General features: G+C 39.3%; 1 protein-coding gene and 1 pseudogene across 1 annotated transcript; one reads left to right on the top strand and one right to left on the bottom strand.

Annotated features, from left to right (window-relative positions):
* The first annotated feature begins 2,928 nt into the window (after positions 1-2,928).
* LOC103882799 lies at positions 2,929-4,403 on the top strand (annotated as a pseudogene).
* Positions 4,404-22,641: 18,238 nt separating this feature from the next.
* Positions 22,642-70,655, bottom strand: ZNF680 (zinc finger protein 680). Its single transcript, XM_003895937.4, has 4 exons — positions 70,450-70,655; positions 49,535-49,661; positions 48,937-49,032; positions 22,642-25,272 (listed from the first exon to the last, which is right to left on the bottom strand). Exons 1-4 carry the CDS (start codon positions 70,477-70,479, stop codon positions 23,939-23,941), a joined length of 1,587 nt encoding a protein of 528 aa, XP_003895986.3. The 5' UTR covers positions 70,480-70,655; the 3' UTR covers positions 22,642-23,938.
* Positions 70,656-72,089: the final 1,434 nt, after the last annotated feature.

Below are 72,089 nucleotides of genomic sequence, written 5' to 3'. Positions count from 1 at the left end.
AAGGAAAAACTGAAAGGTAGTACTAATAAATGCAAACTACATCACCTAGAAAATGGGAATCCAGAATATCACTTTCAATATTTAAGTGTTGGAACTTTTCGTAAAAAAATAAATATGATAAAATAAACCTTTTGGTAAGTTTTGTGTAGCTTAACATCAGCATAAAATAGAAAAAAAAAATCTTAAAAATAAAAACAATAACCTACACTAAAAAACAAAACAAAACTAGCATCCAATTCATATATATTGATCTTTGTGTTGGGAGAGTCTAAAGCAGAACATTTGATGGACTTGATACAGTTATTTTTACCATATGGGCATACTGATAAAATCATCTATATTTAATTAGACTAGAACATGTTGGCTGGGCTCAGTGGCTCACACCTGTAATCCCAGCACTTTGGGAGGCCGAGGTGGGCGGATCACCTGAGGTCAGGAGTTCGAGAACAGCCTAGCTAACATGGTGAAAACCCGTCTCTACTAAAAAAAAACAAACAAACAAAAATTAGCCGGGCGTGGTGGCGCATGCCTGTAATCTCAGCTAGTCTACTCAGGAGACTGAGGCAGGAGAATCGCTGGAACCCAGGAAGCAGAGGCTGCAGTGAACCGAGATCATGCCAATGGACTCCAGCCTGGGCAACAGAGCAAGACTCTGCCTCAAAAAAAAAAAGTCTGCATCTTAAAAATACTACTTTGTACTATGAATAATAAATGTAAAGTCTATTCTCAAAAGGATCCTGATTCTCAACCCAACATATATGGCAACCCATTCCTCTGGTTCGTCCCAACTGAGGCCTCATTAAGGCTCAAATATGGAGTGAGAGAAACACAACAGAGCATGTGAAATAAGACGGATGAGGTAGAATGTTCAGCTCTGAGGCTCAGGAATTGCCTGGAGCATCCCAATATAATGATGGTCAACTGTGAAGCTTACTATGTAAAAATAAACATAAAATGAACATTGGTGAAAGTCTCTGGAATTATAAAGAGTTGTGCCAAAAGGACTGAGCCAGGATGACAGGTATTTAAGAAGTAAGGCAAATGTTTACTAGCACATAAATATTTGTTCCAAAGTTTATTACAGTAGCAATATTTTCAGTAATGTCAGCTTTCTCAAGCTAAGGATGCCATAGACAAACTAAGACAAGTGCCTAATATATTGTAGGCAATTAGTTTCTAAATTCGACAAACTTGCAATAATTTTATAAATTTCACTGAACTCTGTTTCATGTATATATCTCACTGAAAGGCACTATCTAGTAGCTGTGTCCTTCAGTTTTTTCTGGGATTTTCTGTTGCTGGATTCCAAATCAAATCAACTTTATTTGAATCCTAGTCATTTCTAAAGTTCCAGATTTAATAACAGAAAGAAAGGAGAAATTAAGTTACCCCAAACAGTCCATATTTAATGTATGTGATTCCCCAAAAGAACCAAATATTACACAAAACAACAGTGGGTTTAAAATTCAACCTAAATTCAAAGGTAGCAGTTAACACCATATGCAAAAATTAGCAAAGTCACAATGTAGAAACTCTTAGTCTGTTATTCCAGAAAAAATAATAACATTTTTATTTTGGCATTTTTTGGAAAAAATAAATACATTAACTATGACAAAATATACCCACTAAACTATAATATAGGAACTTTGAAATATAAATGATTTTGTTCTTATTTTTAAACATTTACTGTAATATTTTCAGACAAGGCTTTCAGTGAAAAATACTTATAGCTACCATGTATGAATTAAAACAGTCCTGGGGGAATAGTACTTTTTATTAATAATGAAGATTGAAGCTCTCAAGTGATACAGCAGGAGCACCGTCAACTCAGACAAACACCGCCACTTTAAGTTCTAGCTCCCTTTCTAGCCTCATGCATTTCAAAGAAATCACTTCTCTTCTAACTACAAGCAGCCAGAAAGAGCAGACGGTAAAATACAGGTAAGACAGCTCAGGGAGGGCACAGTGGCTCACGCCTGTAATCCCAACACTTTGGGAGGCCAAGGCGGGCGGATCACGAGGTCAGGAGTTCAAGACCAGCCTGGCCATCATAGCAAAACCCCATCTCTACCAAAAACACAAAAAAATTAGCTGGGTGTGGTGCACGCGCCTGCTCGGGAGGCTGAGGCAGGAGAATCGCTTGAACCCAGGAGGTGGAGGTTGCAGTGAGCGGAGACCATGCCATTGAACTCCAGCCTGGGTGACACAGCAAGACTCCCTCTCAAAGAAAACAAAAACAAAAACAGCCAGCTTGGGCACAGAGGGAGGTGGGGGGAAAGTCTCTTGAGTAACTGCCAAACTTCACCTTCATACAATGGGCCCCAGTAACACAGTGGGCCTTAATAAGCACATTCTTTCCCCTTCGGGTGCACTAAGATAGGGAAGCTAAAAGCAGACTGGGGGGATATGCCTGCAGCTGCAGAAAGATGTATGGGAACAGACACACAACTCTCCCTCCCAGATAAGCACAACAAAGAGACACAGAAGCTGTCCAAGCCTCCAATTAACTCTCCCACCCTGAATCCTTAAAAATTTTTAGTCTGTAAAAGAATGTGGCTCTGACCTAACTCAGCCAGCTGCCCCTCTAGGTTTATTCAAAATAAACCTGTCCCTGTTGACTGTCAAGCCACCCTTCGTGTTTCTCTCCTCTTTCTGTAATTCTTACGCCAAGGATGTAAAATAGTTTCCCCTGGGAACACAGCTAATGACCCAAATGAAGCTCAAATGAAGGCATTTAACATTCATAACTTATATCTTAAAAATAAAATACTCCTGAATGTAAAAAAAAAAAAAGGAAAAAAGATATAAAAACAAATGAGAGAAAAGGAAGGAAATGGATTACTCACAATATCTAAGGTATGGAATCAACCTAAGTGTCCATCAACAGGTGAATGAAAAAAGAAAATGTGGTATATTTACACAATGGAATGCTACTCAGCCCTGTGGGGGAAAAAAAAAAGGAACTCTTGTTATTTGCAACAACATTGATGAACCTGGAGAACATGATGCTAAATAAGACGACACAGAAAAAAACTTTCATAATATAATTTCTCTATAGAGTGTAAAAAGGTTTAAACTCATAGAAGCATAGAGTAGAATGATGATTGCCTGGGGCTGGGAGTGGAGGAGATGTTGGTCAGAAAAAATGGGTCTGATTTTGTGAAGAGACAAAGACTGAGCGGTTGTGGCTACATTGCCGACCTCAAGCAGCAGTCGGCTTCTCCTCGTAGAACCTGGGAGTAGGAGACTCAGAATTGAATCTCTTCTCCTTCCTTCCTCCTGTTTTTGGCTTTGTGGAAACCTTATCAAACACAATGGCCAGCAATGTTACCAACAGAACAGATCCTCGCTCCATGAACTCCCATGTGTTCATTGGAAATCTCAACACTTTTGTGGTCAAGATGTCTGATGTGGAGGCAGTCTTTTCGACGAACAGCAAAATTGTGGGTTGCTCTGTTCATAAGGGCTTTGCCTTCGTTCAATAGGTAAATGAGAGAAATGCCCCGGCTGCTATAGAAGAGAGAAGGGCATAATAATTGCTGGCCAGGTTTTACATATTAACCTGGCTGCAGAGCCAAAAGTGAACAGAGGAAAAGCAGGTGTGAAATGATCTGCAGCGAAGATGTATGGGTCAGTAACAGAACACCCTTCTCCATCGCCTCTATTCAGCTCCTTTTGACTTGGACTGTGACTTTCAGTGGGATTATTTTGAAAGGATGTACAATTACCCAGCACATTTTCCTCCTTCTCCTCCTATTGCTCAGCCTGTAGTGCCCTCGAAACATCAGCGTGTATCAGAAAACACCTCACGAAGGGGCAAAAGTGGCTTCAATTCTAAGAGTGGACAGCAGGGATCTTCCAAGTCTGGAAAGTTGTAAGGAGATGACCTTTAGGCCATTAAGAAGGAACTGACCCAGATAAAAAGTGGATTCACTCCTGGAAAACCTGGAAAAATGTAAAAGAGCAGACAAGCAGTAGAGATGAAGAATGATAAGTGAGAAGAGGAACAGAGCAGGAGCTCAGTGAAGAAAAATGAGATTAATGTGAAGTCTGAGGGGGGCGCAGATGACTCTGCTGAGGAGGGGGATCTACTGGATGATGATAATGAAGATGGGGAATGGCCAACTGGGGTTGACCAAGGATGATTAAAAAGAGGCTGAGGAAGTAGAGGATGACAGTCAGTGCCAATGGCAAAAATGACTCTTAAGCACATAGTGGGGGTTAGAAATCTTATCCCAGTATTTGTTTACCTACGTGCTTCTCTAAGATCAAATTTTTTACCAGATCTCCTCTAGTATCTTCAGCACATGCTCACTGTCCTTGTCCTTCCCATGTTAATTCATATTGCCCTGCACCTAAGTCCCATTTTCACCTCCTTTGACACTCCTAGTAGTTTTGTTAAGTCTTACCCCATAATTTTTCCTTTTTTTTTTTTTTTTTTGAGACGGAGTCTCGCTCTGTCGCCCAGGCTGGAATGCAGTGGCCGGATCTCAGCTCACTGCAAGCTCCGCCTCCAGGGTTTACGCCATTCTCCTGCCTCAGCCTCCCGAGTAGCTGGGATTACAGGTGCCCACCACCTCGCCCGGCTAGTTTTTTGTATTTTTTAGTAGAGACGGGGTTTCACCGTGTTAGCCAGGATGGTCTCAATCTGCTGACCTCGTGATCCACCCGTCTCGGCCTCCCAAAGTGCTGGGATTACAGGCTTGAGCCACCGCGCCCGGCCAATTTTTGCTTTTAATTTTGAAACCTCTTTATGACTTAACAATAAAAAGGATGTGGGTTTTGTTTTTGTTTTTGTTTTTCCCTGAGATGGAGTCTTGCTCTGTTGCCCAGGCTGGAGTGCAGTGGTACAATCTCGCCTCACTGCAACTTCTACCTCCCAGGTTAAGCAATTCTCCTGCCTCAGCCTCCGGAGTAGCTAGGATTGCAGGCACGCGTCACCACGCCTGGCTAATTTTATTTTGTAATTTTAGTAGAGACGGCGTTTCAACATGTTGGCCAGGCTGGTCTTGAACTCCTGACCTCGTGATCCACCTGCCTCAGCCTCCCAAAGCGCTTGGACTACAGGCATGAGCCACTGTGCCCGGCCGGATGCATGGTTTTTATCAACTGACTCCAAAATTATCTTGTTATGCAGAAAGTTTTTTTCATTCATACATAATTTCAGTAGTTGCTTCCCTAACTGCAAAAGCAATCTCATTTAGTTGCGTAGCTCCTAAAAGCAGCTTTGAGTTAGAAGTATGTGCGCTACACCCCCACATAAGTGTGATTTGTGGGGCAGTTCAACACAAATATAACAATGTGTTTTTGTGAATGAGTTGGCATGTTAAATGCATCCTCTAGAAAAATAGTGTTATAGTCTTAAGATTTGCTTTTTAAGGTTGATACTGTGGGTTATTTTTGTGAGTAGCCTGATGTTTGAGACCTGTTTTTCTCAAAATAAACAAGTTCTTACTAAACCAGAAATTTGGAGGAAAAAAAGCAATGTTTTCTCTACATTTCCTACCTTAACAAATAAGTTATTCTCTCAGTTTTGATTCACCAGGGGATTGAATCATATCCTGAAGAATCAAAACCGAATAATGTATCTGTTAAGGCAATGCAGGTTGTACACTAAAATTTCAGATGCTTAGAATAATATATTTTTTGCTCACATCATCATCGTCTGTGAGCCTTTTTTTTTTCTTTTGAGAAGGAGTCTCGCTTTGTTGCCCAGACTGGAGTGCAGTGGCACTAGATCTAGTTGAATCTGCTCAACCTGTTTATCAGTGTCAGGTGTCAGATTCCAGTTCACTCTCGGTGTGCCTGTATGACTATCAGTGCGCCTGTATGACTCTTCTTTCCATAGTCTTTGAATTAAATTATTACTTATTTGAATGTTATATAATACAGCTCATACATTTCAAATGAAACCACCAGGTAAAATGAGTTGTGGCTTAGTATAAAGAAGCTGTTAGCAACTCAGTATTACATATACAGACAGATGCGGCTCAACAAGAATTTAGACAAAAATAATGAACTATAATGTGTTGCCATGATTTAGTCTCTAATGAGCTTATAAATAAATCCAGACTTCAGCACATACAGTTTTGTTCAGTACCTCTAAAGGTGGTATATCAAGAATTCTTATGCTACGGAGAAAACAGATTCTGCCAATACCTGAGAAATCAACTGGAAGGTTTTTTTTTTTTTTTGAGGAGTTTCACTTGTCGCCCAGGTTGGAGTGTAATGGCACGATCTTGGCTCACTGTAACCTCTGCTTCCCGGGGTTCAAGCGATTCTCCTGCCTCAACCACCTAAGTAGCTGGGATTACAGGCGCGTGCTACCACACCCAGCTAATTTTTGTATTTTCAGTAGAGATGGGGTTTCACCATGTTGGTCAGGCTGGTCTCAAACTCCTAACCTCAGGCGATCCTCCCACCTTGCCTCACAAAGTGCTGGGATTACAGGGGTGAGCCACCACACCTGGCCATCTGTGAGTTTTTTGTCTGCTTAAGAAGCCTTAATCTTTCAAGGATTGTATCTTCTTTCATTTTCTATCTGCATCTTCCTTTTTCTTTAGCCAATGGATGAAAACAATGTGTCAGAGAAGACACATTTGCTTCTTATCCACACATCACTTCCACTCATTACTAGTCAATATGGGTAGAGCTGAGAATAGCAGTATCCTGGCAGGACAGCCACTTCCTAGCAATAAAAACACACTAAAAAAATCATAAATCTTCTTTAAAAAGCTAACATGTTTTAAACAAAATAAGTATATGCCTCAATAATAAAGTGCTTGTGGTAAAATATTACTTTTGTTGATCTCTATTGAGCTCGGGTAATATTTGACCAAAAGATAGCAAATATACAGCGGAAAAATATTACTTTAAATAAGAATGTTGTGAAGTTATTCTGTCAATACTATTATGACCTCATACTAATAGTCTCATCTATAGTTGTGCAACATCAAATGCTACTTTTTATTAAAAGTTGTATTTTATATAAGTATTTCATTTATATCACCCTCTTTCACTATTTCAATGTCTTCTTCCGTTTATATCAGTAGAAAACAGGCCAGCTGGTGTCAGGAAAGAACATGCTACTATCGCTGTTTTAACGATGACGATGAAGAGCACTTGTTTGGGTGGTATTCAAGTGCCAAACACTGTTATTTGGCTTAAAGTACTGGTTTCCTATTTTTCCCTAAATTTATTGATAATATACAATTTTTTAGCTAAGAAGATTTTATCTCATTCATATGTTTTATGGAATTTGGTTTATGTTTAACTGTTTCTGATTTATCTGGAATGTGAAAATTTTCCATGAATCCAAATTGAGTACTAAAAACAATCTTTTACTAAAAGCCTTTGAGGCAAAGATTCATACTTTTTTTGTAATATGGAAGAAATGTGTTAACCATGTATACAGTAATCACTCTGAATACAGCACTCTCAGTGCCCAGTATTCACCCTGAGTCACTCAGAAAAAATTGGTATCTCTGCAAAGACACAGAAAAAGGTGCCAAAAGGACATGCACCACATTGCACATAAATGCTTTTCACATGCACCTATTAGGGTCTTAATTTAATGGGCTGTTATTTGCATGTCCAGATGCTTCCTGAATCTAGTCATACAATTTTTTGGCAGCTAATGGCATCTTTTACCCATTAGTTTCATATAATTATTTGTCTGGCTGGAAAATAAATTTTTTGTCAGTTTACTCTAAATTGAGAGACTAGATTTGCAATCTTCAATCTTTCAGTGTTAAGGTAAATCAGAGAAGAGCTATGTGTTATGTAGCATGCATTTTTCTGCCCATCAAAATTCTTGTATTGCCTTGGAAACCCCAGGGAGCCATCTAAATTACACTCCCTTTGAATACGTTAGCCAGAATTTTAGATTTTAAAAGGTCAAGAACATAATGATGGAGTAAAGCGAAAATCATGTCTTTGCTCCGTGTTAGTAATCAGGCCATTTCAAAAAGCATAGCAATTATGCCAACCCATTGAAAAAATGTGGTTTTGATGAATTTTATTCTACTTCAAATGTTTCATCCAATTGTTACTTTTATCATGTTAAACTAAGAAAAACTATATACATAACTCCATGCATTCTAGACATAATCATATTGTGTTTAAAGTACAATATTGTATTACAGTATAGTAAAATCCTCTGTAATTAGATATCAATTATTAATAAATTTATTATGTCTTCAAGGTATTTCAATTGTACAAATAATTAGGTATGCTTTTTCATAATAAGTTCAATTCTAGGAGGGTACACACTAGTCTCCACGGTATGCTTGTAATGAGTAGTGTAAAACTGGGCTACCAGAATGGTGCAGACATGCTGATTTAATTATAGTAAGAATGAGATCCCTTGTTGGTAGACTGTTGATGTTCCAGAGGCTGATCATTCACTACGGCTTACTAAATGTCATTCCATAGTGCCAGTGAGCTCTTTCATCCAGGTTGTTTATTCCTCCAATTGATGTAATCATCTGTTGTCTTCTCTGTTTATCTTAGGTTATCTCAGATGAGAGGTGATTTTTTTTTTTTTTTTTTTTTTTTGCATAAATTAGACTCCTTTTTTTTCCCCTCTGCCATGAGATCCTCCTGTCCTCCCTACTGGAAGCACCATATGGGAGGCAGGAATGATACCAATATACAAATATATTTCCTGCTGTATGGCTACCATAAGCAGCTTACAGCATGGCCCAGCTAGAAATCACTTACTTCCAGGCCAGCTGAAGTGTTTTTCTATTATGTATCCCTTTCTCTTAAAAGCATCTCTGATTCAGTTTAGCCCAATCATGATAATCTCCCTTTTGATGGCCACAAAGGCAACACATTAGTGACCTAATTTTATGAGTAATTTCACACCACAGTGACAGTTTTACACTCAAGAGGAAAGGATTACACGGCAGGTGTGAAACAGACTGGGAATCTTGAGGATCATCTTAGAATTTTGCCCATCCACCTGAATAGACTTTTAAAGTAGTCTTTTAGTTTTTTGTTTTTTTTTTTTTGAGACAGAGTGTCGTTCTGTGGCCCAGGCTGGAGTGCAGTGGCACGGCGCGATCTCGGCTCACTGCAAGCTCCGCCTCCCGGGTTCACGCCATTCTCCTGCCTCAGCCTCCCAAGTAGCTGGGACTACAGGCGCCCACCACCACGCCTGGCTAATTTTTCGTATTTTTAGTAGAGACGGGCTTTCACCATGTTAGCCAGGATGGTTTTGATCTCCTGACCTCATGATCCACCCACCTCGGCCTCCCAAAGTGCTAGGATTACATGTGTGAGCCACCGCACCCAACCTAGTCTTTCAGTTTCTTTTGTTATCTAAGTAAACACAGATAATACCTGCAAACAATAATTAATTACTTTCCAATTTTATTCACAACAAATATTAACTAATTTTTTTCTGGCTTAAATTATTTCTTTTTAATGTACTATTTTATACATTCATGCACAGATATAACAATGAAAATGTATCCAATTATTCAATTTCTAAAAATTTTGTATTTAAAATGAGTGTTTAAAATAGTTACTTTCTGTTTGAAGTTTTTTATTGTTGTACTCAAGAGTGTTATCTCTGTAGACAAAGTTGCCTGTGGTTTAATATTGGCTCTGCTATTGTGAGCAAGTCATTTCTCTCAGTGGCTCTGTTTCTTCCTCTGGTAAAATGAGGGTAAATAATGATATCTATGTTATTAAGTTACTGTGAGAATTAAACTTATTAACACATATATAGTGTTATGGTCAGTACTCAGTAGAAATTAGCTAATTTTAATAATATATGCTGAATTACATTAATACATGCTTTAACACAGAAATATTTTTCCATAAGACATGACTTTTTCAACCAATAGACAAATATATATTTATATTAATTATTTTTAAAATGTGGTATAAACAATGAAATACTATTCAGCATTAAGAAAGGGTAAATCCCATTATTTGAAACAAGATAGATAAATTTAGAAGACACTATGATAGATGAAATAAGCCAGACACAGAAAGAGAAATACTGCATAATCTCGTTTATATGTAGAATTTAATAAAGTTTTACTCAAAAAAGTAGAAAGTGGAGTAATGGTTACCAGAGCCTGGGGGTGGTTGGAAGGAAACAGAGAGTTGTTCATCAAAGGGTACAAAGTTTCAAATAGGGTAAATAGGTTTTGAGATCTATTGCACAGGAGAGTGACTATAGTAAACAACAATATATTGTGTATTTCAAAAGAACTAGGAGTACATTTCAAATGTCTCACCACAAAGGATAGGTAAGCGAGGTGATAGATATGTTATTCAACTCAACTTAATTATTCCTTTTTTTGTTTTTTCTGAGATGGAGTTTCGCTCTTGTCACCCAGGCTGGAGTGCAATGGCACGATCTCGGCTCACCACAACCTCTGTCTCCCGGGTTCAAGTGGTTCTCCTGCCTCAGCCTCCTGAATAGCTGGGATTTACAGGCGTGAGCCATCCATATTATATGCGTATATTAAAACATCACATTGTACCCCATAAATGTATACAACTCTGATTTGCCATTTTAAAATACTATTAATACTTTTCTTAGAAAAAAGAGAAATAAACTAAGAATTTGGGCCAGAGAAAAAAGTGTTTTTTCATCTTAAAATTCCAGGATATATATATATATAATATAAATTTTATATATATATATAAAATTTCAAATGGCTTGCTCATTTAGTGATATGGGTTAGTAAACTTTTAATGTTATGAACAGTATGAACCCAACACTCAAGAATAAATTTTCTTGATTTTTAATGTCCAAAATAATAAAATACTTTAAAAGGCTATAAAGCAACTGTTTTGAGTAAAATTCTCTCTAAATGTCTAAGTAAATGATTTCCTTCACTTGTTAGAGAAACAAGTTATTTGAATATATATATACACACACACATATATACATGCACATACTTTTTTTTGAGACGGAGTCTCGCTCTGTTGCCGAGGCTGGAGTGCAGTGGTGCAATCTCAGCTCACTGCAACCTCCGCCTCCTGGGTTCAAGCATGAATATATATTTTTAAACTACATTTAAATTTACTGGAGTCCTAAAGAGCAATACTCAGTAAGAAATGTTTCCATAATATTTATATTTATGCTGTATATGAATCTGCCAAGAATAGTACTAAAAACATTTAACTACTCTTTATAGCCCCAGACTGACTGATTAGAATTAACATGGATTACAAACTACTGATGTGGCTAGCTTGTTTTCAGGCTTAATATTAACCATGATCTAACAGAATAAAAAATGAGAGCTAATAATTTCCTGTACACTCGCTACGTGACTAAAAATGAAACAGACTGGAATTACTAATCAGTCACTTACAACATAGTTTTAAACGTTTAAGAAACACGTGAAGTTTCTTTTAAACTCATTTAACAACTTATTTTTATTGATTTTTCACTTCTATTAGAAGACTAATTAAAATTTCTGTAACTACAAACCTATGAATTTTATTCATATCTAAACACAGTGGCAATCTTAAAAGATCTGTATGCTTAGACTTAAGGAAAGCCTGTTTTTTATTTACACTAAGAAGATAACTGCTTTCCAGTAAACCCAATGTGGTAATTATGACTCACAATAATAAGATCCCCATTCCCAATTAAAATAAAACAATGCCCCTTAAAAACCCTAATTAAAGTCTTGGGAATCCCATCAATAAGTAATTTTTAAAAAAACACTTTCTAATGTGCATTTTAAAAAGTTTGCAAAAAACCAAAACCAAACCTCTTAGTAACTCCAAACTGTCCTTGCTAAATCAAAAACCAAATAATGCTCCCCCACCACCGCCTTTTTTAAATAGCCTAAAAAAAGCTTTCGTAAAAACACCTACTATATCCCAACTCAATAAAAAATAGGTTTATTATTCAGGCAGTCCCTAATATTAAAAACAAAAACAAACAAAAACAAATTGCAAAAACAGTTTCCAAAAATCTAATTTTGCTCAACCTCAATTTAAAACTTTGCAGTTTGTAAACAACACTCTCCTCTGTGCCCCAACTGAGGGGGTCTTTCAAAAAGGCACTAAGGTTCTTTTTAATTTTCTAGCAGGTAAAAAATATTAAATATCCAAATCTAAAGCTCAGCTCAAACTTCAGTAAGGTACTTAAGTCTAGTCTTGTCAAAAAACACTAAAGCAGACAGGCGCGGTGGCTCATGCCTGTAAACCCAGCATTTTGGGAGGCTGAGAAGGGCGGATCACGAGGTCAGGAGTTCGAGACCAGCCTGACCAACATAGTGAAACCCTGTCTCTACTAAAAATACAAAAATTAGCCAGGCATGGTGGCAGGCGCCTGTAATCCCAGCTACTCGGGAGGCTGAGGCAGGAGAATCGCTTGACCCTGGGAGGCAGAGGTTGCAGTGAGCCAAGATCACGCCATTGCACTTCAGCCTGGGAGACAAGAGCAAGACTTGGTCTCAAAAAAAAAAAAGCACTATTAAAAATAAATATCCAAGCTATAAATATATTTTTTCAAAAAAGCACTATTAAAAATAAATATCCAAGCTATAAATATATTTTAAAAGCTTTTATGTTTTTCTCTTCATAAATCTTTTCTAAAAAAAGTTTATTAAGGGGGCCGGGCGCGGTGGCTCAAGCCTGTAATCCCAGCACTTTGGGAGGCCGAGACGGGTGGATCACGAGGTCAGGAGATCAAGACCATCCTGGCGAACACGGTGAAACCCCGTCTCTACTAAAAAAAAAAAAAAATACAAAAAAAACTAGCCGGGTGAGATGGCGGGCGCCTGTAGTCCCAGCTACTCGGGAGGCTGAGGCAGGAGAATGGCGTGAACCCGGGAGGCGGAGCTTGCAGTGAGCTGAGATCCGGCCACTGCACTCCAGCCTGGGCGGCAGAGCGAGACTCCGTCTCAAAAAAAAAAAAAGTTTATTAAGGGGCTGGGCACGGTGGCTCATGCCTGTAATCCCAGCACTTTGGGAGGCCAAGGCGGGCAGATCACAAGGTCAAGAAATCGAGATCATGCTGGCCAAGATGGTGAAACCCCGTCTCTACTAAAAAAAATACAAAAGTTAGCTGGGTGTGGTGGCGTGTGCCTGTAGTCCCAGCTACTCAGGAGGCTGAGGCAGGAAAATCATTTGAACCTGGGAGGCAGAGGTTGCAGTGAGCCGAGATTGTGCCATTGCACTCCAGCCTGGGCAACAAGAGCAAAACTCTGTCTCAAACAAACAAACAACAAAACAAGAAGTAATTTAGTTTCTTCTCGGTCAACTAAATTAATTTTCTCCACTGTGCCCTGTCATTCTTGGTCCATTCCTAAAAGGCCCTAAAGTTATCTCTGGTGGCCTAAAACTTCTTAAAAACAAGAAAAGCACAAATCTCATTTTAAAAAAATTTTTCTCATAAAATCCCTAACAACTGTATTCCTAGACCTGTAAATAAAAACTGTATTTCTAGTCTTGTCCCTAAAAGGCTTTACCCAGAGGCCAATAATCCAGTTAAAAGTTGGCAAATAAAAAATCTTATAACTACTAAATCTTTTTTTTTTTCTGTGTGGTTATACACGTGTTGTGTGTGTAATGTCTATTTTAAAAAGCTCTAATTAAAAATAAGTGCTTAAATCAATTTTTTAAAAATAAAGGCTGTGGTACCTTTCAGTTTATGTAACTTTAATCTTTAAAAAATAAAATCAGTCTCAAAAATTATTAATAAAGTGTAAATGTCTTCAAAATGTAAATAGGTAACCAAAATTATTCTGGTGAAATATTAAATTTGCTAAATGTTTTAAGGTTGTAAACTGCTCCTCTGGCCTTTAAAAACTGTTCTATTTGCCTGCTTCACAATGAGTAAGGCCAAAAAGCATATGCGCCCCTAACTATGCAAAAAAAATAGTCAAAATCTATCTGCACCTAGCACATAACTAAAACAATTTACCAGGTTTTACATTCAAGTTAAAAACTGCTGAAAGTTACCATTATAACATATAATTAAAACTACTAAAAATAAATTTACAAGGTATGCAAACACAGTAAAATGTTTTTAGTAAGATCTTTTTTAAAAGTACATTTTGCCTAAAAATAAAAAAAGTCTTAAAGCAAAAGCTTTAAATTGTAAAAAAAAAAAAAAAAAAAAGAATTGTAAAAATCTTGCAAAAAACTTCTGTATGTAAACATATCAACTAAATTCAAAAGGATATTATATAGTTTTTCAAATTAAGCATTAAAATACAAACACAAGGTTTTATTAAAGCACTAATCTATTCTTTAGCAAAATTTGTAAAGGGTTATAAAAGGTTTATAAAACTCTCACCTCATGGTCTAATTAGTTAAAATTAAAGAAAATTGTTTATAAGGTTTCATTAAAATTGGGGTTAACATTAACAGTATGCAAAAGTAAAATTTAGCTTTCTTTCTTTTCATCAAATTTTTTTTTTGTTGTTGTTAAGATACAGTCTCACTCTATCACCCAGGCTGGAGCTCAGTGGCATGATCTCAGCTCACTGTAATCTCCGCCTCCTGGGTTCAAGCTATTCTCCTGTCTCAGCCTCCTGAGTAGCTGGGACTACAGGCGCCTGCCACCACACCTAGCTAACTTTTGTATTTTTAGTAGAGATGGGATTTCACCATGTTGGCCAAGATGGTCTCGATCTCCTGACCTTGTGATACACCGTCCTAGGCCTCCCAAAGTGCTGGAATTACAGGCGTGAGCCACCACACCTGGCCAATCAAAATTTTTGTGTAATAATAAGAGCTAATAAAAAGTTTTGCTTTTTCAAATTTTAAGTCATCATTTTAGCAAAACAAATAACTTATGGTAATTTAAAATTTTATTTCAGAATATCAAGTGTTTTAAACCTCCAACATCTTCAACAAACTTCACAAAATCAAATTTCAGTTTCAAAGTTGTCTTTTCTAATGTCTAGCTCTTGAGTGCTGCAAGGGGCTCCTGGGGCATCCAAAACAGAGGTTAACAAAATTATTTAACAAGTTTGGGTATATAAAACTGTCAAATTAATATCTTCCTCAGGTCATATTTTAGTAAATATCATTAACATATGTTCCAAAACCATATAAAATGTATAAGATTCTAATGTCTAAATGTGCACCATCAATCACAATTAAGGTTATGTTATTATAAGCTACAAAAATAACCAAATTTCTTTGTCAATTGTGCTTCTAACTGTAACCACCCTAAACATTTTGTCATTTGTAAACAAATCGTTATCTTAATTTACTTCAAAAAATGGTTTATAATTAGCTGTAAAACTTTAACAAATGCTCTCCAATGCAGGTTTCTCATAACAAAACAAAAATTATAAATAGCTAAGATATTTATAAATATCACGCAAAACAAAAGTTAACAAAATAAACTAATAAAAAACAAAAGCAATGTTTTGTTTTTGTTTTTTTGAGACGGAGTCTTGCTCCGTCGCCCAGGCTGGAGTGCAGTGGCACGATCTCGGCTCACTGCAAGCTCCACCTCCCAGGTTCACGCCATTCTCCTCCCTCAGCCTCCCGAGTAGCTGGGACTACAGGCACCTGCCACCACGCCCGGCTAATTTTTTTTGTATTTTTAGTAGAGACGGGCTTTCACTGTGTTAGCTAGGATGGTCTCCATATCCTGACCTCGTGATCCACCTGCCTCAGTCTTCCAAAGTGCTGGGATTACAGGCGTGAGCCACCGCGCCCGGTCAAAGCAATGTTTTTAACTTTTTCTTAAACCGTTGCTAATCTTGGCCGGGCACAGTGGCTCACGCCAGCACTCTGGGAGGCTAAGGCAGGTGGATCCCCTGAGGTCGGGATTTCAAGACCAGCCTAACCAACATGGAGAAACCCAGTTTCTACTAAAAATACAAAATTAGCCGGTCGTGGTGGCACTTGCCTGTAATTCCAGCTACTCGGGAGGTTGAGACGGGAGAATCGCTTGAACCCAGGGGGCGGAGGAGGTTGCAGTGAGCCAAGATCGCACCATTGCGCTCCAGCCTGGGCAACAAGAGCAAAACTCCATCTCGAAAAAAAAACAACTAATCTTTATTTTGCTTTTCAAAGTAAGAATTTCTTAAAACCTTTTAACAAGCAAGGTATACTCCTGTAAATAAAATTTAAAATGCATCTGCTTCTCTCAGCTTAGTTCCTCTAAAATCTAAAAACTAAATTATTCTTGACTCACAACAACATAGTTGTTTCCATCAGCGCAACAAAAATCCATTTTCTTCTGCAACAAAACACAATAAAAAAAAAAAAACTTGCTGTTTTACCAAAGCTTTAAATAAAAGAGTGTATTTCTCTTTTAAAAAATCAAGCTTAACTTACCAATAAAATCCCCTTAAAAGAAACTGGCCACGTACCTTATCTACACAGTCTCTGTATAGGGTTCCTAAGCTGTGTTAAGTAAAAAATCCTAAAATCCCTGTGCTTCTAAAACCTTAAAACAAAATTACCCAACTCTTAAGTATTTAAGGGTACAAACCCATGGCTAAGCTTGGCTTTAAGAAATCCTATGTAAAATTTCTCATAAAACAAAGTTCCATCAAAGCCAATCAAAAAGCCTATGTAAAGGTAATTATTTTTGTTGCACTTTATGCAAATCATCCCAGTCAAATATAAAACTAAAGTCTATTTTACAAATAACTCATTCCTATTATACATTTTAACAAAAATAAAAACTAAAAAAAAGTCTTAAAACTTATAATACATCTATCATTAACTTCTAGTTGCATTAGTTATTTTTACATTTCTGCCTGTATTTGAAACTAACTATACTTAGTTTAGTTAGCCAACCAGCAATCTCTAGCTGTGGCTCAAAGAAAACAAAACAAAAAAAAACTGAATTATGTAAAAATCTAAATAAATATTCTAGTTCTAAACAATAATACTGCAAATCCTGCTAAGTAATAAAAATAAATAAGGTGCCCATAACCCAAAGGTTTCCTTTTTAAAAAAGCAAAATCAAAAAAGCTAACCAAAGCCAAACCTCATGCACCCAAATCTTAGAAAGCGTAACTATTGCCACCAATTATCGGGGTATGTCAGTAGCTTCAAAATTTTTAATCTGTCCTTACCCACCTTCTCTCATTTTAATACGTATCCTCTACTAACCCAAATTGTTTCTTTCCACCTAAAGGCTATCAAGCTCCAAACAGCAATGCAAACACACACACACACACACACACACACACACACACAAATGTGCACCTCTTCCAAAAACCCTTAAACTAGCATCCCCCCCAAAAAATCCTAGCTACTGTTCCCTTTGCCCCTTTCCAGCAAAAAGTAGCCCAAAAAAATCCAATGCCTAATCTCTGTAAAAGTAGTTAGGGTTTCCACTCCTGAGTGGGGACTCAAAGAAGTTTGCTTGCCTTAGGTATACAGCAAGAGAAAGGTCCCTGAAAAGTCCCTAGCCCATGAGTTATTGCCTCATCCCCACAAATGTAAAATGCAACCTGGAAAAAAAAATTCAAGCTGCAGGCATCAATAAAAAAACTGGCACAAAGTATTGTGCCTAAAAACATGCCCACAGCTGCACAAATAAAAAAACCTCCAGCCTATTTAAATAAAAGCTTGCACTGCCCGGCGCGGTGGCTCAAACCTGTAATCCCAGCACTTTGGGAGGCCGAGACGGGCGGATCACGAGGTCAGGAGATCGAGACCATCCTGGCTAACACAGTGAAACCCCGTCTCTACTAAAAAATACAAAAAACTAGCTGGGCGAGGTGGCGGGTGCCTGTAGTCCTAGCTACTCGGGAGGCTGAGGCAGGAGAATGGCGTAAACCCGGGAGGCGGAGCTTGCAGTGAGTCAAGATCTGGCCACTGCACTCCAGCCTCGGAGACAGAGCGAGACTCCGTCTCAAAAAAAAAAAAAAAAAAAAAAAAAGCTTGCACAAACTTATAGCTCACTCAAATAAAAAGCAAGGCCTGGTATAAAATGCCTTTATCCTTTATATAATCAGAGGGCTCCACAAAAAGTTTCTACTCTTTTTGTGGGCATAAACACAGTGGACTCCAGTGGGCACTCACCTTTATTTAAACTCTACGGCGGCTCCTATAAATCATCACTTCAGGCCGGGCGCGGTGGCTCAAGCCTGTAATCCCAGCACTTTGGGAGGCCAAGATGGGCGGATCACGAGGTCAGGAGATCGAGACCATCCTGGCTAACACGGTGAAACCCCGTCTCTACTAAGAAATACAAAAAATAGCCGGGCGAGGTGGCAGCGCCTGTAGTCCCAGCTACTCGGGAGGCTGAGGCCGGAGAATGGCGTGAACCCGGGAGGCGGAGCTTGCAGTGAGCTGAGATCCGGCCACTGCACTCCAGCCTGGGTGACAGCGCCAGACTCCATCTCAAAAAAAAAAAAAAAAAATCATCACTTCAGCCCCTAATTGGTCCCTGGCCAAAGTCCCAGGCCAAGCTTTCACTTCAGCTTCTAATAGGTCCTGGGCCAAGCTAAGCAGCATCTATATATCATCATTTCAGCTTCTAATTGGTCCTGGGCCAAGCTAAGCGGCATCTATACATCATCATTTCAGCTTCTAATTGGTCCTGGGTCAAGATCTCAGCCCAAGCTTTCTAATTAGTCCCAGGCCAAGCTAAGTCACATGTTCTCCAAAACAGCCCACAAACTAAGCACATTTCTTTTTATTCCTAGACCATAATAACCCTGAACTCCAGCCTCATAGGGGGAACCCCTATTCAGAAACCCCTCTGCTAGCAAAAAGCTTTCTTCTTTTGCTTATTAAACTTTCACTCCAACCTCACTTTTGTGTTCGTACTTTTTAATTTTCATAAAAATAAAACAAAAACCTCTAAGTGTTATCTCAAACAAAAGAAAACCTGTTAAATCTTGTTGCATTGCTAAAACTACAACAGAACTACTCTAGGAATATACCAGGAAAGGCAGGAGAATTCATAGTCCCTTTAAAGGAAGCAAATTGCTCCTGCAGGACCTGGGAGACAGCCCAAATATTCTGAGTGCCCAAACTGTAAAAGTGGAAAAAGGGGCTTTATAAGCTCCCAAATTTATAAAACAGTAACTATTAGACCTAAGAAATTAAATAGACAGAAACATAATAATCGTGGGGGACTTCAATACTCCACTGACAGTACCAGACAGGTCATCAAGAAAGAAAGTCAATAAAGAAAAAATGGATTTAAACTATACCGTGGAGGCCGGGCGCGGTGGCTCAAGCCTGTAATCCCAGCACTTTGGGAGGCCGAGACGGGCGGATCACGAGGTCAGGAGATCGAGACCATCCTGGCTAACACGGTGAAACCCCGTCTCTACTAAAAAATACAAAAAAATAGCCGGGCGAGGTGGCGGGCACCTGTAGTCCCAGCTACTCGGGAGGCTGAGGCAGGAGAATGGCGTGGACCCGGGAGGCAGAGCTTGCAGTGAGCTGAGATCCGGCCACTGCACTCCAGCCTGGGCAGCAGAGCGAGACTCTGTCTCAAAAAAATAAAATAAACTATACCGTGGAACAAAGGGGCTTAACAGCTATTTACAGAACATTCTAGCCAAAAACCACAAACTATGCATTTTATTAATCAGGACATGAAACTTTCTCCAAGACAGAACATACGATAGGCCACAAAACAAGTCTCAACACATTTAAGAAAACTGAAATGTTATCAAGTGCTTTCTAGGACCACAGTGGAATAAAATAGAAAATTAACAACAACAAAAATCTTTAAAACCAGTCAAATACATGGAAATTAAATAACCTGCTTCTTCAACAATAAAATCAAGATAAAAATATTTTTTAAATTTAATGGAATGATATGGTGACAAAATCTATCAAAACCTCTGGGATACAGCAAAGGCCATGCTAAGAGGAAAGTCCATAGCTTTAAATGTCTACATCAAAAAGTCTGAAAGAGCACAATAGACTATCTAAGGTCACCCCTCAAGGAACTAGAGAAACAAGAACAAACGAAACCCAAACCCAGCAGAAGAAAGGAAACAATCAAGATCAGAGCAGAACTAAATAAAATTAAAAAAAAAAAAAAAGATAAATGAAACATAAATCTGGTTTTTTAAAAGATAAATAAAATTGATGGACCATTAGCAAGATTAACTAAGAAAAAAAGAGAGAATATCTAAATAAGTTTAATTTGAAACAGGAATTATTACAACTGACATCACAGAAATATAAAAGATCATTCAAGGCTACCATAAACACCTTTACACACATAAACACAAAAATCTAAAGGAGATGAATTAATTCCTGCATATGTACAACCCTCCTAGCTTAAATCAGGAAAAATCAGAAACCCTGAACAGTGAGATAAAAGTCGTAATTTAAAAAATTAACAATAAGAAAAGTACAAGACCACACAGATTCACAGCAGAATTCTACACTATTCCACAAGACAGATTAAGAGGGAACCTTCCATAATTCATTGTATGAAGCCAGCATCACCCTAATACCAAAACCAGAAAAGAACACAGCCAAAAAAGAAAACTACAGACTGATATCCCTAATGAACACAGATGCTAAAATCCTTTAAAAAAATACTAGCTAACTGAATTCCAACAACATATCAAAAAGGTAATCCACTATGATCAAGTGGGTTTTGTATCAGGGATGATTTAACATACACAAGTCAAGAAACATGATACACTACAAAACAGAATTATAAACAATGATCATCTCAATAAACACAGAAAAAGCATTTGACGCAATCCAGCATTCCTTTATAATTAAAACCCTCAACAAAATCTGCATACAAAGGACATATCTCAATGTAATAAAAGCCATCTATGTCAAACACACAGCCTACATAACACTGAACAAGGAAATTTTGAAAGCACTCTCTCTGAAAACAGGAACAAGACCAGGATGTGTACTTTCATCATTTTTATTTAACACAGCACTGGAAGTCCTAGCCAGAGCAATCAAACAGGAGAAAGAAATAAAGGGCATCTAAAGAGGAATTTAAGCTGTCACTATTTGTTGATGATATGATTGTATACCTAAAGAACCATAAAGACTCCTCCAAAAATCTCCCAGAACTGACCAGCGAATTCAACAAAGTTTCTAGATACAAAATTTACGTACACAAATCAGTCACTCTGCTATATACCAGTAGTGACTGGGTTGAGAATTAAATCAAGAATGCAACTTTTTTTTACAATAGCTGGAAAAAAAATACTTAAAAATATACCTAAACAATGACATGAAAGACCTCTACAAGGAAAACCACAAAACACTGCTAAAAGAAATCACAGACAACACAAACAAATGGAAACACATCCCATACTCATGGATTTGTAGAATCACTATTGTCAAAATGACTACATTGCCAAAAGCGATCTAGAAATTCAATGTAATTCCCATCAAAATACCAACATCGTTCTTCACAGAATGAGAAAAGACAATCCTAAAGTTTACATAACTTTATACTATAAAGCCATAGTCACAAAAACAGCATGGTACTGATCTAAAAATAGGCACATAGACCAATGTAACAGAACAGAGAACCCAGAAATAAAACCAAATACTTACAGCCAACGGATTTTTGACAAAGCAAACAAAAACATAAAGTGGGGAAAGGAAACCCTATTGAACAAATAATGCAGGAATGTTTAAGCAAGCCCATATAGAATAAAACTGGAAACTCATCTCACAACTTATACAAAAATAAACTCAAGATAGATATAAGACCTAAAACAGTAAAAATTCTAGAAGATAACATTCGAAAAACTTTTCTAGACATTTGCTTGGGCAAAGACTTCATGAACAAGAACCCAAAAGCAAATGAAACAAAAACAAATATATACAGATGGGGCTTAATTAAACTAAAAAGCTTCTGCAGAGCAAAAATAATCAGCAAAGTTAACAGACAACCCACAGAGTGAGATCAAATCTTCACAATCTATACATCTGTCAAAGAACTAAGATCCAGAACCTACAAAAAACTCATACAAACCAGCAAGAAATAAAAACAATCTCATTTAAAAGTAGGCTAAAGATATGAATAGACAATTCTCAAAAGAAGATATACGAATGGCCAAGAAACATACGGAAACATGCTCAACATCTCTAATTATCAGAGTAATGCAAATTAAAACCACAATATGATACCACCTCACTCTTGCAAGAATGGCCAAAATTTAAAAATTTAAAAAATATATAAGAGGTGTTGGTGGGGATGCAGTGCAAAGGGAACAATTTTACACTTCTGGTGTGAATGTAAATTAGGACAACCACTCTGAAAAACAGTGTGGAGTTTTTTTAAAGAAGTAAAAGTTGATCTATCATTTGATCTAGTAATCCTACTACTAGGTATCTATCCAGAGGAAAAAAAGGCATTATATGAAAAAAGATACTTGCATACCTGTTTATAGTCTATGTGCCTATTTGTATACCAGCACCATGCTGTTTCGGTGACTATGGCTTTATAGTATAGTTTAAAGTCAGGTAATGTGATACCTCCAGATTTGTTCTTGTGGCTTACTCTTGCTTTTGCTATGTGGAATCTAAAAGAAAATTTTATTACTTTTGATCACATCAATTAACCTGGAGGACAGCATATTAGCTGAAATAAGCCAGGTACAGAAAGAATAATATCTCATGACCAAATAACATATTATTACTCCCTTTTACCTCCCTCGAGTAAAGTGAAAAAGGTTAAAGTTAATGGTATAATAACACTTCATTGAATGCACAATAGTCTTAACATGTTAAAGAAATGTTTAATTACAAAATTAAGCTTATACATGATCTAAAAATTTTCAAATGTACTGCATTTATAGCGTAAAAGTACAATTAGTAAAATGATTCACTAGTAATTTAATTACATTTAATTTAAAGTAAAATTAAAAATGCTTTTCTCTCACTATGATGCAAAATATTATTCTGAACACCTACCTCATGTATCACTCAACATGAAAAGTAAACTAACAAGGGCCTCTGCACTTAGATTTTCATCAGGAACCTACATTTTCATGCCCATACTCTTCCACAGAAAAAATCATAAATAATGCCCATCTAATAAAAAATAATCTCTCCTATACCTGACACAGCAACAATTTATCACATGCTTTCACATGTGAATACAACAGGAATGAAGATAAAGTAATTTGAGGGTTGAATTTCATTATTTACTTTTCAAATAAGCTATATTTTTTTCAAGAAAAAAAGTATACTTTCAATGTAATTATAACTCTCCAAAGAATCTTCTACTCCTTCTAAAGTTATTTACAAATAATCTAACAACTTATAGATTTTTTAATACTTAACACTCTGTTTTAGTGTAACGTCTAAAGTGTCAGTGCCTTAGTTATTTCTACTGTAAATTCTTTAATATTTACAGACTCAATTTTGGATTAAATATTTTTCATATTTACTGCATCTGCAAAAACACATTTCAATATAAAAACACATTTCAATATAAACTCGTGTTTTCTACTCTGTAGTTTTAAAAAAAAAATGTTTTTCCAAATTCATTACATTTGCAGGATTTTTCTCCAATATAAATTCCCTGATGTTGAACAAAGTTTGAGCAACTGCTTCCGCGTTTTTCTCTAGCACAAAATGTGTACAATAAGACTTGTAATACAAGTAAAGGTACTACAACCCTTCTACACTCCTTATATTTGTTATGTTTGTCTTCAAAATAAATATGCTTCTTCACTTTAAAGTGTTATATTTTCTGAAATTTCCTGACAGTAATTGCATTTATAATGCTTTTATTAAGTATAAACTCTCTGGTGTTAAGATGTGAAAAGATATCAATGACTTTTTCACATTCTTTATACTTGTACAATCTTTCTCAAGTAAAAATGCTTTCCTGTGCAATAAGATGTGAGTATTGGTTAAGTTTTGTCACATTCTTTAAACTTATAAAATTTTCTCCAGTATAAATTATCTTACCTACAAGCAAGTGTAACAATCATTGGAAGGCTTTGTCAAATTCTTCACATTTTAAGGATTTCTCAACAGGATGGTTTCTTTTATGTTTAGAAAGGTTTTAGGTATTGTCAAAATTATTGTCACATCTTTCAGGTTTGTAGAGTTTCTCACCAGTATGGATTTTCTTATGTCTAGTAAGGTGTGAGGACCGGTTAAAAGCTTTGCCACATTCTTCACATTTGTAGGGTTTCTCTCTAGCATGAATTCTCTTATGATTAGCAAGAGTTGCAGGCCAGTTAAAAACATTGCCACATTCATCACATTTGTAGGATTTTTCTCCAGTATGAATTACCTTATGGTTAGTAAGGGTTGAAAATAAAGTAAAGCCTTTGCCACATTCTTCACATTTGTAGGTATTCTCTCTAGTATGAATTCTCTTATGTCGAGTAAGGCTGGAGCACCCATTAAAAGCTTTGCCACATTCTTCACATTTGTAGGGTTTCTCTCCAGTATGAATTCTCATATGTTCAGTAAGGTTTGAGGACTGTATAAAAGCTTTGCCGCATTCTTCACATTTGTAGGATTTCTCTCCAGTATGAATTTTCTTATGTCTAGTAAGGTTTGCAAACTGGTTAAAAGCTTTGCCACATTCTTCACATTTGTAGGGTTTCTCTCCAGTATGAATTTTCTTATGTTTAGTAAGGTTTGAAAACTGGTTAAAATCTTTGCCACATTCTTCACATTTGAAGGGTTTCTCTCCAGTATGAATTCTCTTATGGTTAGTAAGGGTTGCAAACCAGTTAAAGGCTTTGTGACATTCATCACATTTGTAAGGTTTGTCTCCAGTATGAATTATCTTATGTTTACTAAGGATTGAGAATAAACTAAAGGCTTTGCCACATTCTTCACATTTGAAGGGTTTCTCTTCAATATGAATTTTCTTATGTTTAATAAGGGTTGAGGATTGGTTAAAGGCTTTGCCACATTCCTCACATTTGTAGGGTTTCTCTCCCATATGGATTCTCTTATGTTTAATAAGCTCTGAGAACCAGTTAAGAACTTTGCCACATTCCTCACATTTGTAGGAATTCTCCCTAGTGTGAATTCTTGTATGCTGTGTTAGGTGTGAAAGCATGCAAAATGATTTGCCACATTCTTTACATTTGAAAAACTTCTTTCCAGTATTTCTTATCTTATGACTGTTTGAAAATTTATGAAAGACTTTCACATATTTATCACACTGAAATATTTTGCACTGGGTAGTTGTCAAACATGGGTTAAGTTCATTATAACCTTCTTTGAACACCTTAGACTCATCCACACTTTTACAGCTTATTCTTAATTGTAAATTCTCATGTCCACATTTTCCGTATCCTCTCAGTATCACTTTTTGAAAAGAATCTTTTATACTGTGCTCTGGCCAAAGGTCTTCAGTGAAATGAGAATATATAACTGAAAGACATAAAAATAACAAATTACTCCACTTCCTAGACTCCGATGAATATATTTTACAAATCAAATCTATAAAATTACACAAACTACATAAGCAAAATATAAAAATAAATAACCAAAAAATCCTAAAAGTAAAAAAAAAAAAATGTACAAATGAAGCTCAACAAATTAGGATACACACAATGATATTTATAACAAACACATATATAAACACAATTTCAAAAGTCACAGACAAGAAGAGAATCTTGTGAGTTGCAGTATAAAAATGATATGTCATTTACAAGCATAGTCTTTTTAAATAACCAGTGAATTTGTCAAGAAAATTTTGCAGGCAAGAAGAGAAGTGTGTGATATAGTCAAAGTCATGAATACCAAATGAGAAAAATACCATCAGCAAATCTGTCCTACAAAATGGAGGAAAAAAAAAACTTCCAAAATAACCACATACTGAAAAAGTATATTGGCACTGCAAATTCCCTACATATAAAAGATGCTGAAAGCAGTTTCTTCCACTGAAAATAACATGACAGAAAACAACACATTATTATATAAAAATACGTAACTTTATGAAAAAGATATGCATATACACAAATAGAATTCCTTAACATTATTATAATGGTGCAGAAAACGTTAATTATTCTCTCAAATTTGAAAGATATTAATAAATATACAACATAAAAGAACTAGCAGCATTAATAACATAAAAGAAATAACTAGCAGCATTAATAACAAAGTTTGTATATCTGTATAGATATACAAAAGAAAATAGGAAGGAAGTGAAAGCATTTCAATACAAAAATCAACAAGACACCAAGAATGACAGAAAGAGAAAGTCAGAGACAAAGGTAAAAGAATCAAATAAAACAATAAAATAACATTAGTAAGTCTTTCTCTTTCAGAAAATTATCCAAATATATATATATGTAAAATATATATGTAAAATTAACTTTCCAATCAAGAGACATACTTTCATTAAAGGGATTATTAAAGAATTTTAAAGCCAGGCATGGTGGCTCACGTCTATAATCCCAGCACTTTGGGAGGCTGAGGAGGGCGGATCAAGAGGTCAGGAGATTGAGGCCATCCTGGCTAACACGGTAAAAACCCGTCTCTACTAAAAATACAAAACATTAGCTGGGCGTGGTGGTGGGCGCCTGTAGTCCCAGCTATTCGAGAGGCTGAGGCAGGAGAATGTCGTGAAACCGGGAGGCAGAGCTTGCAGTGAGCCAAGATTGCGCCACTGCACTCCAGCCTGGGCGAAGGAGCTACACTCCGTCTCAAAAAAAAAAAAAAAAAAAAAGTTTTTTAAAAACCAAGATCCAACATGCCTTTTTACAAAAGTCAGGAAAGATCTAATGATAAACAGAGACTGAAAGTGGCAAGACAAAACTAGACATTTCATGTAAATATGAATCAAATGAGAGAAGAGGTCAAAATATTACACAAAACACATCTTAAGTCAACTGTCGTATTTTATGAAATATACTTGAAGTCAAACTCCAAATACACAAAGAAGAATTTTATTTTATTTTTTTGAGATGGAGTTTTGCTCTTGTTGCCTAGGCCGGAGTGCAATGGCGAAATCTCGGCTCACTGCAACCTCCACCTCTCGGGTTCAAGCGATTCTCCTGCCTCAGCCTCCCTAGTTGCTGGGATTACAGGCGCCCGCCACCACACCCAGCTAATTTTTTGTATTTTTAGTAGAGACGAGGTTTCACTATATTGGCAGGCTGGTCTCAAACTCCTGACGTCAGGCGATCCACCCACCTCAGCCTCCCAAAGTGCTGGGATTATAGGCATGAGCCACCACGACTGACTCACAAAGAAGAATATTAAACAATAATAGATTCATTTGCCAGGAACCAATGACAAATCTGTAGATAGGAGATTTTGTGTGTCTGTGTGTGTATGTGTGTGTGTATCTCACATTAAGTTTCCAAATATATAAAGCAAATATTGTCAGAATGAAAGAAACACATAGAGAGCAATATAACTATAGTAGAATATTTTAATACTTCACTTTCTGTAATAAAGATTTTAAAAAGACAAAATATTGGTAAAGAAACAGAGGACCTGAAGGGAGTATAAAACAATTATTTATAACAGAGGCATAGAGAACACTCCTCAACAACATCACAATAAACAGCCTTCTCAATACCTCCTACAACATTCTCCTTGATAGACAACCTGGTAGACTAAGAAAGAAATTTTAACAAATTATTTAAAACTAAATTTTTATAGATTACTTTCTATGACCAAAATGAGAGTATAGAACAGTAAGAAGAAAAAACTGAAAAATTCACAAATACATAGAAATTAAACACTACATTCTTGAACATGCTTGTTGAAATGTTAAAATAATTCATGCTGTGAAGATGTCCATCCTGCTCAATGTAATTTACAGACTTAATGCAATGTTGTTCAAATTTCTCATTGCAATTTTGAAGAAACAGAAACAGCAACCCCCAAAGTATATAAAGTCTTAAGAGATAAGAGTACCCAAAAATCTGCAATAAAATAAACAATTTTAAAGGCATTACAGTTTCTGATTTTGAAACACATTACAGAGCTACAGAATTATAACAATTTGGTATGAGTACAGAAGTAAAAATGTATACTAGTAGAACAGAATGCGGCACATATATAAACTTTCTCATATATGATCATATAGGTCATTTGCATACCTGTAATTACTGCAGCATTGTTACTGAGAGCCAATAGGTAAAAGCAGTGCAAATTTGTCACCAAATTACTCAGTAGATATAATTTAAAATATAAAATACTTAAATATCACCTAGTATTTAAAAAGCACAAAATATTCTAACAACTATAAAGCTTGATGACATTGTGCAAAATAAAATGAGCCAGTCACAAAAAGAGAGATTGTATGAGATATACGAAGCAGTTACACTCTTAGAGAAAACAGAGTGGTGTTTGAAAAGTGCCAGGAAATGAGTAAAATTCATAGTTTTTTAATGGGTATTGATATTTAGCTTTGCAAGATAAAAACATTCTAGGAATATGTTGCATAACAATGTCAATATAATAGGACTAAAATAAATATTTAAAAATATTCTATTGTAAATGTTACATGTTTTTGACAAGTAAAAATAGACAATACCTAAAAGAGACACAGAGTTATGACAGTTTCTACATTATCTTTAAATAGAAAAGTTTTTCTCCCATACAAAAATAATACAGATTCATGAATAAATAGATGTTGAAACTAGAAGAATTTCTATGACTGCTCACCTAGACAAGATTAAATAACCATTCGCAACAAACCTATACCAGAAATATAAAAAGAACAGGGAAAATACTTATATGGGTAAACACAGAGATTGTTATATTCGTAGTAGACATATGGCTGATTCATATTTGACTTTGTTCCACATTGTCTTAAATTTTACAGAGTTAAATATTGGCATACTCAATTATAATATAAACTAAAAAACCAAAACAATTAACTCGTTTGAGGTGGCATATCCTAAAATATGTAACACAAAAATATAAAATTCCAAAAGAAAATTAAAACATGAAATGTAAAACTTATTGGACACCATCAAGTACATCAATATATTCATTTAAAAAGTCTTAGAAGAAGAATGTAGGGAAAAAGTAATGTAGAGGTTACTTGTAGACAAAAAAGCCTGAGAACTTCCCAAATTTTGATGTAGCAATAAAATTCCTAACCAATAATACTTGATTCAAGATTAGTTTACTTTAAAAATAGATAAAAATAAAGACTTTTCAAAATAAAAGGTGACAGTGTTATGATTCATTATGACTAGCACAGTTCTACATGAAGGGCTACATAGTGACCTGGCGAAGTGGATTATGCCTGTAATCCTACATCTTTAGGAGGCCAAGGCAGTAAGATAACTTGAGACCAGGATTTCAAGATCAGCCTGAGCAACATAGTGAGACTCTGCATATAAACACACAGAAATGCTAAAATGACTACATTATTTTGAAGGAAAAAAAAATGATGCTGGACAGCATCATAAAACTATATATAAATATAAACCTATTAAATGTCAATATACACACACATATAGAATTCTTTACTCTCATAATGATGGAGCATAAAACCTTTAAAGCTATTCTATATAAAGAGAAACTAAAAATAAATCTGCATAAATCTGTCGATACCCAACAAAAAATAATAGTTTTTAACATCAATAAAAAAACTGGAAGATATAATAGTTTTTGTATTAAATTGAAGTTGTTATGAAATTAAAATATATTGTTTTAACTTTAAGATGTTTTATGTAATCTCCACTTTTCAAGATAATTACATTGTACTGTAATACCTAACCTTGTTTTTAGACTCTCCCTTAATCACCTAGCCTTGTTTCCACGTGAATAGGCTGTCCCTTAGCTGAGAAAGCCAGACCAACTCCATTTGGCTCCTTCATTTACAAGGCTTCAAGGACTCCTTACCCACCCCCGTCCTCAAGGAGTTAACTTGTGTAAGCAGACTCTCAACATATCAGAGTCCAATTAACTGATAAGATACTGAAGCAAGCCACGTACTAAGTTCCCAGGATTTTGCTCAAGAGATAACACCATAAAGCCTTGAGTTTGTGTCCGGCAGAATCCCCATATATAACATCTTATCAAATATTTAGAGCCCCTGCACCTGGAAACTGTTTGTTGCTCTGTAACCATTTGTCTTTTTAACTTCTTTACATGTTTTTACTTCTGTAGAATTGCTGCAACTGAGCTCCCCCTCCCCTTCCTAACCCGAAGTATAAAACAAAATCAAGCCCCTTCCTCAGGGCCAAGAGAATTTTGAGCAGTTGGCCGTCTCTTGGTCGCCGGCTAATAAAGGACTCTTAAATTTGTCTCAAAGTGTGGCATTTCTCTCACTCACATACAACAGTATTTCCAGAAAGTATGTGAAATAAAATTTGAAAATAGTCAAAGCATGTCACAATAAACTTAAACAAAAATTAGCAGGGCACGCTGGCTCACGCCTGTAATCCCAGCACTTTGGGAGGCCGAGGCGGGTGAATCACCTGAGGTCAGTAGTTCGAGGCCATCCTGGCCAACATGGTGAAACCCCTTCTCTACTAAAAGTACAAAAATTAATCGGGTGTGGTGGCAGATGCCTGTAATTCCAGCTACTCAGGAGGATGGGGCAGGAAAATCACTTGAATCCGGGAGGCAGAGGTTGCAGTGAGCCAAGATCGCACCATTGCACTCCAGCCTGGGCAACAAGAGCAAGTCTTTGTCTCAAAAAATAAATAAAACAAACAAAACTAAGCACTAAAATGAACAATGAAAAAGAAAACATATCTACAAGGAACACATAAAACAACAATAAACTGGTAATACTAACTTCATTTCTTTAAGCAATCATTTAAAAAATACATTAATTAAACTAATTAATAAAAAAAGGTGCCAGGCACAGTGGCTCATGCCTGTAATCCCAGCAGTCTGGGAGGCCAAGACAGGTGGATCACATGAAGTCAGAAGTTCAAGACCAGCCTGACCAACATGGAGAAACCCCGTCACTACTAAAAACACAAAATTAGCCAGGCATGGTGACACATGCCTGTAATCCCAGCTACTAGGGCAGTTGAGGCAGGAGAATCACTTGAACCCAGGAGGCGGAGGTTGTGGTGAGATGAGATCGCGTCATCCGCCATCACACTCCAGCCTGAGCAACGACAGCAAAACTCTGTCTCAAAAAAAAAAAAAAAAAAAAAAAGAGGAATCCCAGGACTCTGAGAAGCTAAGGTGGGCTGATCAGTTGATCTCAAGAGTTTGAGGACAAATCTGGGGCATCATGGTGAATGGGAGGCAGGACTAGATTGCAGCTCCAACTCGGGCAAACAAAGTATTGTGTGGAGGCTTGCATCATAAATTTTAGCTTCATAATAACTGCAGGAATAAATCAGGAAACCTGAAATGACCCACAGATCCTCTGAATGAAGCAGACTGCTCCTACAGGACTCAGGAGACACCCCAAATACTGTGAGTGCCCAAACTGCAGAAGTGGAAAAGGGAGATCCTCCACCTCTGAACATGCACCCCCACTGGGAAAACTGAAGGTCTAGTTTGTGGGAGAAGATGCCGACCTTACCTGGAGGTGAGTCAATTGAGAGGCAAGTGAAATATGGGGGTGGAAGAAGCAGCAGAAAAGGCCCTAGGAGCTCACTGGGTCCGCAAGCAGGCCATTCCTTCCTGGCATCACAAGGATCTTTTTGGAGGGCAGCCACAGGCACGGGAAAAACATCACAGGGAGAAGAAAACCTCCAGCTGAACTTTGTGACAATTTGAACCAGCTGAGAAGCCTCTAGGCCAGAACTTGACAAAGGGCCCAAATTCATCAGATCAATCCTGCAGACTCCACAGGTCACAGGCCGGGGAAGAACTAATGCCCTTTTCTTTCACAGCCAGGTGGGTGGCGTGGGGCAAGTTCTTAGCCCTGCTTGCTAACTGCCTGAAAACAGTCTTGGTGCTGTTAGGTGGGGCACAGTAGGAGTGAGACCAGCCCTTTGGACTGTGTAAAAGTTGGGTGAGGCATGTGACTGCCAGCTTTTCCCCACTTCCCTGACAACTTGCATGACTTGCCAGAGGCAGCCATTATCCTCCTAGGTACATAAATCCATTGACCTGGGAACTTCACCCCCATCCTCAAAAGCAGCCAAAGCAGGACCCACTCAAGGAGAGTCTGAGTTCAGACACACCTAGCCCTGCCCCTACCCAATGGTCCTTCCCTACCCACCCTCGGATCTGAACACAAAGGGCATATACTCTAAGAAGTTGTAAGGCCCCACCCACTGGGTTGTTCTCCGTACTACCACAGCGGATGCTCTCTGGAAAGCATCACTTCCCAGAAGGAGGTCAACCAGCACACTAAGAAAGCATTAAATCACCAATGCTAAGAACACTAGAAGAGTCCATTTCACCCCCCTGCCACCTCCACTGAAACAGGTGCTGGTATCCACAGCTGAGAAACCCACAAACAGTTCACAACACAGAACTTCGGGCAGACAACCCTTAGTTCCGGCCCAAAGCCTGGTACACTTGCTGGGTGGCTAGACCCAGAAGAGAGATAACAATCAATACAGCTCGCTCTCAGGAAGCCACATCCATAGGAAAAGGGGAGAATACTAAATCAAGGGAACAAAAGAATCTGAAAAATAGCCTTCAGCCCTAGACCTTTCTTCTGACAGAGCCTACCCCAATGAGAAGGAACCAAAAAACTAACTCTGGTAATATGACAAAACAAGGCTCTTTAACATCTCCAAATTATCACACTAGCTAACCAGCAAGAAATCCAAACCAAGAAGGAATCCCTGTTTTACCTGAAAAAGAATTCAGGAGGTTAGTTATCAGGCTAATAAGAAAGGCATCAGAGAAAGGCAAAGCCCAGTGCAAGGAAATTCAAAGAACAACACACAAAACAAAGGGAGAAATATTCAAGAAAATAGATAACATAAAAAACAATCAAAACTTCAGGAAACACTGGACACACTTATAGAAATGCTAAATGCTCTGGAAAGTCTCAGCAATAGAATTGAACGAGTAGAAGAAAGAAATTCAGAGCTCAAAGACAAGGTCTTCAAATTAACCCAATCCAACAAAGACAAAGAAAAAATAACAAGAAAATATGAACAAAGCCTTCAAGAAGTTTGGGATTATATTAAATGACCACACCTAAGAATAACTGGCATTTATGAGAAAGAAGAGAAATCTAAAAGTTTGGAAAACACATTTGGGTTGATGACCGAGAAAAGCTTCCTCAGCCTTACTAGAGACCTTGACATCCAAATACAAGATTCATAAAGAACACCGGAGAAATTTATCACAAAAAGATTATCACCTAGGCACACTGTCATCAGGTTATCTAAAATTAAGACAAGGAAAAACATCTTAAGAGTTGTGAGACAAAAGCACCAGGTAACCTATAAAGTAAAAACTATCAGATTAACAGCAGATTTCTCAGCAGAAATCCTATAAGCTAGAAGGGACTGGGGCCCTATCTATCTTCAGCCTCCTCAAACAAAACAATTATCAGCCAAGAATTTTGTATCCAGTGAAACTAAGCATCACATATGAAAGATAGTCTTTTTCAGACAAATAAATTCTGAGATAATTCATCATTACCAAGCCACTACTACAAGAACTGCTAAAAGAGCTTCAAATCTTGAAACAAATTTTGGAAGTACACCAAAACAGAACCTCTTTAAAGCATAAATCTCACAGGACCTATAGAACAAAAATACAATTTAAAAAGCAAAAACAGAAAAACAAAAACCAAGGTACACAGGCAACAAATGGCTCGATAAATGAAATGGTATCTCACATCTAAATACTAACATTGAATGTAAGTGGCCTAAATCCTCCACTTAAAAGATACAGAATGGATAAGAATTAACCAACCCTCTGATGCCTTCAAGAGACTAACTTAACACATGAGGACGCACATAAAATTAAAGGGGTGGAAAAAGACATTTTATGCAAATGGCCACCAAAAGTGAGCAGGAGTAGCTATTCTATCAGACAAAACAAACTTTAAAGCAACTGGAGTTAAAAAAGACAAAGAGGGACATTATATAATAATAAAAGGCCTTGGCTGGTTCAATCCCAGCACCTTGGGAGGCTGAGGCGGGTGGATCACAAGGTCAGGAGTTCAAGACCAGCCTGGTCAAAATGGAGAAATTCCATCTCTATTAAAAATACAAAAATTAGCCAGGCATGGTGGCAGGCACCTGTAATCCCAGCTACTTGGGAGGCTAAGGAGGAGAAATGCTTGAACCCGGGAGGGGGAGGTTGCAGTGAGCCAAGATTGCGCCACTGCACTCCAGCCTGGGCGACAGAGGGAGACTTTATCTTAAAATAAATAAATAATAGTAATAATAATAAAAGGCCTTGTCCAACAGAAAAACATCACCATCCTAAACATTCATGCACCTTACATTGGAGCTTCCAAACTTATAAAACAATTACTAATAGACCTAAAAAATGTGATAAACACAGTAAGAGTGGGGAACTTCTTCAAAAGCCCACTGACAGACCTAGACATATCAAGACAGAAAATCAACAAAGAAACAAAGGACTTAAACTATACCTTGAAACAAATGGACTTAACAGATACATACAGAACATTCCATCCAAAAACTGCAGAATACACATCCTACTCAACAGCATGTGAAACTTTTTCCAAGACAGACCATATAGGGCACAAAACAAGCCTCAATAAGTAAAAGAAAATTGAAATTATATCAGACACTCTCTCAGACCACAATGGAATAAAACTAGAAATCGGCCAGGCGCAGTGGCTCACACCTGTAATCCCAGCACTTTGGAAGGCCGAGGCAGGCAGATCACGAGGTCAGGAGATTGAGACCATCCTGGCTAACACAGTGAAATCCCGTCTCTACTAAAAAATACAAAAAAATTAGCCAGGCATGGTGGTGGGCACCTGTAGTCCCAGCTACTCGGGTGGCTGAGGCAGGAGAATGGCGTGAACTCAGGAGGTGGAGCTTGCAGTTAGCCAAGGTCATGCCACTGCACTCCAGCCTGGGTGACAGAATGAGACTCCGTTTCAAAAAAAAAAAACTATAATCAACTCCAAAAAAACCTTCAAACCCATGCAAATACATGGAAACTAAATAACCTGCTTCTGAACGATCATTGGGTCAAAAATGAAACCAAGATGAAAATTTAAAAATTATTCTAACTGAATGACAATAATGACCCAACCTATGAAAACCTCTGGGATACAACAAAGGTAGTGCTAAGAGGAAAGTTCATAGCCCTAAACACCTACATCAAAAAGACTGAAAGAGCACAAACTGAGACTGTAAGGTCACACTTCAAGAAACTAGAGAAACAAGAACAAACCAAATCCAAATGCAACAGAAGAAAGGAAATAATCAAGATTAGAGCAAAACTAAGTGAAACTGAAACAAAAAAATACAAAAGATAAATGAAATAAAAAGCTGTTTTTTTGAAAAGATAAATAGGCCGGGTGCGGTGGCTCATGCCTGTACTCCCAGTACTTTGGGAGGTCCAGATGGGCGGATCACAAGGTCAGAAGACTGAGACAATGCTGGCTAACAAGGTGAAACCTCATCTCTACTAAAAATACAAAAAATTAGCTGGGCATAGTAGCGGGCACCTGTTGTCCCAGCTACTCATGAGGCTGAGGCAGGAGAATGGCATGAACCTGGGAAGCAAAGCTTGCAGTGAGCTGAGATCATGCCACTGCACTCCAGCTTGGGCAACAGAGCAAGACTCCATCTCAAAAAAAAAAAAAAAAAAGAAAAAGAAAATGAGAGAAAATCCAAATAACCTCAATAAGAAACAAAATGGGAGATATTACAAACTGATACCACAGAAATACAAAAGATCTATGTATACATAGATCTATGTATACAAAATACAAGGCTACTATGAATACCTTTACACACATAAACTAGAAAACCTAGAAGAGATGAATAAATTCCTGGAAAAATAAAACCCTCCCACCCTGAACAAACCAAAAACAAGTAGCCAGACTTAAATAGTAATTTTAAAATTACCAACCAAAAGTCCAAGACCAGACAGATTCACAGCAGAATTCTACCAGACATTCAAAGAAGAATTGGTACCAATCCTATTGACACTATTCCGCAAGACAGAGTAAGAGGGAACCCTCCCTAATTCATTCTATGAAGCCAACATCACGCTAATATCAAAACCAGAAAATGACATGATAAAAAAGAAAACTACAGACTGATATCCCTGATGAATACAGATGCTAAAATCCTTAACAAAATACCAGCTAACTGAATCCAACAACATATCAAAAAGATAATCCATCATGATCAAGTGATTTTCATACCAGGGATGCAGAGATGGTTTAATATATGCAAGTCAATAAGTGTGATACACTACATAAACAGAGTTAAAAGTCACATGATCATCTCAATAGATGCAGAACAAGCATTTGACAAAATCCGGCATCCTTTATGATTAAAACTCTCAGCAAAATTGGCATACAAGGGACATACCTCCATGTAATAAAAGTCATCTATGACAAACCCACAGCCAACATAATACTGAATGGAAAAAAGTTAAAAGCATTCCCTTTGAGAACTGGAACAAGACAAGGGTGTCCACTCTCACAACTCTTCTTCAACACAGCACTGGAAGTCCTAGCCAGAGTGATTAGACAAGAGAAATAAAGGGCATCCAAATCAGTAAAGAGAAAGTCAAACTGTCACTGTTTGCTAGTGACATGATCATTTACCTTGAAAATCCCAAAGACTCCTCCAAAAACTTCCTAGAACTGATAAAAGAATTGAGCAGTTTCCAGGTACAAGATTAATGTACATAAATCAGTAGCTCTTCTATACACCAACAGTGACCTAATGAAGAATCAAATCAAGAACTCAACCCCTTTTACAATAGCTGCAAAAATAATAAAATACTTAGAAATATACCTAATCAATTACATGAAAGACCTCTACAAGGAAAACTACAAAACACTGCTGAAAAAAATCATAGACAACACAAACAAATGGAAACACGTTTTATGCTTATGGATGCGTAGAATTAATCTTGCAAAAATGACCATACTGCGAAAAGCAATAAACAAATTCAATGCAATTCCCATCAAAATACTATCATTCTTCACAGAATTAGAAAAAAAATTCTAAAATTTATACAGAACGAAAAAAGAGCCCACATAGCCAAAGCAAGACTAAGCAAAAAGAATAAATCTGGAGGCATCATATTACCTGATTTCAAACTATACTGTAAGCCATAGTTACCAGAACAGCACGTTACTAGTATAAAAATCGGCACATAGACTAACGGAACAGAATAGCGAACCCAGAAATAAACCCAAGTACTTACAGCCAACTGATCTTTGAGACAGCAAACAAAAACATAAAGTGGGAAAAAGAAACCCTTTTCAACAAAGGGTGCTGGGGAAAATTGGCTAGCTACATGTAGGAGAATAAAACTGGATCCTTACCTCTCACCTTATACAAAAATAAACTCAAGATAGATTAAGGACTTAAATCTAAGACCTGAAACTATAAAAATTCTGTAAGATAACACTGGAAAAACCCTTCTAAACATTGGTTTAGTCAAGGATTTCATGACCAAGAACCCAAAAGCAAATGCAATAAAAACAAAGTTAAATAGCTGGAACTTAATTAAACAAAAGAGCTTTTTGCACAGCAAAAGGAACAGTCAGCAGAGTAAACAGACAATCCACAGAGTGGGAAAGGATCTTCACAATTTATACATCTGACAAAGGACTAATATCCAGAATCTACAATGAACTCACATCAGCAAGAAAGAAACAAACAATCCCATCAAAAAGTGGGCTAAGGACATGAATAAACATTTCTCAAAAGAAGATATACAAATGGCCAACAAACATATGAAAAAATGTTGGCTGGGCGCAGTGGCTCAAGCCTGTAATCCCAGCACTTTGGGAGGCCGAGACGGGCGGATCACGAGGTCAGGAGATAGAGACCATCCTGGCTAACACGGTGAAACCCCGTCTCTACTAAAAAAAAATACAAAAAACTAGCCAGGTGAGGTGGCGGGCGCCTGTAGTCCCAGCTACTCGGGAGGCTGAGGCAGGAGAATGGCGTAAACCCAGGAGGTGGAGCTTGCAGTGAGCTGAGATCCGGCCACTGCACTCCAGCCTGGGTGACAGAGCGAGACTCCGTCTCAAAAAAAAAAAAAAAAAGTTCTGCATCACTAATGATCAGGGAAATGCATATCAAAATCATAATGCAATACAACCTTACTTTTGCAAGAATGATCATAATCAAAAAACCATAAAACGGTAGATGTTGGCATAGATGTGGTGATCAGAGAACACTTCTACACTGCTGGTGGGAATGTAAACTAGTACAACCACTATGGAAAACAGTGTGGAGATTCCTTAAAGAACTAAAGGTAGAACTACCATTTGACCCAGTAACCCAACTATTGGGTACATACCCACAGGAAAAGAAGTTACTATCTGAAAAAGATACTTGCACACACACATTTATAGCAGCACAATTTGCAATTGCAAAATTGTGGAACCAACCCAAATGCCCATCAATCAACAATGGGATACCGAAACTGTGGTATATATATAGGATAAAATACTACTCAGTCATAAGAAGGAATGCATCAATGGCATTTGCAGTGACCTAGATGAGACCGGAGACAATTATTCTAAATGAAGTAACTCAGGAATGGAAAACCAAACATCGTTATGTTCTCACTGATACATAGGAGCTAAGCTATGAGGATGCAAAGGCATAAGAACGATACAATAAACTTTGGGGACTTGGGAGGGTCGGGTGGGACGGGGGGTGAGAGATAAAAGGCTACAAATAGGGTGCAGTGAATACTGCTTAAGTGATGGGTGCACCAAAATCTAAAAAATTATCGCTAAAGAACTTACTCATGTAACCAAACACTAATAACCTATAGAAAAATAAAATTTAAAAAAAATAAGAATTTGAGACCAGTCTGGACAACATGGTAAAACACTGTCTCTACCAAAAATACAAAAAAACTAACTGGATGTGATGGTGCTTACTTGTAACCCAGCTACTGGAGAGGTTGAAGTAAGAGAATTTTCTAAGTTTAGAAAGTTGAGGATGCAGTAGGCCATTAATTATCACGCCACTGCAAACCAGCCTGGTTGACAGAGTGAGGCCCCAAGAAAGAAAGAGAGAAAGAGAGAAAGAAAAAAGGAAGGAAGGAAAGGAAGAAGGGAGGAAGGGAAGGAGGGAGGGGAGGAGAGGGAAAGGGGGGAGGGGGAGAGAGAGAGAGAGAGAGAGAGAGAGAGAGAGAGAGAAAGAAAGAAAGAAAGAGAGAGAAAGAAATAAGTCGCCTGAATGGCTTAAGTAAAAAAGCATAGATTTTAGCATTGAGTCAAATAGGCTGAATGTAACCAAATGAAAAAAATCTTATTTCATGCCAATAGTAACCACAATTGGGTGAGATGGTCATCATTATATTACATATAATATGCTTTAAATCAAGTACTTGGCCAGGCATGGTGGCTCATGCCTGTAATCCCAGCACTTTGGGAGTACAAAGCAGGCGAATCACTTGAGGTCAGTAATTCGAGGCCAGCCTGGACAAAACGATGAAATCCCATCTCTACCCAAAATACAAAAAGTAGCCCGGCATTGTAGCACACACCTGTAATCCCAGCTACTCAGGAGGCTGAGGCAAGAGAATTGCTTGAACTCAGGAGGCAGAGGTGGCAGTGAGTCGAGATCACACCACTGCACTCCAGCCTGGGCAACAGAGTGAGATTCTGTCTCATAAAAACAAAAACACAAACAAGGCCGGGCGCGGTGGCTCAAGCCTGTAATCCCAGCACTTTGGGAGGCCGAGGCGGGCGGATCACGAGGTCAGGAGATCGAGACCATCCTGGCTAACATGGTGAAACCCCGTCTCTACTAAAAATACAAAAAACTAGCCGGGCGTGGTGGCGGGCGCCTGTAGTCCCAGCTACTCGGAGGCTGAGGCAGGAGAATGGCCTGAACCTGGGAGGCGGAGCTTGCAGTGAGCCGAGATCGCGCCACTGCACTCCAGCCTGGGTGACACAGCGCGAGACTCCGTCTCAAAAAAAAAAAAAAAAAAAAAACACAAACAAATCAAGTTGTAGCATTAATTAAAGACTGATATTATATAATGGTAAGTAAAATGGGTCAATTTACCAGGAATCTATAACTATCATATTTATCTATCTATACGTATGTGTATTAATAACATCAGGTCTCCAAAATATATAAAGCAAATATTGACAAAAGTGAAGAAAGAAATACATAGCAACATAATAATTGTAGATATCAAGACCCTATTTTTAATAATAGAAAATTAAGATAAAAGATCAATAAGAAAACAGAAAACTTAGATATTATAGACTGTACTGATTATTTTGCATATAGAGGAATAGCTGAGAGTGGATGATTTATAAAGAAACATGTTTATTTGGCTCACATTTTGGCAGACTGTACAAGAAGTGTGTGCCAGCATCTGCTTCTGGTGAGGGTCTCAGGAAGCTTACGATCACGGTGGAAGGCAAAGAGTAACTGGACATATCACATGGTAAGAGACAGAGCAAGTGTGAGGTGAAGGAAACGCGTTCTTTTAATGAAGCAGCTTTCATTTGAATTAACAGAGTGTAAACTTTCTGATTACCAAGAGGATGGCGTCAGGAATTTGCCCCCATGACCCAAACACCTCCTACCAGGTCCCACATCCAACATTAAGGATTACATTGCAACAAGAGGTCTGGAGAACATGGACATCCAAACCATAGCATAGACCAACTAGGCTTAACAGTCTCATAAAAAAACTTCTCAGTCAAAAGCAAGAGAATATATAATATTTTTATTTGCACCTAGTGTATTCTGTTAAAACACATAATGGGTCTTACTAAATTTAACAATAACATCTAGGTGCAGTGACTCATGCTTATAATTCCAACACTTTGGGAGACCAAGGTGGGAGAATCACTTGGGACAAGAAGTTTGAGACCAGCCTAGGTAACACAGTGAGGCCCTATCCCTACAAATAATAATAAAAAAACAGCCAGACATGATAGTGCATGTCTGTAGTTTCAGCTACACGGGGAGCTGAAGTGGAAGGATCACTTGAGTCCAAGAGGCTCAGGCTACAGTTAGCCAAAATTATGCCACTGCACTCCAGCCTGAGTGACAGTAAGATCCTGTCTCAAAACAACAATGATGAATAAATCTAAGAACATCAAAATCATACACTATGTGTTTTCTAACAAAAACTTAATAAGGGCCAGGCACGGTGGCTTACGCCTGTAATCCCAGCACTCTGGGAGGCTAAGGCGGGCGGATCATGAGGTCAGAAGATCATCAAGACTATCCTGGCTAACACGGTGAAATGCCGTCTCTACTAAAAATACAAAAAAATTAGCCGGGCATGGGGGTGGGCACCTGTAGTCCCAGCTACTCAGGGAGGCTGAGACAGGAGAATGGCATGAACCCAGGAGGCGGAGCTTGCAGCAAGCTGAGATCACGCCACTGCACTCCAGCCTGGGCCACAGAGCAAGACTCCGTCTCAAAAAAACAGGCCGGGGGCGCGGTGGCTCAAGCCTGTAATCCCAGCACTTTGGGAGGCCGAGGCGGGCGGATCACAAGGTCAGGAGATCGAGACCACGGTGAAACCCCGTCTCTACTAAAAATACAAAAAATTAGCTGGGCGCGGTGGCGGGCGCCTGTAGTCCCAGCTACTCAGGAGGCTGAGGCAGGAGAATGGCGTGAACCCGGGAGGCGGAGCTTGCAGTGAGCCGAGATCGCGCCACTGCACTCCAGCCTGGGCGACAGAGCGAGACTCCGTCTCAAAAAAAAAAAAAACAAAACAAAACAAACAAACAAAAAAACTTAATAAAACTAGGAATTAAAAGCAAAGGAAAAATTGGCAAATCCAAAAATATATGAAAATGAAACACACAGGCTGGGTGTAGTGGCTCAAATGTATAAACTTAGAACTTCAGGAGGCCAAGGCAGAAGGACTGCTTGTGCCTAGGAGTTTGAAAGTAGCCTGGGCAATGAAGTGAGACCCTGTCTTGATTATGTCTATAACTAGCTAAACAACCATGAAAAAAAAGCATTATACTTCCTGATTGAAAAACATATTAAAAGCTACAACAGTAAAAACAATGTGGCGCACTGACACAATGACATATAAAGAGATAAAAAACAGAATAGACGGCCAGGCACAGTGGCTCACGACTGTAACCCCAGCACTTTGGGAGGCTGAGGCGGGTGGATCACGAGGTCAGGAGATCCAGACCATCCTGGCTAACATGGTGAAACCCCGTCTCTACGAAAAATACAAAAAAATTAGCCGGGCGTGGTGGCGGGCACCTGTAGTCCCAGTTATTTGGGAGGCTGAGGCAGTAGAATGGCGTGAATCCGGGAGGCGGAGCTTGCAGTGAGCTGAGATAGCACCACTGCACTCCAGACTGGGTGACAGAGTGAGACTCCAAAAAAAAAAAAAAAAAACAGAATAGAGAGCCCAGAAAAGAACCCTTTTGTGTATGATCAAATGATCTTTCACTAAGTCACAATTAATGCATAATAGAGAAAAGATAATCTTTTCAAAAACTAACGTTGAAATCAGGTTATCTACGCTGATAAAGCTGAATCCTTTCCTTGAACTATATACAAAGAATATTTAAAATAAAATATTTAGAAATTTAAAAAATAACTATCTCTTAGAAAAAATATAGGGAAAAACATGACATTCATATTGGCACCATTTTCTTAGATACGACATTAAATGCATGAGCAACAAAGAGAAGAACAGAATAACTGAACTACACTATACTTCAAAATTTCTGCAAATCAAAGAAAACATTCAAGAGTAGTGATGCCTCTTAGGAAATGGGTGAAAATATCTGCAAATCACATGATAGGAGTTAATATTCAGAATATATAAACAACTATTAAAACTGAATTATAGGCCGGGCGCGGTGGCTCAAGCCTGTAATCCCAGCACTTTGGGAGGCCGAGGCGGGTGGATCATGAGGTCAGGAGATCGAGACTATCCTGGCTAACATGGTGAAACTCCGTCTCTACTAAAAATACAAAAAACTAGCCGGGCGTGGTGGCGGGCGCCTGTAGTCTCAGCTACTTGGGAGGCTGAGGCAGGAGAATGGCGTGAACCCGGGAGGCGGAGCTTGCAGTGAGCCGAGATCAGGCCACTGCACTCCAGCCTGGGAGACACAGCGAGACTCCGTCTCAAAAAAAAACAAAAAACAAAAAACAAAAAAAAAAACTGAATTATAAAGTTGAATAATGACTTAGAATTGGACAAATAATTGAACTAAATTTTCATCAAAATGATACAAATGCAAAAAAGCATTTGAAAGGATACACAAAAATACTAATTTGTAGACAAATGCATGAAAGTCACGATGAAAAACAGAATCCTCTCACATCCATTATAATAGCCACTAAAAGTTTTCTAGAAAACACCCAGTTGATGATGCAATGAAAATAAAATCCATGTTAATTGTTGGTGCAAAACAAGGATGCAACCATTATTGACAAATGTTATAAATGTTCCTCAAATAATTAAAAATTGTATTATTATTAAACACAGCAATCCCACTTATGGATCTACATCCAAACTATGCAACGCAGGACCTGGAAGACATATTTGAACATTTATGCTTCTTGTACCAGCATTCACAAAAGCCAAAACATGGCCAGGCACGGTGGCTCACACCTGTAATTCCAGCACTTTGGGAGGTCGAGGCGGGCAGATCGCCTGAGGTCAGGAGTTTGAGACCAGCTTTGCCAACATGGTGAAACCTCGTCTCTACTAAATACACAAAATTTAGCCAGGTGTGGTGGCAGGTGCCTGTAATCCCAGTTTACTCAGGAGGCTGAGGCACGAGAATCGCTTGAACCTGGGAGGCGGAGACTGCAGTGAGCCGATATCTGATCCTGCCATTGCACTCCAGCCTGGGAGGCAGAGCAAGACTCCATCGCAAAAAAAAAAAAAGGGCCGGTCGAGCACAGTGGCTCATCCTGTAATCCCAGCACTTTGGGAGGCCGAGGGGGGAGGTGGGCGGATCACGAGGTCAGGAGATTGAGACCATCCTGGCTAACACGGTGAAACCCCGTCTCTACTAAAAAAAATACAAAAAACTAGCCGGGGGTGGTGGCGGCCGCCTGCAGTCCCAGCTACTTGGGAGGCTGAGGCAGGAGAATGGCGTGAACCCGGGAGGTGGAGCTTGCAGTGAGCCGAGATCGCCCCACTGCACTCCAGCCTGAGCAACAGAGCGAGACTCCGTCTCAAAAAAAAAAAAAAAAAAAAAGCCAAAACGCTGAAGCAATCCGGGTGTGGAATATTATTCAGCCTTAAAAAAAAAAACCTGGGAGGCTGAGGGAGGAGAACTGCTTGAACCTGGGAGGCAGAGGTAAGACAAGATGGCACCATCGCACTCCAGCATGGGCAACAGGAGCAAAACTTCGTCTCAAAAAAAACAAAGAAAATCTTGTCCCATTTTAATATAAATGTTGAGAGAATTATCTCACCTAAAATGAGCCAGTAACAAAGTGATGGATACTGTATGATTCTACTTCTATGAGATATCTTAAGTAGTCACACTCATAAAAACAGAAAGTGGAAGGGTGTCTGTCAAGAGCTGAAGAGAGAGTAAAATGGGCAGTCGTTACCTAATGTGTACTGAGTTTTAGTTTTACAAGATGTAAAACTTTTAGAAGTATTTTGCCTAACAGTGTGAATACACTTAACAGGCTTGAAATGTACAACTTTTATTCTGACAGGATCTCACTCTGTCACCCAAGTTGGAGTGCAGTGGCACAATTATGGCTCACTGTAGCCTCAACCAGGTTCAAGTAAATCCTCCCCCATCAATCTCCCAAGTAGCTGAAACCCCAAGTGCACACCACCATGCCTGTCTTTAAAAAACGTTTTTTTTTTTGTAGAGACTGGGTCTTCACATGTTGCCCAAGCTGGTCTCCAAATTTTGGGCTTAAGTGATCCTCCTGTCTTGGCCTCTCAAAATCCCTGGATTACAGATGTAAGCCACCACCATGCCTCGCCCTGAAATGTACACTTCAATGAATTTAAGATGGTAAATTTTATGTTATATTTTCACAATTTTTTAAAAGAAAAACTGAAAAAATACAGAATTATGTATCTTTTCAAAAATTATCTTCAAATCACAAAAGTGTTTCTCTCATGCAAAAGAAATACATATTCATCATTAAACACATGATGAAAAGAAGGCGATTTCCATGACTACTCACTTAGAGATGATAGGACAACCACTGAAAATCAGCTAAGAAAGAATATATACAAAATAAGCCATAACCAAAATTGAGGTCATATTTGTAGATAAAAGCACACACATATATAAACTGATTGTGATAGACATATGGCTGATTTATCTTTTTTTTTTTTTGGAGATGGAGTCTCACTCGGTCACAAAGGCTGGAGTACAGTGGCGTGATCTCAGCTCACTGTAACCTCCACCTCCTAGATTCAAGAGATTCCCCCGCCTCAGCCTCCCAAGTAGCTGGGACTACAGGCACCCGCCACCATGCCAGGCTAATTTTTGTATTTTTAGTAGAATGCGGTTTCACCATATTGGCCATGCTGGTCTCAAACTCCTGACCTTCGATCCGCCCACCTTAGGCTCCCAAAGTGCTGGGATTACAGGACTGAGCCACTGCACCCAGCTGATTTATCTTTTAATTAAACCCCATTTTGACTTAAAGTTTATAAACAGAATTGCAAAATGTCTAAATATATAAGTAAAACAAAAAATCACAATAAACTGATGTTTAAAAACCTACACTAAATAAAACACTAATATGGAACTACAAAACAATAACTAGAGAAATGTTTACTCACAAAATCCAGTTTGCAATATTTATGTACCATTAAAAAAGAATTTGTCTAGATAATTACAATATTTGACTGTGTGTACTCATGGAAAGCAGGTATTTCAAATCATTGGCATGTGCTGTGTTGCAATAAAATTTCAGAAAAAAACAGTACAATTATAAATAAAAGATTATAACAATAAATTTATAATAAAAATTTAAAAGAAATTAAGTTTTTTGTTTTAAATATATGCTATTCTTACACAAAATAAAACTGCTGTAATTCAACCTTCAGAGCAAAACAATAGCCTTGCATTGCTAAATTTAAAAATTATATATTTTGCAGAATATGGTTAGCACTTCTTATATATAAAACAAATGCAGCCGGGCGCGGTGGCTCACGCCTGTAATCCCAGCACTTTGGGAGTCCGAGGCGGGTGGATCACGAGGTCAGGAGATTGAGCACATCCTGGCTAACACAGTGAAACCCTGTCTCTACTAAAAATACAAAAAAAAACTGGCTGGGCGTGGTGGCGGGCGCCTGTAGTCCCAGCTACTTGGGAGGCTGAGGCAGGAGAATGGCGTGAACCCGGGAGGCAGAGCTTGCAGTGAGCCAAGATTGCACCACTGCACTCCAGCCTGGTAGACACAGCGAGACTCCCTCTCAAAATAAAATAAAATAAAATAAAAAACTTAGAAATTAGTTATGTTGTTATTTAGATATATGCTTAAGAAAGTGGATGAAAATACTATAATTCCTGTTTGCCTGCAGCAAACTTAAATTTATAAGTAACATCAGCCATATCATGTAAATTCTAGCATATTGTCCTAAATGTCTGAACCTAAAGTACAGAAAAATTTGAAATAGAAAATAGAAAGTAATATATAGGGAGAGTGACATCAGTAAGATGGATAAATAAAAGGTTCCCTATTTGCTTATCATCCCACAACAAGAAAATTTATCAGCCATCCCTGAAAAAAATGCGTTTATGTGAGCCATGGCTCACACCTGTAATGGAAGCTACACGGTACATTTAGGTTGGGGAACTGCTTCAGGCCAGGATTTCAAGACCAGCCTGGGTTATGAAGCCAAAACCCATCTCAAAAATAAGTGCCTTTAAGAGAGCTTTGAGATCCAGAGAAGGTGTTGTGAAACTCTGCTACAGTCTAAGATTAAGGAGCGTTCTTTTCAGAAGGCAAGCCCTCATTCAGGTGGAAAAACACAGGACCCCTGTTCTAAGCTACAGACCAGGAAATGGCCCACCAAATTTAGTCCCACTGAGAATTCTGAACTTACTCTCTAATCATCCCAAACTCCTCCCAGCCACAGACTGGGAGAGACCTGCCCTCCAGAAGCCTGTAGGAAGACACCCATTTATAGCCACGCAGGCAGGCCCGCAGACCTTGTCCTTTACTGTGGTTTCTGAAGCAGTTTAATGACTCAGTTCCAGCTCCCTGAGCTATAGTTCATGGCCTATTCTGCCTATATAGGAACCCACAGTGATCTGAAAAAAACCTCTTGGATACTCAGTGAAAGCCATACTCATCCACATTCTGATATAAGGCCCACCATATATAGACCCAATTACGAAAACGTGCCCTACTGTCTGCCCTACAGAGCAACATCCAGAAAAATATTTAGTCTGTTCCAAAATATAATGGAAATTACAATTACCCAAGCCCCTGTTAAGCCAACTAAAGGTGAGCCCTAGTGCAGACCCAGCAGCCTTGTGACCAAGCTACACCGCTCTCTACTACAAACCCAGAGGGCATCTCATCACCCTGAGAACCCAACAACAAAAAAAATCTTTACCTCCTGAAACCAGTTTATAAAAACTTAAAGAGGTGTTTGCTCCTTTAAATTCAGACACCAATGCAAAACTATATTGTACCCACTGTAAATACTTTTAACATAGAACTGCAAGTATGTGGCAGAAGAATTAATCAAAAAGTTTTAAAACTCATTGAAATTGAAGACAAATGAGTAAAAACTTGCTGCTTATAGATCACATGCTCTTGTATATAAAAAATTATAAACTATACTAAAACCTGTTTAAATTAATGAATACACTAGGTAATTTGGCAAAATATAAAATTAACATACAAGTTTAAGTTCCATACACTTAAGCAAACTGATTAAGAAAATAATCTTATTTATAGTAGCATTAAAATCATTTCTGAGAACAAATTTATACAAGGAGGTAAAAAAAATCTTTACAATAAAAATATATTAATGAAATACATTAGGGAAGAGGCAAATAATTACATTTTTTTGAGACAGAGTCTCTGTCACACAGACTGGAGTGCAGTGGTGCAATCTCAGCTCACTGCAGCCTCCACCTCCTGGGTTAAAGCAATTCTCCTGCCTCAGACTTTTGGGTAGCTGGGATTACAGGCACCTGCCATCAGGCCAGGCTAATTTTTTGTATTTTTAGTAGAGATGGGATTTCACCCTGATGGCCAGGCTGATCTCAAACTCGTGACCTCAATGATCTCCCTGCCTTGGCCTCCCAAAGTGCTGGGATTACAGGCCTCCCAAAGTGCTGGGATTACAGTTGAGCCACTGTGCCTGGTCAACACAAATACATTTTAAAATACTTTATGTCTATGGATTGAAAGCATAAATACTGTTAAAGTGCCATATTATCCAAAATAATCTATGGATTCAATGAACTCCCTATCGAAACTCCAGTGGCATTTTTTTACAGCAATGAAAAATAAAATCCTAAAATTTATATGAAACTACAATAAACTCTGAATAGTCAAAGCAATCTTGAGGAAAAAGAACAAAGAAGGACATTATACTTTATAATTTCAAACTATATTTCAAGACTATCAAAAAAAGACTAAATAAAAACAAGACAAAGTGTGCAGAAAAATGAATCAAAAAATTGGAAAAGAAACCACTAATCACACATATTTCAGACATGATGTAAAAAGAGAACTTAAAAAATAACAGTTTCTCAAAATTTTGCAGATATTTGTGTGTCCCTAAAACAATGGAACATCAGTCAGATTGTGCAGTCTCTTATAAGCCACAAAGAGGATTCTGGCTCACATAACTTGAAGGAAGATCACTGATGGGGAAGTAGAATTTTTAGAGAATTTAAGAGCATAAGAAAGAAGATGCCCCTATGTGAGAACAAGAGAAAAGAAACTGAGCTTCCCAGAAACTACTTTCTCTGGAACATAGCTTCCCAAATTCCATGTCAAGAACTGACTTTCTCTTTGACCTTTGGACCTCTCATCTGTGTCACCTGTTGTATTCGCTATCATTCTCACCTACCTGGGGGTTTGGCTACCATCTCCTGTCTCTTCCTATTCCACGGCTCTTTTCCTTGCTCCAAACAGGTTATCAGGTGAGGCTTAGAGACAGCAATACCTGTTTTATTAAAAATAAATAACATGAATCTTGCTCATCTCCTCCAATTACTGACCTACTAATGTGCTCAGTAAAGAGAATGTCATAGCATATTCTAGTAAATTAATCCCAAATTACTAATTTATAAGACATTTCTAAATAGTGAGAAAATACTTAAAATTTGTAGGTCTTTAATTTCACTACCCAGTACTACTGAATCAAAAATTGGTGGTGGCAATTAAATTTTAAGGTGTGGGCAACAACATTTTATGCCATCACATTTCTGTAATTACCACTAATCTAAAGCGAAGGATACAGATCAGCTCAGGAATGTGTAAAGTTCAGGTCAAGATGAAACATAATAAAGAAATTTTCTTTCTACACGGACAAATCTCAAAGGTTTTCTTGAAAACAGGGATCTGAAACTCATTTATGCAAAGCACAAATTACCACAAGTTATACAAAAACAGAGAAATAAAACCTTTAAGGCATATTAGGAATTGTGTGTTGAAGTTATCCTCACCCAGGAAGACCAGGTTTCGGTAGTTCTCAAACATCACTTTCCTGTATAAATTCCGTTGTGCAGTGTCCAGGCATTGCCACTCCTCCAGAGAGAATTCTATGGCCACATCCCTAAATGTCAATGGTCCCTGAAAAACACAAACACACACATATATATTTACTAAATAACCATGGGCACAATTTTTATTTTGGCTCAAGGCAAAGTAAGACAATATAGAAAACTGATTCTGACTTAAAGGAGTGACTAAAATTATACAATAAAATAAATTTAAATGCAGAAATATTATCTAATGTATTCTTTAACTCAGATAACAGAACAGCACAAGATCCACAACATCAGTGTATATATACTTTTTTGAATGAAAAAGTATAAAAAGACATGAATACAAACGTGTAAATTTTTGAATGCTATATTTACATCATACACAACAAGTTGTATATATTTTTCAGATGGAAAAGACACCTTGAGTTAGAAGGTACATCTCAAATTTTAATGTGTACAATAAACTGAAGATCTTATTATGCCGATTTTTTTTTAAGGATCTAGAATAAAGTTTGAATTTCTGAATTTCCAACAAGCTCACCAGTAATGCCAATGTTTTTGGCCCAAGAAGAATATTTTGTCAAACATCCACTAAGTACAAGAGTCTGTGTTGGCCGGGCACAGTGGCTCACGCCTGTAATCCCAGCACTTTGGGAGGCTGAGCCAGACAGATCACCTGAGGTCACGAGTTCGAAACCAGCCTGCCCAACATAGCGAAACCCCATCTCTACTAAAAAAAATGTAAAAATTAGCCGGGCACAATGGTGTGCATCTGTAATTCCAGCTACTTGGGAGGCTGAGGCAGGAGAATCGCTTGAACCCAGGAGGCGGAGGTTGCAATGAGCTGAGATTGCACCAGTGCATTCCAGCCTGGGCAACAGAGCGAGACTCCATCTAAAACAAACAAACAAACAAAAAAGAACCTGTGTTTTTCCCAGTTTTTCTGGCTTGTAAATAAAGATGAGAGCCTTCATCTTCCAAAGACATATATGCAAATAAAACCTAAGAAAAAAAGGCAGCTGCCCAATCAAATGTGATAATTTATGCACATCAGCTGTATGAAGATACTTACTAATGAAAAGTAATTAACTCTATAAAAAAAAAAAACACTTGTCAGAGAACGCTTTAGCCAAGTGAATCATTAACATCAACTGCACTAGGAACAAATTTTTATGATGTGCTGACGCACAAAGAACACAGCATCACTGCTGGAATACTGCTCCCGAAAAGTAAATTATAATCTAAATTTAACCATAAAGAAACATGAATTTTATGCAAAGTTCAAAATACAGATGTCTCCTATTTACTGTACTGTTAGTGATTTTAAGTAGTCTTTCTTCAGCACCCTAGAGAGCAGGAATCTCCTAAAAATTTTTTCAGAACTTCCTGGGTGATAAATGCCATTCTGTTTAAATAAGCATTTTCTTGGTCCTTTTCTGTATAGAGCTAATGGAGAACACAGGTGGATCCTCAACATTACATGTTCTTTTTCTTTACTAAGGACCCCAGCTTTTCCCCAGTAGAAATCTTGAGTATCCACACATTCCCATAATTCAACAGCTACAAAGGAAATATTTTTAATATTGCAGATTATAAATTCATGAGAATTCTGCGTGGCACATAAGAAGCCACGATGCAGAGAATATAAAGGCGGCTCTGGTACATAGGAAAAATATTTTTCAGAGACCCTTGACTATTATAATGAATTTTTAAAGTAATTGAAACTAGCTCATTAGGGAGGAAAAGATCAAGCAGAGAAGTAAAGGTTTGCAAGTACTAAACACATGGTATTCCAGGAGGAAGAGTGGACACAGCTCTTGATCTGAGACAGGTTTAAGTAAAAAAAAGAACCAATTCTTCCTCTTTCTCCTTTTTTGGAATTCCTTCTCAGATGAGATTCTCTGGACAAATTACACTCGTATCTTGAGAACATGCCTCTAAAGGTATCAGCACCCCCTGTTTACCTGCTACCGCCACACCCACAGGCAGAAAAACCAAAACCTGGAGAAAAAGTCCACCTACTTCTGTCCTTTATACAAGAAGGGATTCAGGAACAATGAGACACTCCATGAAGATAAAAATATAAGTTTCTCGGCCAGGCACAGTGGCTCAGGCCAGTAATCCTAGCACACTGGGAGGCCAAGGCTGGTGGATTGCCTGAGCTCAGGAGTTCGAGACCAGCCTGGGCGACATGGTGAAACCCCATCTGTACTAAAACACAAAAAAATAAGGCGGGCATGGCAGCATGAGCCTGTAATCCCAGCTATTCAGGAGGCTGAGGCAGGAGAATTGCTAGAACCCAGAAGGCAGAGGTTGCGGTGAGCTGAGATAGTGCCACTGCACTCCAGCCTGGGCGACAGAGTGAGACTCCGTCTCTTAAACATATACATTTTCCTTTTCCTTTTCCTGTTCTCAGGTGCCCTCCCCTGGCACAGACACCACCAATTTCTGCTACAATAATGGCAATATGGGCCACACTGACCTGTCTCTACCAAACCTGAACAGAACAGGCCCTGTGACCAACCCTGAATGCAAAGGTAGAACTTATCTCTCATGAATGTATCCTGAACCCCTCATACTTGACTCTGTCCTCATTTTAAGACTCACATGAGGCCCTTACTTAGAACAGTATGGATGCTTCCACCAAGAACAATTAACAGAACCTGTGGAAACGGCAGAAGTAAGATTTTTTAAATTAGCCATGTAATCCTAATTAGAAGCCTGGGCTGATAACCACTTAGCTAAGCATTGCCTCTCAAGCTTTAATGAGCTTATAAATCACTTGATAGTTTTGGTCCCACTCTATGTAATGTGATTCTGCAGGTTTGGAAAGGGTCCATGAATGGGTGTTTTAAACAAATCCCCTGTCAATGCTGATGTTGCTCTTCCTGGGCTCATTATCAGCATTAGCTGGAGAAAGCAGGCACAGCACAGACTCCCTTAAACTCAGCACTCTCATCACAACACAAAGACAACCAATCTCCATCCTCAAGTATCATATTCTTTGCTGCTCCTTTAAAGTTTACAGAGGAAACAAAAGGGAGCAACGTTTGAATGAGTCTGCATTCGGAAAACAACATGTACACATGCACTAGCGTAACGTTTATTAAGCAAGTGCTATGTCCTCAAGTGTTACAGAGCATTGTGCTGGGAAAAATACATTATTTGATTTAATCCTCATAACACCCTGGGAGTTGGTACGAGGTGTTCAATAAATCTCAGGATAAAGAGCCCAGGATTTTTATTTCTTCTGTTTCTGTCACTGATTTTTTTTTTTGAAGATGTATAAAATAAAAGCTAAATATAGACAGATGAGAGGGATACAGAAAAGCTTAATGTAGTTTAGAAAAATTTTTTATTGTGTTTATATTTACTTTTTTGTGGCTTATGGAGCAACTACTAAATCTGCAGTAACAGAAAACAAGTTGCTACATGGAACATCTCAGCAAGTCCTGGTTTTGATAAAAAAAATAAAAAATAAAAAATTAAGGCCCCAAAATAAATACTTTATTTTTGCCATTTATCTGCTTCTGGGTTTCAAAGAGTTATGGGCACCAATTCTAAAAAGGCTGCAGGACTCACCAGCCAAAACTAATTTCTTCTAATCAGTTTGGTGAGGCAAGACTCCACAGTGGGGCCAGACCTAAATAAGGCCTCCAAAAAGAGTGAATCTTAGAACTGGGGGAGGGAGTGGACCCTATGTAGAATTCTGCTCTCTACGCCATTGAGGTATTTCCAGTTCTGATTTTTTTTTTAGCTTACCTAAGAGAAACTTATATTATAGAGTTTGTGTAACTCTAATTTCTTTTAGCCACTGCCATGTCAATAAGTAATTTAAACAAATTCCTTAAGGTTTTCTAGGGTAATTTTATTAGAACATAAATATGTATTAACAGGAAAGTAAAAAAGAATACAAACAATAACAACTCTTCTGTTCATAAATATCCCTTCAGGTGATGACATCAGAAGTCACAACAATATAAAGAAAGTGGCCAAAGGCCAAGGTTTTTTTTTTTCCACACATTGTACCAACCATATAATGCTATACATTGTACCAACCATATAATGCTTCATTCAACCATTTATCCAGTTACTAGTCTAGACTTAAAGTTCCTGCATGGTAGGAACAATGGTTGCTTCAACTATTTTCTAATGGCCATATAAAATGGAAGCAATTAGTTTATCTATTTGAGTCTCCAGGCCCTTTCTTTTTTTTTCACCCAAGTACCAGGAAACTTGAGAAACTCTCATCTGGGTACCAACCAAGACATCTCTTGTATGAGGGGAGGAACAAATGCAGACTGACTCATTTCTCTTACACTGAGACAGAAGCATAATTAACCACTCTTGTCAGCCTGACACAGTTCTGCTCTGGACAACCTCAAATGTCTCAAAGATGCCTAGGTGATTGTAAGAGGGTTCCCAATGACCCTGGGCTGATGACCCGATGATGTGCCAGGCAGGAGAGACTCAGGGTGATCCTATGTAAAAAACGAAACTAGCTGGGCGCGGTGGCTCATCATGCCTGTAATTCAAGCACTTTAGGAGGCTGAGGTGGGCGGATCACAAGGTCAGGAGTTTGAGACCAGACTGGCCAACATGGTGAAACCCTGTCTCTACTAAAAATACAAAAATTAGTGTGGCATGGTGGCATGTGCCTGTAATCCCAGCTACTCGGGAGGCTGAGGGAGGAGAATCGCTTGAACCTGAGAGGCAGAGGCTGCAGTGAGCTGAGATCATGTCATTGCACTCCAGCCTGGGCAATGGAGTGAGACTCCGTCTCAAAAAAAAAAAAAAAAAGAATGAAACTGCCCTGGTGGAGCTCCAGAATTTGGATCACCTGTCCTGATGAGCTAGCTCTTGGGTTAGAGGAAGGACAAGAATACTCTACTCCAGTACCACATTTTACAGGTAGATATAGTTGTGGTCATGGCTTTGGATACTCTGTGGCCTTGATCTCTCACTCCTAAGATGCTTGTTTACACTTACGGATTCTCCCATGAGATTCTATTTACACCTGGTGCCTCTCACAAAACTGTAGCAGGTCACTGAATAAGATCAGAAAAGCTCAAGCAGCCATACTCTCAGAAGGGAACTTTAGAATGTCTATGTTGACATCTCACAATGCAGAACATGCCTCCTGTTGGTTTTCTGTACATTCTCAATCCTAAGTCTGGCCCTGTATTGTAAATCCCAGGCAGAGGCCAAACCTTATTATGTGCAGATTCTAGGTGGGATTAACCTAGCTCTGCGTTCTTGGGTGTTACAGCAAATGGGGCACAACCAAAGGAGACTTCCCCTCACAGAGGCTGTTTTAGCACATTCTAAATGGTATGTCTACCTAAAAAAAAATTTTTTTTTAATTAAAAAAAAAAAAAACTGAGACACTGGACATGGTGGCTCACATCTGTAATCCCAGCACTTTGGGAGGCCAAGGCAGGTAGATCACCTGAGGTCAGGAATTCAAGAACAGCCTGGCCAACAAAGTGAAACCCCGTCTCTACTTAAAATGCAAAAAAAAAAAAATAGCTGGGTGTGGTGGCACGTGCCTGTAATCCCAGATACTTGTGAGGCTAAGGCAGGAGAATTGGTTGAGCCTGGGAGGCAGAGGGTGCAGTGAGCAGGGATTGCACCATTGCACTCCAGCCTGGGCAATAAGAACAAGAGTCCGTCACAAAAAAAAAAAAAAAACTGAGGCAACATGAACATAAGTAGACAGTTTATTTGGGTCAAGCTTGAAGACTGTAACTTGAGAGCAAAGATTCAAATTGTCAAAAATTTACACTTTGATTAGCAGCAGTTACAAGTAGATTTGTACAGGCAAAAATAGAGGGAAAGAGACTGGACTGATATAAAGTTGTTAGAAATTCTTATTTACAAAAATAAAATTGATTACTAATTGGCTATACATTGTTAAGCTATAGGGTGTGGGTTATAGTATCCAGCATGGAATTATTAGTTTAATTTATAGCTACTTATGGCTATAGTAAGCAGTTTTAAGAGATAAATCTTTCTTGCTAAAAGAAGCAAGAAAGACATAATTGTGGTCTCATTTAAATGTCTCTCAGTCTTATAAGTAAATGGACATGCATTTTTCAGATAAAATGTTTTATTTTTTCCCAAAATCTCAAGATCCAGATTCAGAATTTGGAGTTCAGATTTAGGTCCTGAATAAATGGAGTAGTAGCTGGTGTTACCTGCAGATTTATGGACATTTTAGCAACATGAGGAAAGAGAAAGCGGAGATTCTCATTTCTACTCACTGCACACATGTTACTAAGTTTGTGAGCCTCATGGTCTCTGAATCAGTTTCAGGTCTGAAGATACAAGAGTCACTGAAAGAGGTAAAATGGTTGATTGCTGCCCTGTGAAATTTGGTCTAACCTCTTTAAAAGTGACTATAGAGGACTACAGATTATCAAACAGGCAGAGAAGCAATTCTGCCTGCATATTTAGGGGACAGCATGCATTCTGCAGCACAACTGTGAATGGACTGGAAGCCTGAGAGGGAAAGGACCCTCTAGAGTAAAGCTTGGTTGGCACCTTATATGTTTATGTCATGTCTGGTAATTCTAGACAGTTCTTGGGAAATATAATTAAAAGACAAATTTTCTCCAGCCTTAGAGCAACTCCACAATGACTGAACAGAAATAAAACTGTTACATTACACAATTAATCCAGAATTTGACATGCATCAAGGTCAATCTGCTTAACAGATTGCAAAGACAGAAAGATGGTCACCATAATTAGCCCAAGAGTAGAAAAACTTACAGCACCATGTCATGCACAGTTCATTCTGAATTCACCTGGTAATTGGGGAGGCCATCTGTGTATGTCAATTTGTTACATATAATTACAAAATAAACTTTTAAGATCTTCATGACAGAGGGTAGTTTTGCAATATAAAACCAGGTGCCTGCTGAAGGTAGGCTCTCAGTCTCCTATAGAAACATTTGAAAAGGGTGCTATCATTTTGGCTATTTACATTTTGAAGCAATGGCTCTCTACTCCCCGAGCGTTGGACTACAGAACTTCTGCATGCCCACTCCTGGTGGCTGGAGTTTTCTCTTGACCCCTACCCTCTGCCACTGAGGTACAACTCACAATACAGGGTGAACAGCTGGCAGGTCACATCTCACATGAACCCCAATTGCCACAGCAGCCCTCCAGCACCACATCAAAGAATGAAGCCTGAGCTGCAGGAGGAGAGCCTGCAGGCTTCCTGGGTAGGATCGCACCTTCACAATAAGGAGAAAGGGAACAGTGTTTTAGGCTGTTTCTATTTAAAATGGTGACATGGAAAACGTTCTGCTGGATTTCCAGCATGAGTCTGGAAAAAGATAGCTCCAAGAGTTCCACTATGACAGCCCACCTCATTCATGGACACTGTGAAATGCTAAAATGGCTTCTGAAACAGACACTCAAAGCACTGGAGAAAAAAACAGCTCTCAGTCTCAGCAAGATTATATTGAGAGAAAAAAATAAATGTATCTTGAGAAAACACTCAGATTATATGTAAGATTGATGAAGTCAGCCAGAAAATATTTCACTATAAAATATTTATCTCTAAATACCCAAATTACACAGCTACTCTCAGCATGAGAAACATGAGCATTATGAAGACTCTCAGCATGAGAAACATGAGCATTATGAAGAAGGGAGCATATTCTCAGTAGAATTTTATAAGATTCCTCCATCTCTGCTGCTCTCTCATCTTTTAGCTATTGAAAGGGGGATTCTATCGGAATACATCTGACTACATCCACCAGCACTTTTTTTTTTTCTGAGATGGAGTCTCATTCTGTCACTCAGGCTAGAGTGCAGTGGCATGATCTCAGCTCACTGCAACCTCCGCCTCCCAGGTTAAAGCAATTCTACTGCCTCAGCCTCCAGAGTAGGTGGAATTACAGGCACCTGCCACCACACCTGGCTAATTTTTGTATTTTTAGTAGAGATGGGATTTCACTATGTTGGCCATTCTGGTCTCGGACTCCTGACCGTAAATCCACCCGTGTTGGTCTCCCTAAGTGCTGTGATTACAGACATGAGCCATTGTGCCCGGTCACCACCAGCACTTTTTGATGAAAAATTAGAATCTGATTTTGTTTATATAGTAGAATATATTTGAGCTTGCAACACAGTTAAGAGGAGAGCTATTATAGTTTTTTGGTGGTCAGATCGTTTGTGTTTATTTGTTCTTTAATAGCAGCATTCTAACTTACTGAAATGAAAGACACAAAAATGGCCGGGCGCAGTGGCTCACGCCTATAATCCCAGCACTTTGGGAGGCCGAGGCAGGTGGATCACCTGAGGTCGGGAGTTCAAGACCTGCCTGACCAACATGGAGAAACCCCGTCTCTACTAAAAATACAAAATTAGCCAGGCATGGTGGCACATGCCTGTAACCCCAGCTACTCAGGAGGCTGAGGCAGGAGAATCGCTTGAACCCAGGAGGCGGAGGTTGCGGTGAGCTGAGATTGCGCCATTGCACTCCAGCCTGGGCAAAAAGAGCAAAACTCCGTCTCAAAAAAAAAAAAAAAAAGACACTAAAATCATGCTTACTTATTGTTATCCCTACTGGATAAGTAATAAGTATGTAAGACTAACATCTACTGTAACAATATGGTACTAAATTTTATTTGGATGTTAGAGATACGTATCTAAATATAAATAATTTTAATGTACTGGTCGTAATGTAAGATTCGTGAAAATTTTCTTTAACCATAATTCAGTTAAAACACTTTTTATTCAAAAAGTAGAAATAATAATATTAAAATGACTAAGGGTTTCGTTCAAAGTAAATATTGTGGCCTTATATTTATATTATTGTAGAAAATATTCTTTAATTTATATTAATGTTGACCAGACGTGGTGGCTCACGCCAGTAATCCCAACACTTTGGGAGGTCGAGACGGGCAGATTACCTGAGGTCAGGAGTTCGAGACCAGCCTGGCCAACATGGCAAAATCCTGTCTCTACTAAAAATATAAAAATTAGCCAGGCGTGGTAGCACATGCTGGTAGTCCCAGCTACTCGGGAGGACGAGGCAGAAGAACTGCTTGAACCTGGGAGATGGAGTTGCAGTGAGCTGAGATTGCCACTGCACTCCAGCCTGGGCAATAAAGTAACACTCTATCTCAAAAAAAAAAAGTATATGATTATAGGTTGTCTACAAATGCTTCACCTGACAATGCTAATTGTTCTGAAGTAATAAATAGAAACCAAGGCTAATTCCAACTCCACTGTTATATACTGAACCGTTTATTTAGCTACACCTAGGTTAATATGATTTATATGATTTACATATATTTCAATAAAGCAGAGGAAAAAAGTACATATAATCCAAATGCTTTAAGAAAAGAGAGATGAGGATAATAGCCTTCCTTATTTTCAGGCAGGAAAATAAAGCCTCTTATTTTTATTTTCTCCTATAACAGCCAAGTCTTTAGACATGCTCTTGAATATCTGAATTTCAGTAGACACTAGATTCAGGCATCTAAGGAGTGGCCCTGGGCACACTGTGTGCCCTTGAAAGTTTACAGAGAGAAAAAGCAGAATACAGAAAGGTGTCATAAAAAAAATCTATGGATGCCCATGAATAAAGCAAGTTCTCAGAGACCTATGAAGAGACTTAGATTCTGACACAATAATAGTGGGAGACTACAACACCCCACAGACACTCTTAAGATTCTTAGGGCAGAAACTTTACAAAGATCTCAGGACCTAAACTCAACACTTGGACAAATAGTCCTACAGAACTCTTAATCTAAAAACAACATACTATACATTCTTCTCATTACCATGTGACACACACTCTAACATTGACCACGCAATCAGAAATAAAACAATCTTCAGCAAATTCCAAAAATTACACCAACCACACACACAGAGCACAGCTTGATAACAATATAATTCAGTACAAAAAAAAAAACACTTGAAATGATACAAGTATATGGAAATTATGCCACCTGAGCCTGAATGACTTTTGAGTAAATAATGAAATTAAAGCAGAAATCAAGTTCATTGCAAAAAATGAGAACAAAGATACAACATACCAGAATCTCTGCAACACAGCTAAGGCAGTGTTAAGGAGAAATTTATAGCACTAAAAGCTCGCACCCAAAAGTTAGAAAGATCTCAATTTAACAACCTAACACCATGAATAAAAGGAGAGAAAGCAAGAGCAAACCAACCCCTAAGCTAGAAGACAAGAAATAACCAAAATCAGATCTGAACTGAAAATTTAAACAGAAAAAAATATACAAGACCAAAAAATCCAGGAGTTAAATCTTTGTAAAAAAAAAAAAAAATAAGATAAACCACTAGCTGCAATAATAAAGAAATAAGGTCCAAATAAACACAATTAGAAATGACAAAAAAAGACACTACCACTGACCCCACAGAAATACAAATAACATTGACTATGAACACTTCTATGAACATGAACTAGAAAATCTATGCACACAAACTAGAAAGTAGAAGTTTCAGGATACGAAATAAGTGTACAAAAATCAGTAACATCCCTGAACATCAACAACATTCAACCAAAGGCCAAATCAAAAAAAATCCCATTCATAATAACTACAAAAATAATAAAATGTTTAGGAATACAGCTAACCAGGGAGGTGAAAAATCTCTATGACAAAAATTACAAAATGCTTCTTAAAGAAGTCAGAGATGACACAAGCCAATGGGCAGCCATTTAATGCTCATGGATAGAAAAAATTGATATCGGCCGGGCGCGGTGGCTCAAGCCTGTAATCCCAGCACTTTGGGAGGCCGAGACGGGCGGATCACGAGGTCAGGAGATCGAGACCATCCTGGCTAACACGGTGAAACCCCGTCTCTACTAAAAAATACAAAAAACTAGCCGGGCGAGGTGGCGGGCGCCTGTAGTCCCAGCTACTCGGGAGGCTGAGGCAGGAGAATGGCATAAACCCGGGAGGCGGAGCTTGCAGTGAGCTGAGATCCGGCCACTGTACTCCAGCCTGGGCGACAGAGCGAGACTCCGTCTCAAAAAAAAAAAAAAAAAAAAAAAAAGAAAAAATTGATATCATTAAAATAGCCATACGGCCAAATGAAATTTACAGAATTAATGCTATTTCTATCAAACTACCAAAACCATTCTTCATGGAACTTAAAAAAAAAAAAAAAAAAAAAGGAATTTTAAAATTTATATGAAACCGGAAAAAAAAAAAAAAAAAAAAAAACCTGAATAGCCAAGGCAATTACAAGCAAAAAGAACACAGCAGGTGGCATTACGTTACCTGACTTCAAACTATACAACAGAGGTACAGTAACCAAAGCAGCATGATACTGGTACAAACACAGACTCATAGAACAACGAAACAGAATAGAGAGCCCAGAAATAATGCCACACACCTACAACCATCTGATCTTCTACAAATCTCACAAGAGCAATGCAGGAAGAATTCCCTATTTAATAAATGGTGCTGGAAAAACCAGCTAGCACTATGTAAAAGACTGAAACTGGATGCCTTCCTTACACAATATAAAAAAAAAAAATCGACTCCAGGTGATTAAAGACCTAAATGTAGAACATAAAATGGTAAAAAAATTCTGAAAGAAAAATCTAAAATACCTATGTCAATTGGATAAATATTATTGACATAGGAACTGGCAAAGAGTTTATGATGAAGATACCAAAAGCAATTGCAACAAAAGCAAAACTTAATAAGACCTAAAGAAACTAAAGAGCTTCTTCACAGCAAAGCAAACTATCAATAGAGTAAACAACCTACCTACACAATAAAAAGAAAATATTTGCAAAATATGCTTCTGACAAAGGTCTACTACTCACAATTTGTAAGGAATTTTAAAAATTTTACCATAAGGCAGGCCGGGCACGGTGGCTCACACCTGTAATCCCAGAACTTTGGGAGGCCAAGGTGGGCGGATCACGAGATCAGGAGATTGAGACCATCCTGGCAAACATGGTGAAACCCTGTCTCTACTAAAAATATAAAAATTGTCCGGGTGTGGTGGCTCATGTCTGTAATCTCAGCACTTTGGGAGGCCGAGGCGGGCAGATCATGAGGTCAGGAGGTCAAGACCAGCCTGGCCAACATGGTGAAACTCCGTCTCTACTAAAGATACAAAAATTAGCCGGGCATGGTGGCGCATGCCTGTAATCCCAGCTACTTGGGAGGCTGAGGCAGGAGAATCACTTCAACCCAGGAGGTGGAGGTTGCAGTGAGCCAAGACCACGCCACTGCACTCCAGCCTGGGCGATAGAGCAAGACTCAGTCTCAGAAAAAAAAAATTTACCCCAAGGCCGGGCATGGTGGTTCATACCTATAATCCCAGCACTTTGGGAGGCCGAGGCAGGCAGATCACTTGAGGTCAGGAGTTTGAGACCAGCCTGGCCAACATGGTGAAACCCATCTCTACTAAGAATACAAAAATTAGCCGGCCATGGTTGCATGCACCTGTAGTATAGGAGGCTGAGGTAGGAGAATTGCTTGAACCCAGGAGGCGGAGGACAAGAAGAGGAAAAACAGACACAGGCCGAGTTGAGGGTGGTGGGTGGGAGGATAGAAAGGACTAGAAAAAATACCTGTTTATGCTATGCATAGTACCTCAGTAACAAAATAATCTACACCAAACCCCCATGCCACAATTTTGCTTATATAACTACTCGCACGTTTACCCCGACCCTGAAACAAAAATAAAAGTTAAAAGGAATAAAATCCATGGGTGGGGGAGAGTGCAATGTAGGTGGAAGGACTGCTTTGTCCTACAGATAGCGGCCCACGTGGAGCTGTACTCGTTTATTTCTGTGTCTGGGCAGGCAGATGAGATTATGAACAGGTGGTACAGAACCGTCGGTCGTGGAGGAAGCAGGTTGCTGCTGCAGATTCAGTGTCTGGGGGTGGGGATATGCAGGAGACTGTAAACACTTTTGTGGATTTTTGGGGAAAAAAACACTAGGATCAAAAATGCTGTGGTGAAATTCCTGATGGTGGTGCCTAGTCCTGGGAGGAGTGTGGACACATCAATTTCCAGTGGGTATGTTTGTGAGTGGGTAGGAATCCTGGAGTGGCAGCTGTGGGAAAAGGGGGCCTGTTATCACAGCTAATTTCCTCTAAGTTTTCAGTCCTCTCTCACCCTGGGAAGAGACCTGGAATTCCAGGACAATGGTGTAGTGTGATAGCCTGTGTACAGGAGAGCAGAGCTTCTCATTTCCAGACACCCAGAGTTCCATTCCAGGCCAGGCCTCTGTGATATTTTCCTTCTGGCACCAAATCTGTATTTGCTGAACACAAAGCAATTCTCCAACACCAACTAATTGTCTAACATTTGAATTCTGACACCATCCAGAGTCAGCACAGACCCTGATTCAGGGCTCAGTCTCACAACACTATCCTCACTCCAGAGGCCAGTCACAAACCTCACGGGTCCATCTATGCCTCTGACCTACTGTTTAAAAATTGGAAACTCTTATAAACTCCCTCCAATTACATAATTTGATAGAGCTACTCACAAAACTAAACAAAACACTCTAGTTATGTTGACCAGTTTATTATAAAAGATACCAAAAGGCCCAAAAAAGTCAATGGAAAAAGGTACAGGACGACAAAGAATAAAGGTGAAGAAGGATGAAGCACATAGATAATCCTGGTAAAAAGTTGTGATTAATAAAATTCTTTTATTCTTTGAGTTCTCCAGGAACAGTTTATGAAAAGAAACACCCTTCCCATTATGACTTCGATGGTGGGTGCTCTCTTTTCTTACCTGACACGTAGCCAGAAGCAGACTCCGCACATTATTTTCGTTATAAAAAATTAGCTGAATTTGCCTTCAGTTTTCAAAATAAAATACTTTTTAATCAAACTTAAGTTTCTCTCCTTCCCACAGGCTCCTGAACATTGAGCTACCTTCAGTCTGAGCCAACACAGAACCCCATTTTATGTCCCTCCTAAGAACATGCTGACTTCAGGGTAAAACAATTCTCTCATCTAGAATTGAATTTTTTGTCCTTCAATTTGCCATTCCCCTCCCACCTTGTTTTTAATCTTGTTTCCTCCTCCCTATGAAAGAAAGCCCTTGTCCTGAGGCCCTAGAAGGTAACGGGGGCTGCTGCTGAAGCGGCTGGAGTGGCCATTCTGATCAGCACACCAGGGCTGCCTCTCAGGACACTCAGAGCAGCCAGGGCCTTCCGGATGGAGCCTCCACTTGCTGCTTCTGGAGTTCCACCCAGCTTCCAGCACTTAGACGCTGACGACTCAGAATGAAGGGGCTTTGGGGGTCCCAGTTGAGCGTCTCTAGTGCTGCATTGTTCAACAGTAGCCCCAGTCTCATGTGGCTGTTTAAATGTGCATTTGTTAAATAAATTCAATTTCCCATAAATCTAATTTAAATCAGTTCCCTAGTTGCACTAGCTACATTCAAGTGCAGGTCAGAAGCCAGAAGTACTTTATTGGACAGTGCAGACACAGAACATTGCCATTATCACAGAAAGTCCTACAGGACAGTGCTATGTAGACACTATTTCCAGCCCCAGGCAGTGGGTCAAATCCTTGACCTAAGCCTGGATCTCTCCAGCTTTATCCCTGCTCCCTATACCCAGCAGCCTCTGGCTGGGGCCTGCTTCCCCACAGAAAACAGTCTGAGACAGTTCTGCCATCTGCACCATTCTCCTGACACACTCCCTCATCTCAGTGACTGTTTCATTCAGCAGTTATTCACTGGGCATCTCCTATGTGCCAAAAAGTACACGAGAGCTACAGTGATAAACCAGACAGAGCTTCCAACCTAAAGAAGCATATGTTCCAGAGAGAGGAGACAACAAACAAAGCTTGGATAATTACAAGGAAACAAAACATGGTAGTAACATGCAAAGTGGCGGTGATTTGTTTGAGTGGTCAGGGAAGCCCTGCCTGAGAAGGGGACATTTCAGCTGATTTTTAAGTGGGGAGAAAATCTGGGAATGCACATTCCAGGTAAAAGGAACACCCAATAGAAAGGCTCTAAGGTGGGAATGAGCTTGTCAAGTTTGAAGAAAAAAGACCATTGTGGCAGGGGCTTAGCAGGTGGAGGGAGAGGGTTGGGAAATGAATTTGGACAGAGAGGCAGGAACCAGACTGTGTGGGTACTGGAGGCTGGGGCCAGCAGGCAGGTTAATTGTATTCTTCAATCAGTAGGATGGTTTCCAGCAAGGAATTGACATGATCTTGTGCAAGGATGCCAGCCCATATCAAACTGGAATTTTCTGCCTCCCCCACCAAACACTGGCTTCCCAGGGCTGCAGGTCTCTGTGACCTCTCTTCGCTAAGCCCAAGTGACATGCAGCAGAGAAGCAGGGACTAAGTCAGTCATGCCAGGATACAATAAAACCTCAGGGTCTCTAAAAGGCTCAGAAGCATGAGAGCACAGAGCCTGGAAAATAAGAGACTTTTGAGGACTTGAGCCCACATTTAAATGATGCAGTAGTTTTGGTGTCTGCGGAAAAATCAGTGGACACCTTGCCTGCCTGCCTTTTTGATTAAACATATTATGTATCAAGCTGAATGAAAAAACAAAAGTACTTTTGCAACCTGAGATGGATCAAAGTGAGCAAGCATGCCCACTCTAACACCAGCCCCTGTCATGCCAAGAGTCAGATTCCAGCCCATGCTGAGGTCCCAAGGGAGTGTGGGTGGATGGGTGGCAGATAGCTGAAAGAACAGACAGGGGGCCATAGGCAGATGAAATATGGTTTTATTCAGCAGCTCTCTTACACCGTCTGTCTCTGCCTGCTCGGGCTCTGAGACTCCTGCCGCTCCCATGCCTGCAGCTGCATTCCCTGGCCTGCAAGGCTGGCTCTCCCTTACAGGGTCAAAAACTTCACTCTCTCTCTTTGGACGTCAGGCGTATGCACAGTATCACCAGGGCAGTTATACCTTTTACAAACAACAGTGGCTCTGAGTCAGGTGATGAACCTTCCCATGTTATGGCTACATAACTGTGACTATATAATAAGTCCTCCCTGGCTAGGCACAGTGGCTCAAGTCCGTAATCCCAGCACTTTGGGAGGCCAAGGTGGGTGGATCACTTGAGGTCAGGAGTTTGAGACCAGCCTGGACAACATGGTGAAACCCTGCCTCTACCAGAAATATAAAAAATTAGCCAGGTGTGGTAGTGGGCGCCTGTAATCCCAGCTACTCACGAGACTGAGGCAGAAGAATTGTTTGAACCCAGGAAGTGGAGGTTGCAGTGAGCTGAGATCGCACCACTGCATTCCAGCCTGGGTGACAGGGCAAGACTCCGTCTCAAAAACAACAAAAATCTAAACAAACAAAAAAACCAAGTGGATTTATATGCCTGTGCTCCAAACTTGCTGAGTCACTCTGGCCCGGATGTCTGCCTCGGCCTATTCCTGACCAAAGCACATCCATATACCTTATAGCCCCTCAAATGAATAAAGCCTTTTCTAGAAGTTGCCAACTTCCTAATGAAAACTTTGCCCTTGACTTGTTAACATCAAAAATTATAGATACATGTGGAAGGAAAATAAACTCTTGGGACGCTGAACTCACTATGCCAAAAGTTAAGCTGGGGACTGGGTCATGTAAAGATTGGCTTCCTTTTATTCCCAAACAGATAGCTGTAATTTCACATGCTTACTTTATCTTGTATAAAATGTAGATTTACTGAGGGAGAGAGAGAGAGGGGAATGCATGATTGACTTCCCCTGAACCCTTTCTTTGCACATGTAAAATATAGATTCACTGAGTGCTAATCAGAGCCTCACGGCCCTCCCACTTGCTCTTTCCTCTTTAAATACTGAAGTTCCCAAAACACTCTTTGGAAAAAGCACAGGACACAGATCCTATTGTGACTTGTCTCTCTTTCTCCCCAGTGTGTCCTCAACATTACCAAAATAAATTTCAAAATTGACTGAAAAAAAAAAAAAGAAAAAAGAAAGAAAGCTCTAGTCTGCCTAAACTTTGCAATCTTTAAAGATTTATAGTTGGTGCTTCCTCCTTTGGAATTCTAAATTTTTTTTACATAAATCTGCGTTTCATTTTACAAAGTCCAGAAACTGCCTCAAAAACACAACTTCATCTTTAGTAAGACCCTCCCAATCCCCTTCCATCTTAACCTTAACTCCATCTGCCTGTGTGTCCCCAGCTTTCCATAGCTCTGTAGCTTTTCTCAGTATAAAGGTTCTTCCGTGGCTGGGGTGAGCAGCCTGAGACATCTGCAGGGGAGGCTCCCCAAAAAGAGCTAGGCCTTTTGCAGGGTCAATATTAGCCTTAGCTTGGAGTCACTGGGCTCAAGCTTTAATTTTCATGTCTGAGTTATTCATTTCGCTTTTGAAACTAACAGTTTGAACATTCAGCAAAATTACTTGCACACAGTGCTCAAGTAAGGGAAGGAATTTTTTTTTTTCTTTTTTGAGACAAAGTCTCACACTCTCACCCAGGCTGGAGTGCAGTAGCGAGATCTCAGCTCACTGAAACCTCCACCTCCTGGGTTCAAGCAATCTCCCTGCTTCAGCCTCCCTAGTAGAGCTGGGATTATAGGCGCCTGCCACCACACCCAGCATTTTTTTTTTTTTTTTTTTTTTGAGACAGAGTCTCACTCCGTCCCCCAGGCTGAAGCGCAGTGGCGCAATCTCCGCTCACTGCAAGCTCTGCCTCACGGGTTCACACCATTTTGCCTCAGCCTCCCCAGTAGCTGGGACTACAGGCACCTGCCACCACGCCCGGCTAATTTTTTTGTATTTTTTTTTTTAGTAGAGACAGGGTTTCACCATGTTGGCCAAGATGGTCTCGATCTCTTGACCTCATGATCCGCCCGCCTCAGTCTCCCAAAGTGCTGGGATTACAGGCGTGAGCCACCACGCCTGGCCAATTTTTGTATTTTTTAGTAGAGACGGGGTTTCGCCATGTTGGCCAGGATGGTCTTGAACTCCTGACCTCAGTTGATCCACCCACCTCAGCCTCCCAAAGTGCTGGGATTACAGGCTTGAGCCACTGTGCCTGGTCAGGGAGGACTTTTCTGAAGATGCTTACATTTTACATCTCAATAGGAAAAGCAAAAGTATTCCTTTTAGATAATAAATGTATTATTTTATTATTTCCATTAAAAATTATGTAGTAACAATTAGTCATATGGAAACACTTCTAGGAGGTACCAAGTTTTATCTCATAAAATTTAGCATGAAACTCAGAAATCAAGATAACAGGGTATAGACTAGAAATATTCAATGTCACAAATTCACCTTGCAAAAAGAGGTACTAACGTTTTCAAGAATCTATGTACCTTCACCAATTATCTACCACATTTTCTGGTGGAAATGTATTCATTTTCTTTTCTTTTCTGTTTTTTTTGAGACGAAGTTTCACTCTTTCGCCCAGGCTGGAGTGCAGTGCTGTGATCTCGGCTCACTGCAACCTCTGCCCCCCAGGTTCAAGCAATTCTCCTGCCTCGGCCTCCCAAGTAGCTGGGATTACAAGTATGTGCCACCATGCTCGGCTAATTTTTGTATTTTTAGTAGAGACAAGGCTTCACCATGTTGTCCAGGCTGGCCTCGAACTCCTGACCTCAAGTGCTCCACCCCCCGCTTGGCATCCCAAAGTGCTAGGATTACAGGCGTGAGCCACTGCACCCGGCCGGAAATGTATTCATTTTCTAAAGCCAAAATGGAAGAGAGATGTTCTCTATTTTTTTCCCTAGATAGCTAGCATTCTAAAAGTTAAGGCCTGGAATTCTGTTTGAAATTACCCAGCTAGGCTGGATGCGGCACGCCTGTGAACCTAATACTTTGGGAGGCCAAGGTGGGTAGAGCACCTTGATTAGGATTAGGAGTTTGAGACCAGATGGGCCAACATGGTGAAACCCCCCATCTCTACTAAAAATACAAAAATTAGCTGAGCGTGGTGGCTAGCGCCTGTAGTCTCAGCTACTCAGGAGGCTGAGGGAGGAGAATCGCTTGAACCCGAGAGACAGAGGTTGTAGTAAGCCAAGATCGTGCAACTGCACTCCATCCAGCCTGGGTGACAGAATGAGACTGTCTCCAAAAAAAAAAAAAAAGAAAGAAAAAGAAAAGAAATTACCCAGCCATAAAAAAAACTACCTGTGACAATTACTAAACTCGGTCTGGAAAACAAAATAGTACATGAGAATTTTTAACAAATGGAATATACGTAGATATTAATTGTTTTCTGAAACTCACCTCTTCTATAGCATTTGTAAATATTTTCTTACCTTTTAATTGCCTCTACAAATGTTTCACTATTTGTCTTTCACTCTTTTTTCATCATTTTTTTCACTATTTTTCTGCCCCCTTAGAGAATCCCAAAGGCAGAAATTATTTCTATGTTTTTCCCTTAATACCAGCATCTGATTGACCAACAATGTGTCCCAAAGAAACAGAAGCTGAGTTGGGTGAAGACAATCGTAATGTCTCAAGGGGTCAGCTTTTCCAAGGAAGTGTACACCAGAAAATTTCTCTCAGCCCCAGGGCGTCCACCTGCTCCCTGGAGAGGCTACACTTTGTACCTCAGGCAGTCCTACGGGAGAAAATGACCCACCAGCTGATATTCATTAGGCACTCTGGCAGACATAGCCACAGTGGGTATCATGGTTTATTCCCAGACAGCACTGAAACCCAGGACCAGGAAAAATCTGAAGGGTGGCCGAGGACGTACCACCCCATAAAGTTTCCAAAGGGAAACCCTGACCTCCCAAAATTCTGATAAGATCTCTGTGACTAGGGAAGATAAAAGGAAAAGAGGCACAGAGATTTTTTACAGTAGTGTCCGGGGATTACTCTTTGCTTTCTTCTTATAGTAAATTTTTACAAACAGAAAACAAACCTTTTAAAAAGTATCATCCAATGATTTCTCAAACAATGATAATTAAAATACAGTATCAAAAATGTACACTAGGGCCGGGCGCGGTGGCTGACGCCTGTAATCCCAGCACTTTGGGAGGATGAAGCGGGCGGATCACGAGGTCAGGTGATTGAGACCATCCTGGCTAACACGGTGAAACCCCGTCTCTACTAAAAAAATACAAAAAACTGGCCGGGCGTGGTGGCGGGCACCTGCAGTCCCAGCTACTCGGGAGGCTGAGGCAGGAAATGGCGTGAACCCGGGAGGCAGAGCTTGCAGTGAGCCGAGATCGCGCCACTGCACTCTAGCCTGGGCGACAGAGTGAGACTCCACCTCAAAAAAAAAAAAAAAAACTAACTCAAATACATTTTTTTTTGTAAATTGTTACATTGGGGGAAATAAAATTTATGCTTAACCAACTGTAAACTGCCAAGTACCCTCCGATTACATAACCAGAAAATTTCCACCTTGATCTTACAAATTAAGAAGCTATGTAACTGTACCTAACCGATTATTGAATTTGGTTTTATTTATCACATACCACTTAAAAGTCTTTCCTTCAAGCCCCTCCCATGGACCACAAATTACAAATCATAGCTGGGTGCTCTACGATTTTTGAACCACTCTTCTATTACATTTTTAAATATTTTTGCGGTGACTTCCATGAATTTTTAATAGAAAAAAGGAGGGACTGGGACCCCACGGACCAAAGCTCTTCCCATTCATGAACCCAGTACTGCGAGTTATCAGGCAGAGATGCGGCACTGCGGCTGCAGAGCTGCCCAGCGAGGGCTCCAGGCCAAGGCACAGTCACTGCACAGGGAGGAGACAGGACGCCCGGGGTCCGGCTGTCAGCCCAGCCGCCATCTTATGGCTGAAGGGGACCGAGGGCCGAGCTGCGCCAAGGACAACTTGGGCCGCGGATTTTGGAGCCCAGTGCTGGGAGGCTGGAGTCCTGCCACAGTCACTTCCGACCGGTTCCAACCAGCCCCTCCCCCTCTCTCGGGGTGTCGGACCCGGCACTCTCACCATTTCTAGGCTTCCAGGTGGTCCTGGCATCTTAGCTGTGCATCTCCCAATACCTGCAGGTAACGGGGCCACAGAGGCTGGGCCTCTAGGAGCAGAAGACACAGAGCAGTGAAGACTAGACCTGGAGCTCCCGCTGCAGCTAGAGACAAAGGCCCCGCCAAATCCCGGAAGCCGTCCTGTCCGCTCCAGCTGCGTGCCTGATTGGACGGGTCCCATTCCAGCGTCCCTGATTGGATAATGTTTAGGGCCCCACCCCCTAATGCCCTGAGTGACAGAATATGTGCTCAGCTGCTGGGCTGAACGAAGAAAGTGAAATTCAAGCTGCAGCGTTCTCATGCAGGGCTTCCTCCCTGAGTGGAGCCAGGCCCACCCCAGAGGGTATTTGCATATAACCTTGCGTATAAGGTCGTTTGCCTTTATAAATAATGTATTATGTGGCTATTCACACATAAAAATAATGCAATAACAATTGTTTAAAATTTTCCAATTTTATGAGCTCCCTGGCTTCTTGTCCTTTGAGCGGGTAGCCTGACATTCTTTTTAAAAAGGCAATCCTCTGAAATTGAATGTGAGCCACATGTGAATTCTAAATTTTCTAGAAGGAAAATTTTATTTTTTATTTATTTTTTTATTTTATTTTTTTTTTTTTTTTGAGACGGAGTCTCGCTCTGTCGCCCAGGCTGGAGTGCTGTGGCTGGATCTCAGCTCACTGCAAGCTCCGCCTCCCGGGTTTACGCCATTCTCCTGCCTCAGCCTCCCGAGTAGCTGGGACTACAGGCGCCTGCCACCTCGCCCGGCTAGTTTTTTGTATTTTTTAGTAGAGACGGGGTTTCACCGTGTTAGCCAGGATGGTCTCGATCTCCTGACCTCATGATCCACCCGTCTCGGCCTCCCACAGTGCTGGGATTACAGGCTTGAGCCACCGCGCCCGGCCTAGGAAAATTTTAAAAAGAAAAAATAAACAGAAGGAATTCATTGTAGGAATTTAATTAACCCAATATATCCAAAATATTATTTTAATATGTGACCAGCATGTAATTATTAATAAACTATATATATTTTGGGAAAAAACATTAAAACTATGTATTTTACCTTTCTTACCACATCGTAGTTTGGACCAGCCACATTCCATGCACCCAGTAGCCACACGTGGCCAATAGCTGCCACATTGAAGTGCAGCTCTGACAGCAGAAGATGAAATCCTGAACATCCCTTTGCTGTTTTCTTTTCTTTTTATTTCCTTTCTCTTCTCTTTTTTTCTTTCTTTTCCTTTCTCTTCTCTTCTTTTCTTTTCAGAGTCTCTCTCTTAGGCCCAGGCTGGAGTGCAGTGGTGCAATCTCGGCTCACTGCAATCTCCACCTTCTGGATTCAAGCGATTCTCCTGCCTCATCCTCCCCGGAGTAGCTGTGATTACAGGCATGTGCCACCATGCCTGGCTTATTTTTGTATTTTTAGTAGAGATGGAATTTTCCCTTGTCAGCCAGGCTGAACCCCTGACCTTAAGTAATCCTTCTGTCTCAGCCTCCCAAAGTGCTGGGATTACAGGCATGAGCTACCACACCGGGTTTGAACATCCTTTTCCTGCCATAAATAAGGAGAAAGTCTTTCCCTACCAACATCTCTCTTCAGTTCCAAGGGTA

This window comes from Papio anubis, chromosome 4, assembly GCF_008728515.1.
Source record: "Papio anubis isolate 15944 chromosome 4, Panubis1.0, whole genome shotgun sequence".
In the NCBI taxonomy this organism is placed as follows: Eukaryota; Metazoa; Chordata; class Mammalia; order Primates; family Cercopithecidae; genus Papio; species Papio anubis.
This window is presented reverse-complemented; position numbering and strand designations above follow the sequence as displayed.

Coding starts and splice junctions, on each gene's coding strand:
- ZNF680 (XM_003895937.4), bottom strand. CDS start 70,479: ATGCCAGGACCACCTGGAAGCCTAGAAATG. Junction 49,662..70,449: donor CACCTGGAAGCCTAGAAATG/GTGAGAGTGCCG, acceptor TGTGTTTTTCAG/GGACCATTGACATTTAGGGA. Junction 25,273..48,936: donor GATGGTAGCCAAACCCCCAG/GTAGGTGAGAAT, acceptor TATGTCTTTCAG/TTATATATTCTCATTTCACT.